This window comes from Scyliorhinus canicula, chromosome 25, assembly GCF_902713615.1.
Source record: "Scyliorhinus canicula chromosome 25, sScyCan1.1, whole genome shotgun sequence".
Classification (NCBI taxonomy): Eukaryota; Metazoa; Chordata; class Chondrichthyes; order Carcharhiniformes; family Scyliorhinidae; genus Scyliorhinus; species Scyliorhinus canicula.
The window spans coordinates 17,607,095-17,679,183 of record NC_052170.1 but is presented as its reverse complement, the minus strand read 5'-3'; positions in this window follow the sequence as shown (position 1 = coordinate 17,679,183).

Below are 72,089 nucleotides of genomic sequence, written 5' to 3'. Positions count from 1 at the left end.
GGGCAAAGAAGTGGCAAATGGAATACAATGTGGAAAAGTGTGAGGTAATGCACTTTGGAAGGAGAAATGGAGTCTAAATGGGGAAATGCTTCGGAAAGCAGAAGCACAAAGAGACCTGGGAGTCCTTGTTCACGATTCTCTTAAAGTTAATGTGCAGTTTCAGTTGGCAGTTAAGAAGGCAAATGCAATGTTACCATTCATGTCGAGAGGGCTAGAATACAAGACCAGGGATGTAATTCTGAGACAATATAAGGCTCTGGTCAGACCCCATTTGGAGTGTTGTCAGCAGTTTTGGGCCCCGTATCTAAGGAAGGATGTGCTGGCCTTGGAAAGGGTCCAGAGGAGGTTCACAAGAATGATCCCTGGAATGAAGAGCTTGTTGTATGAGGAACAGTTGAGAAGTCTGGGTTTGTACTCGGAGTTGAGAGGGATGAGAGGGGATCTTATTGAAAGCGGATCTTATTGAAACGTACAGGATACTGCGAAGCCTGGATAGAGTGGACGTGGAGAGGATGTTTCCACTTGTAGGAAAAAATAGAACCAGAGGACATCATTTCAGATGAAAGGGATGATCCTTTAAAACAGAGATGAGGAGGAATTTCTTCAGCCAGAGGGTGGTGAATCTCTGGAACTCTTTGCCGCAGAAGGCTGTGGAGGCCAAATCACTGAGTGTCTTTAAGGCAGTGATAGATAGGTTCTTGATTAATGAGGGGATCAGGGGTTATGGGGAGAAGGCAGGAGAATGGGGATGAGAAAATATCAGCCATGTTTGAATGGTGGAGCAGACTCGATGGGCCAAGTGGCCTCATTCTGCTCCCATGTCTTATGGTCTTATGGAGCATGTCCCGCTCCAGGAACATTGGGAGTAATTTTCAGGATGCGACGCTCACACAGTACTGAGTCACAGATGTTTACAGCTTGGAAACATGCCCTTCGGCCCAGCTTGAGGGGCTGCTACACAGTCGGAGGTGCCTACATTTGGGCGAGTCACTAAACCAAGGCTCTATTTGCCCTTCAATAATGTGCAGGAAAGATCCCGCGAAATTATTTTGAAGAGGAGCAGAGGAGTTATCCCCAGAGTCCCGACCAATATTGACCACTCAATCGACAGGGCTAAAGCAGATTCTCTGCTGTGTATGAGAGCTTGCTGTGCCCATTTTCTCCTGGATTATGGACACTGGCTACACTTCGGAAGAATTGAATTGACCTTAGAGCGCTTTGGGATGCGCTGACCTGGTGAAAGATGGTATAAAATGTAAAACCTGTACTTAGTTTTCATCCTTTTAGTTTTGAATGTAGGTAAGCTGAACAACGCACGGTAGCACAAGTGGATAGCACTGTGGCTTCACAGCGCCAGGGTTGTAGGTTCGATTCCCCGCAGGATCGCTGTCTGTGGGGAGTCTGCACATTCTCCCCGTGTCTCCGTGGGTTTCCTTCGGGTGCTCCGGTTTCCTCCACAGTCCAAAGATGTGCAGGTTAGGTGGATTGGCCATGATAAATTGTCCTGAGTAACCAAAAAGGTTTGGAGAGGTTATTGGGTTACGGGGATAGGGTGGAAGTGAGGGCTTAAGTGGGTGGGTGCAGACTCGATGGGCCAAATGGCCTCCTTCTGCACTGTATGTTTCATGTTCTAACGGTTCAGCACCAGTTACAACATGAATGTAGAAATTGTTATATCTTATGTTTATGGCAGTGAAGTTATTAAACAACCTGGTTTAAAATACATACAGGCACTGTGTCTACTGAGGCTTTAATTAAGGTGTTGTCAAGGTCAGATAATTATTGATTTTACTCATTTACTTGTTTGCAGAGAGGTGGCAAATGTGATATTGTTTTGATTGCTGGAGATTCCCCAGAGAGTAGATAATTTATGACACGATGGATTATATTTAGTCCTGGGTAAGCAGGCGATGGGACACCTTAGTGGGGTACAGATGATGTAATTAATGGAATGGGCCAGTGATATGGGGCAGGATCCTCCGTTCCCCGACACTGATTTCATAAACGCTGATCGGGCGGAGAATCCCTTTTTACGATGGAATCGGGAGCGGCGCCTATTGATGCACGCTCCGCCCCCTACAAAACAGCGTCAACGAGGAGCGCATCGCATGTCATTGGGACGGCCGAATAATGTCACCGGTGTCCGTTTCCCCGATGCTCCGCCTCCGATGGGCCGAATTCCCGACCGCGCCCGGGGGGGGGGGTCTTGTGGCGTGGCAGCTGCCGACTGTGCCCAGCGGCGCCAACAGTCGGGCGTGATCCGTGCTTCTGGCCCGGTGGGTGGGTGGGGGGGGGGGAGGGTTGGGGGAGTTGGTAGGGGTGGCCAGGGGGTGTCCACGCGGGGGAGGGGGGGGGGCACAATCGAGTGGGTCGGGTCCGCGCAAGGCCGGCGCCATGTTGTACGGTGAGACAGCCGCAGGTTGTCGCCATGCGCCTGTGCGGCCACGGACCCGGCAATTCTCGGCCCGTTTTTGCCGTGGAGGCCGGGGCGTTTTACGTGGCGCGGCTGCTGGACCCTCAACGGTCGCAGCATCGTTGCTGGGGCGGCGCTGATTATTTTGGCGTAAACCGTCACGGACCCTCCGGACACAGCCTGAAAATGGGAGAATCGAGCCCATTATCTCCAGCCAAATAAATCAACTCCCTCACAGGTGAGAGAGCCGCGTATGGAGCTGAACTGAACACCGAGTAGAGCCCCTCCGACTATAAATCATCAGCAGCACCAGCCTGTGCTCACCCTGCTGCTCACACTCAGGCTCTCCTTTACCTGGATGCGGTATGCATTATGCAGAGCAGAGCGCAGGAAGCTGTGACACTCTCTGATAAGTACAGCACATTATCAAAGTGAAGCCGGCCGTTTTGTCACAATGAATTTAATCGAACATGGATTCCGGAGGCAGCCGGGCATCTGACAAGCTGCAGTTAGCGATCGCCCGCCTGTCGTTAACTCCCTCGCTTAATGCCAAGTCAATGCCCGTGCCTGCAATCTGACTCCAACAACGAGGGGGCCGGTGGCTCTGGTCGTGCAGAGGGGACTGTGCAGGAGTTACAATCCAAAGTGTTGCCAGTTCAAAAACTTCACCCCCCAGGCTAAAATAAGTCGATAATTCTGACAGTTCATAACGGATATGAGGAGGAAACAAATGTGAGCCATCTAATCGATTGCGTATTTTTTAATGAGACGCTGATCCGTTTGGGATTTGTTGTCCTCCAAACAGGCACAGCACACGGTTAGATACAGAGTAAAGCTCCCTCTACACTGTCCCCATCAAACACTCCCAGGACAGGTACAGCACGGGGGTAGATACAGAGTAAAGCTCCCTCTACACTGTCCCCATCAAACACTCCCGGGACAGGTACAGCACGGGGTTAGATACAGAGTAAAGCTCCCTCTACACTATCCCCATCAAACACTCCCAGGACAGGCACAGCACACGGTTAGATACAGAGTAAAGCTCCCTCTACACTGTCCCCATCAAACACTCCCAGGACAGGTACAGCACGGGGTTCGATACAGAGTAAAGCTCCCTCTACACTGTCCCCATCAAACACTCCCAGGACAGGTACAGCACGGGGTTAGATACAGAGTAAAGCTCCCTCTACACTGTCCCCATCAAATACTCCCAGGACAGGGACAGCACGGGGTTAGATACAGAGTAAAGCTCCCTCTACACTGTCCCCATCAAACACTCCCAGGACAGGTACAGCACGGGGTTAGATACAGAGTAAAGCTCCCTCCACACTGTCCCCATCAAACACTCCCAGGACAGGGACAGCACGGGGTTAGATACAGAGTAAAGCTCCCTCTATACTGTCCCCATCAAACACTCCCAGGACAGGTACAGCACGGGGTTAGATACAGAGTAAAGCTCTCTCTACACTGTCCCTATCAAACACTCCCAGGACAGGTACAGCACGGCGTTAGATACAGAGTAAAGCTCCCTCTACACTGTCCCCATCAAACACTCCCAGGACAGGTACAGCACAGGGTTAGATACAGAGTAAAGCTCCCTCTATACTGTCCCCATCAAACACTCCCAGGACAGGTGCAGCACGGGGTTAGATACAGAGTAAAGCTCTCTCTACACTGTCCCTATCAAACACTCCCAGGACAGGTACAGCACGGCGTTAGATACAGAGTAAAGCTCCCTCTACACTGTCCCCATCAAACACTCCCAGGACAGCTACAGCACGGGGTTAGATACAGAGTAAAGCTCCCTCTACACTGTCCCCATCAAACACTCCCAGGACAGGTACAGCACGGGGTTAGATACACAGTAAAGCTCCTTCTAACTTGCAGCAACAGAATGACACAATTTCATATCATTAAAAGTGCATACATGGATGGAGTTTGACGAGCGGATCAGGTCCCGTCGTAACCAAACAATGAAATAGCAACAGGACGCCGACATGGTTCCCTCCACGGCCTCAACCTCTGCTCACGGGGGCCTCACGGTAGCATGGTGGTTAGCATCAATGCTTCACAGCTCCAGGGTCCCAGGTTCGATTCCCGGCTGGGTCACTGTCTGTGTGGAGTCTGCACGTCCTCCCCCGTGTGTGCGTGGGTTTCCTCCGGGTGCTCCGGTTTCCTCCCACAGTCCAAAGATGTGCGGGTTAGGTGGATTGGCCATGCTAAATTGCCCGTAGTGTAAGGTTAATGGGGGGGTTGTTGGGTTACGGGTATACGGGTTACGTGGGTTTGAGTAGGGTGATCATTGTTCGGCACAACATCGAGGGCCGAAGGGCCTGTTCTGTGCTGTACTGTTCTATGTTCTGCTCTCCTTTGAACTTATTTCACTTCCAGTGACAGAGATTGTGAGCATTTGCCTCTTTGCTCTGGGTCTCCAGGCCCAGGCTTTGTGGACCTCGTCCCTCAGAGACAAACGCCAACCCTTCGGCAGTGCCTGAAGACCTCGTTCCCCCCTAACTCACTGACTTTGTTTCCCACCTCCCCCGCCCCCCCCCCCCTCCCCCCCCCCCCCCCCCCCCCCCCGCAACAACTCCCCTGCCTCTCACCCCAGTAAAAAAGCTTGGGATGACCTGCTCGGGGCCTGCTTTTCGTGCTCTAGCTTCACCTACGGCAAAGGGCCCAGTCAGATGGAGTAAACAGATATTCCACTGCAGCAGGTACCTTCAGGAGAGGGGGACAGATCCTGAAGGAGTGCTCCTTGATTTACACATCTCTGAAGGAATGAGAGCTGTTTGCAACGGGCTGTCATTGTGCCATTACCTGCAGACAGATGGTTTTTTAAACACTTGATTAATGAAGCTTGCACCCCAGTGGCAGCTGAGGAGAACAGACCAGCCGGAACGGATCTGGGTATTTTTTGCTCTCTCCTCTCTCCTCTGTCTCTTCATGTGTCAGTGGGGCTGGGAGGCAAGTAGGCCTCGGTTCATTTGTCACAGTCAACATGGTGTTGTGCCTCTCTCATTATGGCGTTCTGCAATGTATTGAACACGCCGTTAATGTCCAGATTAATTTGGCAGTCGTGTGTCCCTGCCTTTGAACTTGGAATCTCTAGGTTCAATTCCCACTTGATGTCCAAGGAAGGTGCGTTCGTAACAGGTTGAGCAGCAAAGCCCTTCCGGCCCACCGCCATTGGCAGGGGGCACGATCGGGAGGAAGTTCTAGTCAGCCAAGGGATGGATCGGATTGAAATTTCACTGCCTTCCGTGGCGGGATTCGAAACTGGCTCCCTGGAGCTTTAACCCTGGGTGTCTCGATTACCGGTCCAGTAACAATGCCACTGGGCCATGGCCTCTCTAGACCGCAGCTGGAAAACCACTGCCCCCGGCTGGTACGATGCCCAAGATGTTGCTGATCCCTGCCGGGTCACCGTTTTTTGATCCAAGTTTCCGCTCGGAAATATCCGGTTTTGGGAAAGGGGGACCCTGTTTGAGAACACAGGCCGTCGGTCCCGAGATCAGAGAGGGCAAAACCGAATCCAACACCCACCTCGACAGAGTCCGTCATGCCGCCTAATGGCGGGCTCCATATCGTCTCGGGAGACAGTGGCATCCCACCGGTCTGACGTGATCACGACGGAGCCCACTGGGAAGCAGGTCACACATATTCCGGATTATTCCTCAATACCAGTCGGGCGAGGGGGAGGGGGGAAACAATCCTCATTCGGACAAAGCTTTCGCCCAGCTGACCAATCGATATAACCTCTGGGTTTGTACTCGCCGTCTGGGCAAATCGGGCTGAAAACGGTATACCCGAAGGATCGGGTGCGGCCCGAGGACTTTGACCAGGGAGGACACGACAGGTGATACCCTCGTGCTGAATTGGGAAGGCCAATGGCAGCATTTAGCTTTGTCCCCTTGCTCTTTATTTTTGTTATTTGTTTTTTTCTACAAATTTAGAGTACCCAATTCATTTCTTTCCAATTAAGGGGCAATTTAGCGCGGCCAGTCCACCTAGCCTGCACATCATTTTTGCGTTGTGGGGGGGGGGGCGAAACCCACGCAGACACGGGGAGAACGTGCAAACTCCACACGGACAGTGACCCAGGGCCGGGATCGAATCCGGGACCTCGGCGCCGTGAGGCCGCAGTGCTAACCACTGCGTCACCGTGGCGCCCTTTCCCTTGCCGTTTTGACATGAGTTACATTCTGCTTCACAAACTCGAGGAACTAAGTACATGAGAAATGGGAGTGAGGTAGGCCAGTCAGCTTCTTCGAGGTCGGTCCAACAACCAATAAATTCAATACCATTTCCAGCGCCAACTCCGGATCCCTGACTGATTTAGCTCACTGGGCTAAATCGCTGGCTTTTAAAGCAGACCAAGCAGGCCAACAGCACGGTTCGATTCCCGTATCAGCCTCCCCGGACAGGCGCTGGAATGTGGCGACTAGGGGATTTTCACAGTAACTTCATTGAGGCCTACTCGTGACAATAAGCGATTTTCATTTTCATTTTCATTTCATATGGAGGGTGTGCAGAGGAGATTCACTAGGTTAATCCCAGAGCTGAAGGGGTTGGATTATGAGGAGAGGTTGAGTAGACTGGGATTGTACTCATTGGAATTTAGAAGGATGAGGGGGGATCTTATAGAAACATTTAAAATTATGAAGGGAATAGATAGGATAGATGCGGGCAGGTTGTTTCCACTGGCGGGTGACAGCAGAACTAGGGGACATAGCCTCAAAATAAGGGGAAGTAGATTTAGGACTGAGTTTAGGAGGAACTTCTTCACCCAAAGGGTTGTGAATCTATGGAATTCCTTGCCCAGTGAAGCAGTTGAGGCTCCTTCATTAAATGTTTTTAAGGTAAAGATAGATAGTTTTTTGAAGAATAAAGGGATTAAGGGTTATGGTGTTCGGGCCGGAAAGTGGAGCTGAGTCCACAAAAGATCAGCCATGATCTAATTGAATGGCGGAGCAGGCTCGAGGGGCCAGATGGCCTACTCCTGCTCCTAGTTCTTATGTTCTTATATCTACATCAAACATAGAACATACAGTGCAGAAGGAAGCCATCCGGCCATCGAGTCTGCACTGACCCACTTAAGCAGGCCCAGGCCTTCATCCCTAAACGGGCGAGTCCGCTCGTGGACAGTGAGGCAGAACCTCCGTCGCACGGCTGGTAACGCCCTGCGCCCCACTCCTGGGCCAATCGTGCGAGGGTTGGACAGGCCAATGGAACGGCATTCGATCAGATTCATGCAATTCAACACGCGATCAATACTGAACTTGTTTCTACGAAGAGGCGTCAAACATCTTATACCCTCACGGTTTAACGCAATCACCTCACCGTCAAATTGCTTCACGGAGATCATATTTTTGCAAAAGGCTATTAAAGGGTCATCAGGGTGTGCAAATTGGATGCCATCACATTGTCCTGGCATCTCCTCAGGGAATATAAAAGAGTGTCAATTGGATTAAACTCCTCAGAATAAAATAACCAGCGGCGATCAATACCTGATTATTCACAGCCCTGTCAATCTTCGTGCAATTAAGCAGCCGTATTGCTAATTTAGAGAGTTACGTTCACTCTCTCTGCCTTTGAGGCAACTCAAATGCTTTAGCCCCTCCCACGTTTTCTCAGACACACACCCACCTGCCACCCATCCGCCCTCACACCCACAATTCACTTCTCCAAAAGGTAACGCATTCCCGCTCGTTATCTCAGGTGACCCTCTATCAGCCCAGGTGATGGCCACATGCTGACTTGGGAAGACCAACGGCAGCATTTAGCTTTGTTCCCTTGCTGGTTGTTTTTTTGTTATTTGTTTTTGTATACACATTTAGAGTACCCAATTCATTTTTTTTCCAATTAAGGGGCAATTTAGCCTGGCCAATCCACCTAGCCTGCACATCATCTTTGCGTTGTGAGAAATGGGAGTGAGGTAGGCCAGTCAGCTTCTTCGAGGTTGGTCCAACAACCAATAAATTCAATAACATTTCCAGCGCCATCACTGGACCCCTGACTGATTTTAATATCTACATAGAACATACAGTGCAGAAAGAGGCCATCCGGCCCATCGAGTCTGCACCGACCCACTTAAGCCCTCACTTCCACCCTATCCCCGTAACCCAATAACCCCAATAACCCCTAACCTTTTTTGGTCACTCAGGGCAATTTAGCATGGCCAAACCACCTAACCTGCACGTCTTTGGACTGTGGGAGGAAACCGGAGCACCCGGAGGAAACCCACGCACACACGGGGTGAACGTGCAGACTCTGCACAGACAGTGACCCAGCAGGGAATCAAACCTGGTGTCATAATATCCACCCATGTATATAATGAGATGCAGACAGGCAGTGATTGACACACAGGATGACCAATGAACACACAACACAGAACAACCAATTACCAGACAGGACACCACCACTATAAAGCCCATGGGGCATTAAGACTCCCGCTCTTTCGGGACCCAGACACTGAGACAGCCAGAGTTCAGAAGTCAGTGGACATTATTGCCATGCAGTAGCTAGTAAGTCTGGTCGAACCAGTAAGAGGTCGCCTGTAGGATTAGTAGAGTGTCAACCTACAGCTGGACATGTACAGCCGTTCGTAGTTTAAATAAAACCATGTTGGATCATCTCCGGTGTTAGACGTTTGTTTCTAGCTTTCCTGCATCCAGTTGCAGTCAACGTCAAACCAACCCGCCTAACAGATCACCTGGGACCCTGGCGCTGTGAAGCCACAGTGCTATCACTTGTGCCACTGTGCTGTAGGAATCTATCAATCCCAGTCCTCAGCGAGCTCAATGCCCCCACTGTCCTCTGGAATTGCCCCTCAGTGTCCGGAGGGTGAGGTGGGGTCATGGGCATAGGGCGGGGGATTGGGCCTAGGTAGGGTGCTCTATCGGAGTGTCGCTGCAGACTCGATGGGCTGGATCTGCATGGAGGGATTCTATGTAAACCTGAAGAGGATGAATTAAATTTACCCTTTGCCAGGCCTGATTTGGCAGAAATAGCTGACCGTCCACTTTGACATTTATCCCTTGCCCGGGTGGTAACCACCTCCCCCATGGCAACAAAATCCCTATTTGCCCCCGCCGGAGGAGCTCAGAGCGTTGGACGCATGGAGGCGAGCTGTCTCTTTAACTCGCAGTTGCCAAGGGACTGCGAAACTAAGATCACAAGTAACGTGCTGAAAAAGAATAAGTGCGGAGAGAATATCTGCTGGCTGTTGATATGATTACAACGCAATCAGTGGGTTCACGTACTGTCATACACTGCGTCAGTGGCTTGAAAGTGATTCGAAAAAATTGCCTGAAGCGTTTGATTATATTGCAGCGCTGTAATGTGCTGCATCTGCCTTCATTATTTTTCTCTGGTCATTGCTGCCACTTCATATATATATAAATATATATATATATAAATAAATTCAGTTTACCCGTCTGCCCGTCTGTCCGGCAGGGCTGTCAACCACTGCCTCAATGAGCGTAACCAGCTTTACCAGGCCAACAACCGCGTAACCAGCGTTACCGGGCCAACAACCGCGTAACCAGCGTTATCAGGCCAACAACCCCAGCGACTCCCGGGAATCTGGTGCAGAGGTGATTCACCGGGATGTTGCCTGGGATGGAGCGTTTCAGCTGTCGGGAGACATTGTTTATCCTAGGGTTGCTTTTCCTGGAGCAGAGAAGGCTGGAGGGGGTGGGGGGGGGGGGGGGGGGGGGGGGGTGAGGTGGGAGGTGGGGGGGGTGGGGGGGGGGGGCTGCTGATCGAGGTCATTGATCGGGTAGATAGGAAGAAACGTTTCCCCTTGGTGGAGGGGTCAATGAGCAGGGGGCGGGGGATTTAGAGGGTATTTGAGGAAAACCCAGCGCGTGGTTGGAATGCGGAACTGCCTGACAGGGCGGCACGGTGGTTAGCACTGCTGCCTCACAGCGCTGGGTTCAATTCAGTCTTTGGGTGACTGCGTGGAGTCTGCACGTTCTCCCCGTGTGTGCGTGGGTTTCCTCCGGGTGCTCCGGTTTCCTCCCACAGTCCAAAGATGTGCAGGTTAGGTGGATTGGCCGTGCTAAATTGCCCCTCAGTGGGGTGAGGGATATAGGGTGGGGGAGAGGGCCTGGGGAGGGTCCTCTTTCAGAACGCGATGGGCGATATGCCTCCTTCTGCAATGTAGGGATTCCATGATGCTATGACGATTCTAGGGGTAGGAACCCTCATAACATTTAAGAAGCATTTAAATGGGCCCTTGAAATGCCGGAGCAGACAAGGATACGGACCCAGGGCTGGAAAATGGGATTTGGGTAGATATGTGCTCGACGGCCGGTACAGACACGAGGGGCTGAAGGGACTCTCTCCAAGCTGTAAGAAACCTTTGGGGGCGATTCTGCCCCACGTTGCACCCAGCGCACCTCCCGCCATTCCCAGAGACGGGATTCGCGTCGAGCGCCAAACGGAGCCTGAGGCTGACGTGAATCAGTACTTGTCTCCACCGATGGAGAACGGACGTGATGTCCACGCCGGGGTCTTCGCATTTCCAGGTTGACACTGCCCGGTCCCAGGGGTAGTGCCGGGGTGCCATGGGGCAATGCTGATGTGTGAATCCTGAGGGGGGCTAGTTGTGGGGGGGGGGTGGTGAAGAGGGGCATGAAGAGGGGGAAAGAAGGGGTGTGTGAAGGGAAGGGGCTGAAGCTGGTGTGTGGGACATTGATGGGGCTGGTGAAATGGGGTCTGGCCTGGAAGTAGGGGACCCTCAGCAGCCCCATTGCGGGGTACGCCCATTTGTAAGTGGGCGAGGGGGTGGGGGGGGGGGGGCGATGCCTCGATAGGAAGTGGGTGGGGGCAATGTTTCAATGCCGACTAGTTTGGGTGGGGCCGGGTCACCCTCATGCATAGCAAGATGTTCCTCGGCACTGCAGGCATCGAGAAACATCCCATCAAGCCCGCTCAAATCCGCACATAGAAACCTTTCGGGTGAATCACGTCAGGAATATTTAATCTAATTCTCCTCCGATGGATCTCCACTCTTCCCAGGCACTGCAGTTCAGATGAAAACAACTTGCTAGGTAAATGAAGAATGTTCCTCATCTCTCTCAGGAACACTCTTGCCCAGTGCCTGAAGCCTGTCTGCTCTGGCAACCAACCAGGCCTGCAGTTTGATTTAAATCTGCCGAGAGTTTTGAGGAGGAGGCTCCCTGCCAACTCTCCGCAGAACCAACAGGGCTGGAGAGGTCTTTGATCTCACCTCCTCCCGCTTTGCAATTTGGCCTTGTTTTCCGCTCAGTGAACCTTCCATGTCTCTCTCTCTCTCTCTCTCTCCCTCCGCTTACGAAGGGCTGCTGAGCAGATGGTACTTGCAGCATTGCCACGACCGACCCAGGAGCTCAGAGGCGGGAGGTTGCCGGGCCCCCCGGAGAGGTGGGGGTGGGGTGGAAACTGGAGGCTCAGGCAGCGAGTTGGTTCCCTGGTGCTTCACCCGCTAAGGCCTGAACCTGAAGGCAAAGTTTAACCGACTGATGCACAGGCAAGAATGTTGCCACAAGCACTTGAGAGATCTGGGGCAGGGTTCTCCGGCTTTGAGGCTATGTCCGGAGGATGTGTCTCGTTTTAACCACGAGAACGTTGGCGGCGCCCCCACACCGATGCTCCGGCCGGTGAGGGGCTAGCAGCTGCGTAAAACGCTCGGACTCTCCGAAATAAACGGCCGGAGAATTGCCAGGTCTGTGGCCGCGCATGCGCACGGGGCTGTGGTGATATGCATCACTGTAAATACACACGGGGTTAATGCAAATACACTAAGGCTAAGTAAACACTAGAGGGAGCACCAGGTACATCATGACACACAGACGTACAGCTAATGAACACATAGAATAGGACACGACCAATGGGCAGTCAAGACACCCAGAGGTGACACTACCACAAGGGGGCATTTACACAACCCATATAAAAGGACGGGGCTCACATGCACTTCCTCTTTCCACGGGCGAGACTCAAGTCGGAGAATTGTTAACTGTTGAATAAATGTGTTAAACCTATCTCCAAGTCTGAACCTTCCTTTGTCAGAGTGTACATTAAGGAAGCAGCTCAGGCTACATGAAGAAGCAGAACACAACAACGGTGACGACCTGCAGTGGTTGGGCCGTACAGTACGGCAGCGGCCGTGCGTGGATCCCGCCCCCCAGAGAGTGCCCCCCCCCCCCTGGACACCCCCTGGCCACACCCCCACCAGTCCCCCCAGCCCCCGCCCCGACACAGTCCACAGCCGCCACACCAGGTTCCCGGCCGCTGAAACCAAACGTCCCCCACGCTGTCGTGAACTCGGCCCATCGGGGGCGGAGCATCGGAGCAGGGCCTTCAGGTCGCATCCCGAGGACGTCCCAACGGCGTGCGCCGTACTTCTCGATGATGCGGTTTGGGAGGGGGCGGAGCATCGGATTCTCTGCCCAATGGCCGATTACGAGTGGGGAACGGAGAATCTCACCCCTGATCTATCAGGATGGAGTTATGTGCTCTTCGAGTGGGGGCGTAGATCTATCTCTTTTTTTTAAATGGATAGTGCACAGAAGTCGAGCGGACAGGAAAGTAACCACCTCTCCCCATTTGCCAGCTTCACAGCTCAAATACATCACGGTTGACCAGCTCTAATCCCTCAATTGGTTTCCCTCACCAATCGCCTTGCTATCTTCCTCCTGGAAGTGACTGATGCTATCGACCCCATCCCAAAAACTGTCCGCTCTCGGGGTGAATCGACAGCCCATTCATCCCCCCTCCCCGTGGCCCGTATCTACCGCATATCCAAATGCCCTTTAGGGTTTGGAGTGTCTCAGCAAGGTCTTGGGCTCAGTAAAGATGTATCCATGCCCACGGCCCAGCATTAGCCACTCGACAGTGGGCAGTCCAAAGGCGTGTAGGTGAGGTGGATTGCCCATGCTAAATTAACCCCTTCGTGTCCAAAAGGTCAGGTGGGGTTATTGGGTTACAGAGACAGGGCCTAGGGAGGGATGCTCTTTCAGTGAGACAGTGCAACTCGATGGGCTGAATGGCCTTCTGCACTGTAGGGATTCTATGATTCTAGGAGCGGGAACCCTGGTTCACCTTTTCCCTCTCTATCCTGGGGCGCTGAAAGTAATAATGGTGATCCACCCAATGGCTTGGCGAAGGCATTTTCAAATTTTGAATGGAGCAGTGCCCCAAACCTGTTGTCATTCCATTTTATTGTGGCTGATTTGTCCCTTGTACCCCACTCTGCTTCATATCCTTTGAGGCCTTTACCTCGTAAAATATCTGTTGACCTCAATCCTGGAAATCTGAGCAGTTTCAGACTGTTAAACGAGACAATTCCACATTTCCATGACACTTTGTGAAGAAAATCTTCCCAACCCTACCAAAATCTCATCGGGATCAGCATTTAAAACATAGGGGACATCAGCAAAAGGAGCCCGAGTACAACCCCTCAAGCTTGTTCTCCGATTCAATCAAATCTTGGCTCCCAAAGTCGCCTCCATCCCACTTTCCCGCCCAATCTCCACACCACGAGATTCCCGCAAAGCCCAAAATTCTACCAATCTCAGGCGTGAGCGCTGCAGACAATTTTTCTCCCACAGGACGATAGAATCTTAGAACCCCTACAGTGCAGAAGGAGGCCATTTGACCCATCGGATCTGCACCGACCCTTCGGGAGAGCACCCGATCCAGACCCACTCCCTATCCCCGGATCCCCACCCCCATCTTTGGACAATAAGGGGCAATTTAGCGCGGCCAATCCACGTACTGCACATCTTTGGACTGTGGGAGGAAAGCGGAGCGCCCGGAGGAAACCCACGCAGACACGGGGGGGAGAACGTGCAAACTCCGCACAGCCAGTCCCCCGAGGCCAGGATCGAACCCGGGTCACTGGCGCTGTGAGGCAGCAGTGTTAGCCTCTGCGCCGCCGTGCCGCCCTCCAATAATGATGCCAACATCCTGCGAATGCATTAAAAAAACAAGTTTATGTAACCCATCCTCATAATTTAATGACTTTAAGCCCTATGTCTGAATCAAGTGAATCTGCCCTTTGCCCCTCCAACTAATCTGGTTAATATGTAACTGTACAAGGTGTTGTTGATGCCACCACTGGAATACTGTGTCCAGTTTTGACCCCCTTGTTTGTGGAGGGATGTAGTTGCATCAGAGGCAAATCAGAGGAGGTTCACCAGATTGATTCCAGAGGTGAGGGGTTGGTCTTCTGAAGAGAGGTTGAACAGTTGAGACCTATACTCTAGAGTTTCGAAGAATGAGGGGACATCAAATTGAGGTCTATAAGGCGATAAAAGGTATTGACAAAATAGGCATCGAGTGGATCCTTCCTCTTGTGGGGCAATCTGGAACGAAAGGTCACAGTTTTAGGATAAAGGATAACAGATTTGAAGCAGCGATGAGGGAGAAACTACTTCTCTCAAAGGGCCGTGAATTTGTGGAATTCGCTACCCCAGAGTCCGGTGGGACATTGAGCAAAGTTAAGAAGGAAAAGACAGATTTTTAATTCGCAATGGGGTGAAGGGTTATGGGGAACGGACAGGAAAGTGGAGTTGGAGCAGTGGGCAGCACGGTAGCACAGCGGCTAACACTGTGGCTAACGCAGTGCCAGGGTCCCAGGTGCGATTCCCGGCCGGGGCACTGTCTGTGCGGAGTCTGCACGTTGTCAGCGTGGGTTTCCTCCGGGTGCTCCGGTTTCCTCCCACAATCCAAAGATGTGCAGCTTAGGTGGATTGGCCATGATAAATTGCCCCTTAGTGACCAAAAAGGTCAGGAGGGTTATTGGGTTACGGGGATAGGGTGGACATGACGGCTTAAGTGGGTAGATGCAGACTCGATGGGGTGAATGGCCTCCTTTTGCACTGTATTTTCTATGTTAAACCGAGTGGAGATCGGCCGTGATCGTATTGAATAGCGGAGGGGGGTGGAGAGGCTAAATTGGTCACTCCTGCTCCTCGTTCTTAAGTCCTTCTGTTCTGATATGGCACAGATGAATGTGAGGCTGAACTCCTCCAATCAGACTCAGCTCTGAAATTAGCCACACTCGATATTTGGCGCCTCCCAGAATGACGTCCCTTTGAGGGAAGTAATTTCTCCTCGTCTGGGTTTTCAAATGCTCCCTCATATCCAAAAACTATGACTTCTCGTTCTAAATTAAAGTAAAGTAATCTTTAGTGTCACAAGTAGGCTTACAGCAATGAAGTTACTGTGAAAAGCCCCTAGTCGCCACATTCCGGTGCCTGTTCGGGTACACAGAGGGAGAATTCAGAATCTCCAATTCACCTAACCTGCACGTCTTTGGACTGTGGGAGGAAACCGGAGCACCCGGAGGAAACCCACGCGCACACGGGGGAGAACGTGCAGACTCCGCACAGGCAGTGACCCAAGCCGGGAATCGGGCCCAGCACCCTGCAGCTGTGAAGCAACAGTGCCAACCACTGTGCTAACGTGGGATGGATTTCTCAAAACTGAGGCCGAACAGAAAGTCCATGAATGACCTGAAGACAGGGGGGCCGTTATTCAAGTGACCAATTATCGAACATCGGTATCGAACAGGTATACTGCTGGAGACAAACTCCCGCAAGCCCACACGAAGAAGGAAATGGTTTAAAGAGAAACCATTTTGCAAGGTTAAATTGTCCTTCCCTCAGAGACGTGAGGAAGTTGCTGTCTGTGTAAGACGGAAATCATTAATGTTCGTCAAACTAGGTGGAGATAAAAGAAAGCGGCATTGTCTAAATATAGGAACTGAGGAACACAATTAATTCATGATTAATAGAATAATTATTGGGAAACACATGCTCACACAAAGGGTGGTAGAAGTGTGGAATTCTATTCCGCTAAAGACAGTAGATGCCAGCACAAATAATAATGGTAAATCAGAGATTGGTTCTGTTAGTCGAGGCTGTTAAGGGATCTGGAGCCAAGGCAGGAGGATGGAGTTAAGATGCAGGCCAGCCATGACCTGGCGAACAGCCTGATAACTCTCCTCTCACGCCCAGCTGTCCTCTTTTTATATTACCTTAGAAATACATGATTGACGAATTAAAAAAAACGATTAACAGATGATCTTAGTGATCGGCCTTAAAGGGGCTGTGTGACGTAACCAAAATATTCAAGAAAAAACTTAGCAAATTAAATTGATAATGCTCTCCTACCACTGTGGCGCCAATTGGCCATGGAAGGCAAATAGGCTCAAGGGGCTGAATGGCCTTCCCCTCCTGTTCAAATTTCCTTGAGAAACAGCAGTGAATGAAAACACTTCAGCATCATTGGCTGTAAAGTGTGCTGAGACATCCTGAGGTGCTATAGGAATGCAAGTCACGCTCTCCTCAATGGGCACAGCAGCCCTCTTAACCCAACGGGTTGGGGGTGGAGGGGCCTCGTCACCAGGGCGGCACGGCGGCACAGTAGTTAGCACTGTTGCTTCACAGCGTCAGGGTCCCCGGTTCGATTCCCGGCTCGGCTGACTGTGCGGAGTCTGCACGTTCTCCCCGTGTCTGCGTGGGTTGCCTCCGGGTGCTCCGGTTTCCACCCACAAGCCCCGAAGGATGTGATGTCAGGTGAATTGGACATTCTGAATTCTCCCTCTGTGTCCCTGAACAGGCGCCGGAGTGTGGCGACTAGGGGATTTTCACAGTAACTTCATTGCAGTGTTAATGTAAGCCTACTTGTGACATTAATAAAGATTATAAAGGTGGAACTTTGGTTCAGCTTATTCGACAAGGGAGGCTGAAGACGGAAACAAAACCAAACTTCCTCAAAGATTTGGGAAGGCCATAAAGGCACCGACAATTTACAATCGTTTCTGAGCTAGCTGATGGTAGCGAGAATCTCGAAGTTGTTAATTAAGCAGGAACAGATGGGCCGTTAACTCCGTCTTGATGTTGGAACTTTTGAACAGAAAGAACAGCATTTTGGAAGCAGGATTATGATTCTGTCTTTGAATTTTCTGCGGCTCAGTACTTCACGCCGCAGCAGGTTTAGCAACACGTTTGGGCATTTAAAGAGACTGGGCCCGATTTCAATGGGGACGGGCTAGGGGAGAGGCTGCAAAGTGCTGGCAACACAGGGACCATGCCGAATTTAGCAGCAGCTCCTCATTATCTTTCCATTGCTCCATTTCCCTCTCAGGAGCCGGGCCAGATTGAGAGGCCTGTTGGCTGCCAGGAAGCCTCAGACGAGATCATCCAGGGACTGTCCCGGAGATAAGAGCTCTCAACACAGTGAGCAGAAGGGTCTATTCTTGGACTGTGGCAATGAAAGGGGAGTGAGGGAAAGAGCAGGACGTAGTGGTACGGATCATCTGGTCACGATAAAAGATTTACAAAGTGTCCAGGGGGCCGACCTCCTCGGCCCACAAGCAGTGCCCTAAAAAAAGTACATGCCTGCTGGGTCGATCGGCCCTCGTTTCTCTTTAGCTTCTGGTTTTCCTGAGCTTCGGCAACCTTAACCGTTTAGATTCCAACAGCTCCCAAAATCTGAGCTGCGGAACCCATTTAAAAATGTTATAACGTCTCTCTGGATTGGGTGACTTGGAGGCTCGTAAATGCAATTCGGGATGTTCGTGGATTGAATTTTGTATATTAAGCAATTTTACATATCCTGTCATTGTGGGTTAAAGATATTGCTGCTGATTTTTGGGGGTGAAATTACATTGAAGTTCTGCCTTCAAGCCAGAGGTGAGGGTGCGTTGTCCTCTTTTGGTGGCATTACTGTGACATCTGTGCACTGCGGGAAATCACCTAATCTCCTCAGGCGGGACCTTAGAATCCCGCGACCGCTACCATCTAGAAGGACAAGAGCTGCAGATACCTGGGAACCCCACCGCCTGGAGGTTCCCCTCCAAGCCACTCGCCATCCCGACTTGGAAATATATCGGCCGCTCCCCCTGGGTCAAAGCCCTGGAACGCCCTCCCTAACAGCACGGTGGGTGTACCTACATCGCACGGGCTGCAGCAGCTCAAGAAGGCAGCTCACCCACCACCGGGAAATCAGGGCGGGGCAATAGATGCCGGCCTGGGCAGCGACGCCCACATCCGCATACATTAACTTGGCAAGTTGTAAACGGAGCAAGGGAAAACGGTTGGCATGCAGTCAATGGCTAAATGGAGTCAAGCAGTTGTCATTGGAAAAGTGCAGCAGCAAACCTACGTGTACCACACTCTCACAAACGATCTGATAACCTATCTGAATGAAGCTGGTTAAGAGATACATTTTGTCCATGGCTGCGGGGAGAACTCTGATCTTCAATATAGTATAGTGGTGTCATAAGACCATAAGATATAGCGGCAGAATTAGGCCATTCGGCCCATCATGTTTGCTCCACCTTTCAGTCATGGTGATATGTTTCTCATTTCCATTCTCTGCCTTCTCCTCATCTTGTTATTTTATTAATCAAGAATCTATCTATCTCTGTCTTCAAGACACTCAGTGACTTGGCCTCCACAGCCTTCTGTGGCAAAGGGTTCCACAGATTCACCACCCTCTGGCTGAAGAAAGTCCTCCTCATCTCTGTTTTAAAGGATCGTCCCTTCAGTCTAAGGCTGTGCCCTCGGGTCCTAGTTTCTCCTACCAGTGGAAACATCCTCTCCACCTCCACTCTATCCAGGCCTCTCCGTATTCTGCAAGTTTCAATGAGATCCCCCCCTCCAGGGGCTGGTTTAGCTCACTGGGCTAAACCGCTGGCTTTTAAAGCAGACCAAGGCAGGCCAGCAGCACGGTTCGATTCCCGTACCAGCCTCCCCGGACAGGCGCCGGAATGTGGCGACTAGGGGCTTTTCACAGTAACTTCATTGAAGTCTACTCGTGACAATAAGCGATTTTCATTTCATTTTCATTTCACACATCCTTCTAAACTCCAACGAGTCCAGACCCAGGGTCCTCAGCCGCTCCTCATATGTGTTATGGGCCAGGGTTTAGAGAACCCCAAGATGTATCATGGAGTTCACCTGACCCACAACTTTTAATAGATTGTGGTATGGGGAGCACACGGCCCACTCTACAGCAGAAATGGAAAAGTATTTTTTAAAGCAAAACAATGTTTATTCTTTGAACTCAAGTTAACTTTTTTTAAACATACAATGAACATCTTAGCAACCATTAATTCAAATACAACCTCCCCCCCCCCTAAAGAATGCAACACAAAGTAATCCTTAAGCTGTCCTTTTGACATCCATAAGACTTAAAAAAGAATTTTTAACAGAAGCACATCATGTTAAAGTCACTACTGAGAGCAGTTATTTGTTTTAAATCACCAAAGGATCGATTTACAGTTTTAGATTACAGAGAGAGAGACTAATACACCTTCTGGCTGTGACTGCAGCTATCCAGCTCTGAAAACAAAACTAAAACACACCCTGCAGCAAACAACCTAAAACAAAAGTAAAAAGCTGATAGACAGCCCAGCTCCACCCACACTCTGACATGAAAAATGAAATGAAAATCGCTTATTGTCACGAGTAGGCTTCAATGAAGTTACTGTGAAAAGCCCCTAGTTGCCACATTCCGGCGCCTGTCCGGGGAGGCTGGTACGGGAATCGAACCATGCTGCTGGCCTGCTTGCTCTGCTTTGAAAGCCAGCGATTTAGCGCAGTGAGCTAAACCAGCCCCTGAATTCCCCCAGCCCCTGAACCAGCCCCAGCATCACTGATAAACACCCATTTCTTAAAGGTACATTTCTTAAACACCCATTTCTTAAAGGTACTCTCACATGGCACATGGCAAGTCCTTCATTCCCGGGATCATTCTTGTGAACCCCCTCTGGACCCACTCCAAGGCCAGCACATCCTTCCTTAGATACGGGGGCCCAAAACTGCTCACAATACTCCAAATAAATATCTTTCACATCCACATGGTTAATAGGATCCAAGCTGGGTGCTGAAGTCAAAATCACGACACAAAGCTGTTCATTGCTGAGAGTTTATCGCCTTGCTCAGTACGATAGCTCACCCCTAGCACCCAGTGTCTCAGTTGTCCCCAAGGTATGTGCCCGTTTAAACAAATAATGAACTAACAATGAATAAACAAATTGAGGGAAAAATTCAAGAGATAGCTCCTTTAAGGGATTCTGCAACAACAACAAATACGATTCACGAAGGAAACTTGCGGCATTCCAAAATGTGATTAAGGAACTCAACAAAGCACCCGAGACCTGGTGATGCTCATGGGGGCACGGAAGGCCTCAAGTGTGAGGGCAGACACCGCTTGCTCCCTCTCCAAGGACCCCTGGCGCTGGGAGTGACGGGTGGCACTGTAGCTAAAAAGTAAATATCAGGAGGAAACTTAATTAACTGAGGCAAAATATCATGCCGAGGAGATTTGAGCCCCCGCACCCCCAGACCCTGCGGCGCTCACTGGGCAAGGAGGTTCCCAATTTATGTGTGCTCAAAGAACTTACTTAAAGCATGTCCTCCATCCGTGTATTCTAACAATTTAATTGAGAAACAATTAACCCAATCAAAAGGCATTCTTCAGGGCAGCACGGTGGCCTAGTGGTTAGCACAACCGCCTCACGGCGCTGAGGTCCCAGGTTCGATCCCGGCTCTGGGTCACTGTCCGTGTGGAGTTTGCACGTTCTCCCCGTGTCTGCGTGGGTTTGGCCCCCACAACCCAAAAATGTGCAGGGTAGGTGGCTTGGCCACGCTAAATTGCCCCTTAATTGGAAAAAATAATTGGGTAATCTAAATCTAAAAAAAAAAGGCATTCTTCAACACCTTGATTTAACGATTCACCTCACAACACACCCATCTACATCAGCGTTGCACTCCTTCACTGCTGTACAAGTGTGGCAGTTGAGACCTTGTGTAAAGGTTTCCTTCAACCTTTCCCTTCCTGACATCCCAGGAGCGCTCCGACAAACTGACTTCAAAGAGGGTTCCAGCTGGAAAGGGCTGCAAATAAGGGTCTGAAACGAGGTTGTCGTGTTAGGTACACTGGTATAACACTGGCTGCAACTGGATGCAGCATAGATCAAAAAGATACTCCAGACCTTGAAGTTAGTTCAATCGGGTTTATTGAACTAATAGCACAGTTAGCACAGTTCTCTGTGAGTTCGACTCTCTGCTAACCTAAGTGTGGTTACTCTGTCTGACTGAACCAGACTAGCTCTTAGCCACGTGGTGGAGGTGTGAGATTGTAGCAACACCCTTGACTGGCTCTTTAGATGTTCATCAATGGAAAGAGGTGGAGTGTGAATACCTCGTGTCTTTTATAGTCAGATCCCACCCCGAGTGTCCTGCCTGCTTATTGGTCATGTCCTGTTCTCTGTGTCCATTGGCTGCTTATCTGTATATCATTATGTGTGTGTCTGCATATCATGACAGGAGGTTGCGGGAAGAAGTGGGCAGCATGGTACCATAGTGGTTAGCACTATGGCTTCACAGCGCCAGAGTCCCAGGTTCCATTCCCGGTTTGGGTCACTGTCTGTGCGGAGTCTACACGTTCTCCCCGCGTCTGCGTGGGTTTCCTCCGGGTGCTCCGGTTTCCTCCCACAAGTCCTGAAAGACGTGCTATTAGGTGATTTGGACATTCTGAATTCTCCCTCTGTGTACCTGAACAGGCGCCGGAATGTGGCGACGAGGGGATTTTCACAGTAACTTCATTGCAGTGTTAATGTAAGCCTACTTGTGGCAATAAAGATTATTATTAAGTGGTCTAAGAATACTGGATATCACGAGGGAAATGTGAAATGTTGGAATAATGCCAGAAAAGGAAAGGATATTTGTGTCACCATATATATTTCAAAGGTACAAGGTGCAGTGAATGATGGAGCTTGAGGCTGAGGAAATATCACCAACTGTCCCGCCTGAGCGAATAGTGAAGACCACAAGGTCCTGGCTGAGAAACATACAGTAGATCGAACAATACAGCACAGAACAGGCCCTTCGGCCCTCAATGTTGTGCCGAGCCATGATCACCCTACTAAAACCCACGTATCCACCCTATACCCGTAACCCAACAAACCCCCATTAACTTTACTTTTAAGGACACTACGGGCAATTTATCATGGCCAATCTACCTAACCCGCACATCTTTGGACTGTGGGAGGAAACCGGAGCACCCGGAGGAAACCCACGCACACACGGGGAGGACGTGCAGACTCCACACAGACAGTGACCCAGCCGGGAATCGAACCTGGGACCCTGGAGCTGTGAAGCATTTATGCTAACCACCATGCTACTGCGCTGCCCCTATTTGTTTGTGGGAGGGGACAGACAATTGATTGGTGGGAATTTAATGCAAGCAAATGGTGGACACTGCATGGGGGAGACTAGGGGGATTCTCCGAACCCCCGCCGGGTCGTATTCTCTGGCGCCGCTTTTTGGGCGGGGGCGGGGTTCATGCCACGCCGGTTGGGAGCCGTTGGCAGCTTAAACCCCCGGCAATTCTCCGGGCCCCCATGGGCCGAGCGGCCATCCGTTTTTGTCCAGTCCGGCCGGTTACGCATGGTCCCACACAGCGGGCGGGGGCCTGTCAGGTAAGTCGGCTGGGGCAGTCCTCGAGGGGGGGGGGGGGGGGGGGCCTAGCCCCGGAGGTGCGGAGCGTTCTGCTCTTTCGGGGACGGTTGACGCCGGAGTGGTTGGTGCCGGTTCTCCCGCCGGCGTGGAGACCTAGTCCCCAGGAGGAAGAATCCCAGCTACAGACTCTGGAACATGGGCCGGGATTCTCTGCTATCCTGCGGGGAGGGGGCGTACCGGCGCTGAGCAATGGCGTGAACCACTCCAGCATTGGGCCGTCCGGAAGGTGCAGAATCCTCCGCACCTTCAGGGACTAGGTCGGCGGAGGCGGTGTTGGCGCCGTGCCAGCCGGCACCGAGGGGCCTCCACCGGCCAGGCCACCATGGCGGGATTCACGTCGCCCCCCCCCTCTCCCTCCAGGTGATTCTCCGATCTGGCGGGCGGTCGGACAATCCCACCCCATGATTCCACTTTTCCAGTCTCTGAAAACCCTCTCTGAACCTAACGGACAAAACCCTTTTCCATATCTTATGGATTAAACTGATCGCTTCACATATCTTCCCTACTGAATAGAACAATCCTATTCACTGTACCTCGGTACACGTGACAATAAATCAAATCCAATCCAAATCCAATCCTCCTCATGGCTCCAGTTTGTCTGGTTATGAAATCTCTTGGAATAATTGTCAACATCAATAATATTTTAAAAATATATCCCATTGCCGCCAATTGCCCTCCATCCAGTCTTTTCTCCTAAAAATAAGAATCTCACATCCAATGTGTTAAAACACTTATTAGCAATCGCCACCAGCATTAATTTGTGGCCTCAATTAGTGGCTGCCCTGTTTGCTGCTATTGTGTTGTCTGAATACAGAAATCAGAAAGGATTCACCAGCTGACCCAGGATATTGAGTTTCATTGTCGACTTTACTGTCTCAAATTCTGGGCAGCATGGTAGCATGGTAGTTAGCATCAATGCTTCACAGCTCCAGGGTCCTAGGTTCGATTCCCGGCTGGGTCACTGTCTGTGTGGAGTCTGCACGTCCTCCCCGTGTGTGCGTGGGTTTCCTCCGGGTGCTCCGGTTTCCTCCCACAGTCCAAAGATGTGCGGGTTAGGTGGATTGGCCATGCTAAATTGCCCATAATGTCCTAATAGTGAGGTTAAGGGGGGGAGTTGTTGGGTTACGGGTAAAGGGTGGATACGTGGATTTGAGTAGGGTGATCATTGCTCGGCACAACATTGAGGGCCGAAGGGCCTGTTCTGTGCTGTACTGTTCTATATCTATATCTAAATGGCCTCCTTCTGCACTGTAGGGATTCTACCGTCCTATGATTCTACGATGCCTATTGGGCAGAATCATCACTCCTGGGTGAAATATCCTTTCCTCAGAGTTTTACAAATGAAAAATAATTGTTTGGGTTCTTGTCCGGTATCCGAACAAACATTGGGCGCGGGATTCTCTGAGCCCCGCGCCGGGCCGGAGAATCGCCGCAGCCACGCCACGCCGCCCCGACGCCGGCACGCGATTCTCTGAGGAGCGGAGAATTGGCACCATTTGCGCCGGCTCATTTGGCACTGAGCAGGCCGCGGACCCCTGTCTGGGGCCGGCCACCAATTCACCAGCCTTGATGGGCCGAGCGGCGGTGAGCAGGTGTGGACGGCGCCGGCGGGAACTCTGCGCGCAGGGTCGGGGGGGGGGGGGGGGGCGGCCTGTGGGGAAGGGGAGGGGGGTTCCTTCACCGGAGGGGGGCCCTCCGATGGGGTCTGGCCTGTGATCGGGGCCCACCGATCAGCGGGCCGGCCTCTCCAGCCCCGGCCCCTGAACCTCCGCGCCATGTGGCATCAGGGCCGGCGCGTTGACGAAGTCCCCCGCGCATGCGCGGGTTGGCGTGGCACCCAGTTGGCGCCGGGAAGGGAGGCTGGAGCGGCGTGAACCGCTCCGGAGCCGTGCTGGCCCCCTTTGGTGTTCACGACAGCGCGGACACTATGCCTCCATTTCAGAGAATCCCGCCCCGGGGGTCTGGTCCGGGATCCTATCACTCCTCATGCAGGGACATTGATGCTCCCTTTGAAATTTGGTATTCTTGTATCTGTCCCAATGAGGACAAGATGGAAAACTTCAACAGCATGTCTCTTTGTCAGCAATATTGGGCTTTACTGTGGAATATAGACGGGCTTTCGGGATGACTTGATTGAGATTTTTAAATTTTTTTTAAAATTTAATTTTATAAATTTAGAGTACCCAATTCATTTTTCCAATTAAGGGGCAATTTGAAAATGAAAAAGTGAAAATGGCTCATTGTCACGAGTAGGCCTCAATGAAGTTACTGTGAAAAGTCCCTCGTCGCCACATTCCGGCGCCTGTCTGGGGAGGCTGGTACGGGAATCGAACCGTGCTGCTGGCCTGCTTGGTCTGCTTTAAAAAGCCAGCGATTTAGCCGAGTGAGCTAAACCAGCCCCTGTAGCTAAACCAGCCCCTGTGTGGCCAATCCACCTAACCTGCACATCTTTGGGTTGTGGGGGTGAAACCCACGCAGACACGGGGAGAACGTGCAAACTCCACCCGGACAGTGACCCAAGGCCGGGATTCGAACCCGGGTCCTCAGCGCCGTGAGGCAGCAATGCTAACCACTGCGCCACCGTGCTGCCTTGATTGAGATTTTTTAGGATATTTCAAAAATTTGATCGGGCCGGCAGACAGTTTTCCATTGGTGGGTGAGTTTTAGATGAGGGGCCTAAATGTAATATTAGAGTCAGACCGTTGAGGAGAGGGGTTTGGAAAGACGTCTTCGCACAACGGCTGAGAGAAGTCTCCCGCAAATATCAGCTGGCTCAAATTCAGTCTGAGGCTGACGGATCTCTGTTTGAGGAGAGTATAAAAGGATAATGGAGCTCGGGCAGCTGGATGGAGTTCTGCGGCGAATTACCCGTGATCGCACTGAAAGGTGGGACAGGCTCGCGGGGGCTGAATGGCCTCCTCCTATCCCTTTCTGCTGCTTTGACTCGGAGCTGGGATAGTTCACCATTCGTTCAGCAACCAACGTCGCCAACACGGAGATTACTGGATTATTTATCTTGGGCGGATTCTCCTGTTCCCCAGCCGCGTGTGTTTCTCAATGGGATTTCCCATTGAAGCTACCGGGAAAACCGGGGGTGGGTGGGTGGTGCGGGGGTGGGTGGGTGGTGGGGGGGGGGGTGGTGGGGGGGGGGTGGGGGTGGAGTGGTGGGGGGGTGAGGGGGTGGAGTGGTGGGGGGGTGAGGGGTGGAGTGGTGGGGGGGGTGGGGGGGGTGGGGTGGGTGGGTGGGGGGGGTGGGGGTGGGTGGGTGGGGGGGGTGGGGGGGTTGTGGGGGTGGTGGGGGGTTGGGGGTGGGGGTGTGGGGGGGAGTGGTGGGGGGGTGGGGGGGTGGGGGGGTTGTGGGGGGGTGGGGGGGGTGGGGGGGGTGAGGGGGTGGTGGGGGGGGTTGGGGGGGGTGAGGGGGTTGGGGGGTTGTGGGGGGGGGTGGGGGGGTGGGGGTGTGGGGGTGGAGTGGTGGGGGGGTGGGGGGGGGTGGGTGTGGGGGTGTGGGGGGGGAGTGGTGAGGGGGTGGGGGGTTGTGGGGGGTGTGGGGGGGTGGGGGTGTGGGGTGTGGGGGGGTGGGGGTGTGGGGGTGTGGGGGGGGGGAGTGGTGGGGGGGTGAGGGGGTGGGGGGGGGGGCGCTGCCGGCAGGACAATGGGATCCCAACGGCCGGAGAATTCCGTCCCTTTTTGCTATTCGGGAAACCTCACTTTGCACGGGGGTTGGTTGCCGCCCTTTCCCATGTTGCCCCAAAGCACTCCGGGTCATGGTTAGGTTGCGAAAGGCGCTAGGGAGATGCAAATTCTCCCTTGAAAGAGTCAATCAGGAATGCCGTGCAAGGCCATCCAGCAAGGGCTGGGAGGCACGCCAGGCCAATTAACACGGCTGGGGAACGAGTATTCGGAGAGCTGCGAGAAATGCAGATTGGACACAAGGAGAGTCAAGGATTCGGAGATTTAATTCACTGGATGCGCCAAAGGATTTGGAATATTAAAGGTGAGGTAGGTTCCTTATCGCGGAGGTGTCTACTCTGTGGCACCCTATCCCAAGCACTTGTCCAACAACCCTCACTGCCCACCCAACGGAATTGTATTTTCATTCATGTTTCTCATTTGAGAGTTTGTATTTCACGGGCTTGGCAGTTCGGAGAGTGACGGTCCCCACACCGAGGGCTCAAAGGCCGATGAAGCCTGAAATATAACGCCAAGATAACAGAAAAAGGCCTATACCTCTATCGTGCCTCCGCGCCCTCGGGCTCTTTACAGCTGATGGAATATTCCTGAGGCCTGGTCACCATGTGCAGTGTTGGAAAACGCGGCGGCTAATCTGCAGAGCAAGACCCCATGAGCAGCAATTCTGATAATATCACAGAATTACTACAGTAGGAGACCATGCAGCCCATCGGGTCTGCACCGGCCCTCTGAAAGTGCACCCCAAACCCCAGGCCCACTCCCCTACCCTATCCCCACGGCACCTTAACCCCAACTAACCTGAACATTATTGGGCTGTGGGAGGAAACCGGAGCACCCGGAAGAAACCCACGCAGACGCAGGGAGTACGTGCAAACTCCACACACCCAAGGTCAGAATTGAACCCGGGTCCTGGGTGCGACGAGGCAGCAGCGCTAACCACTACGTCACCGTGCCACCTGGTAACGACCCAGCAATAGGCTTTTGTGATGTTGATTGAGGGTTATCCATTGGCCAGGACAACAGGGAGATATCCTCTGTACCACTATCAACAATTTCAGGCATCCACATTGATCTATGTGGCCCTTAAGGCCTATGGTGTTAACACCTTTTACAACAATGATGAAAGCTGAAATAATCACAAGACTGGAAGATATATTTGGCTGCACATATTGAACGTCAAAAGATTACACCCGAGTCCTCTCCAACAGTTGGGCGCTGGACCATATTCCAATCTGGCAGAAACCTACATCAATCCATAGAATCCTCACAGTGCGGAATGAGGTCATTCGGCCCATCAAGTCCGCACTGACCCTCCGAAAGAGCACTCGAACCTGGTCCCTGGCGCTGTGAGGCAACAGTTCCAACCACTGTGCCACAAAACACAAAGCAAACCTTAACCCAGCGAGAGAGCGGGGAGACGGCGGCCTAACGGTGCCGTCGATGGACCAGGAGTCCAGAGGCTCAGCCGAATGCCTTTGGGGACACGGGTTCAAATCCCGCCACGGGAGTTGGCGGAATTTAAATTCCATTGGCAAAAGTCTGGAACTGAAAGCTAATCTTGGTGACGGTGATCCCAAATGATCATCGGTTGGCCGTTTAAAAGAAACATCTGTCACAGCGAGGCACCTATCGGGAAGGAGATCTGCTATCCTTACCCGGTCTGGCCTACATGTGACTCCAGACCCACGGCAATGTGGTTGACCGTCAGCCGCCCCTCTGCAATGGCCAAGCCAGCCGCTCAGTTCAAGGGCAATTAGGGATGGGCAACAAACGCTGGGCCCAGCCAGCGACGCCCACATGAAAGATGTAAGTAAAAGAAGAAATTCACAGAAGGATCTCGCAAATAACAACTGGTTAATTGTTTGGTCGATCGGTCGGGGATTGTAGAATGTGGAATGACTCATGCGACCTGCGTCAATACGAATAGGGGGTGCGAAACGTGAATCAGACAGTCACAGGTCAATTAACCCAACATCAAGGAAACAGGATAGAAAGTGTTCAATCGTGTCCTGTGGGATTGTGTCAATGCTCATTAAGGAGAGGAGGAAGTCAACATAATTGATTTGCGCTGATCGGGGAGAGGGGTTGTAGTGCTGGGAGTGAGCTGAAAAACCAGACGTAGAATTCAGCCCACCTTCTATCCTGGGGGTTCAGCCTGGACTCTGACGAGTGCACGCCGCTCCAGGAGTGAAGACAATCCTCCGTTCCTCACGCCAACAATCCTGCGCCGTCTCTGAGTCAGATGAAGAGAAGAAAATAAAGCAATGACTGGCTTTCCGTGTTGAATTTTTCACAACTTCAGGGCTCGCAAAGCACTTTGCTGTCAATTAAGTACCTTCGGAAAGTAGCGCCGTTGAGTTCAGACCTTATCGTGTTGAACTGTAAATCCCCAGTTCAATAAATCAGCGCCAGGGACAAATGAAAGTAACACTGAGGCCTGCTGGGTTGTGATAAAGGCCCAGTTGATCCACAAACTTTCTTTAGGAGAGGATACCTGTCTGGTCGACAAGTGAATCTTCCATCCAGGCAAGTGGGGAGTATTCCATCACATTCCTGACTCGTGCCTTGTAGATGGTGGACGGGTGTTGGGGAGTCAAGAGGTGAGTTACTCGCTACAGAATTCCTCACCTCTGACCTGTCCTTGAACCACAGTATTTATATGGGGTCTCCAGTTCAGTTTCTGGTCAATGGTAACCCCCAGGATGTTGATCGTGGGGGATTCAGCAGGGCAGCAAGGTAGCATGGTGGTTAGCATAAATGCTTCACAGCTCCAGGTTCCCAGGTTCGATTCCCGGCTGGGTCACTGTCTGTGTGGAGTCTGCACGTCCTCCCCGTGTGTGCGTGGGTTTCCTCCGGGTGCTCCGGTTTCCTCCCACAGTCCAAAGATGTGCGGGTTAGGTGGATTGGCCATGATAAATTGCCCGTAGTGTCCTTAAAAGTAAGGTTAAGAGGGGGGTTGTTGGGTTACGGGTATAGGGTGGATACATGGGTTTGAGTAGGGTGATCATTGCTCAGCACAACATTGAGGGCCAAAGGGCCTGTTCTGTGCTGTACTGTTCTATGTTCTATGTAATGCCATTGGATATCAAGGGACGGTGGGTTGATTCTCTCTTGTTGGCGATGGTCATTGCCTGGCATAAATTTTACTTGCCACTTGTCAGCCAAGCCTGGATGCTATCCATCTTGCTGCATTTGGACAGGTGCTGCTTCATTATCCGATGAGGCACAAACGGTGCTGAACATTGCGTCATCTGCAAACATCCCCACTTCTGACCTTCTGATGGAAGGGAGGTCATTGATGAAGCAGCTGAAGGTGGTTGGACCGAGGACAGTACCCTGAGGAACTCCTGCAGTGATGTCCTGGAGTTGAGATGATTGACCTCCAACCCCCACAACCATCTCCTTTTGTGCCGGGGATGACTCCAACCAGCGGAGAGTTTTCCTCCTGATTCCCGTTGACTCCAGTTTAGCTAGGGCTCGCTCCTTGATGCCATATTGGTCAAACGTTGCCTTGATGTCAAGGGCAGTGACTCTCTCCACACCTCTGCCTTTCAGTTCTTTTGTCCATATTTGAACCAAGGGTGCAATGAGGTCAGGAAGCTGAGTGACCCTGGCGGAACCCAAAACTGAGCGTCCGCGCGGAGGTTATTGCTGAGCAAGTGCCGCTGAAGGCATTGTCGATGACCCCATCCATCACATCACTGATCATGGAGAATAGACTGATAGGGCGGTATTTGGCTGGGTTGGATTTGTCCTGCTTTTTGTGCACAGGACACACCTGTTTTCCACTTTGCCAGGTAGATGCCAGTGTTGTAGCTGTAGCTGGAACAGATTGGCAAGGGGTGCGGCACATTCTGGGCGGCCGGTTTAGCTCAGTTGGCCGGACGGCTGGTTCGTGACGCAGAGCGAGGCCAGCAGCGTGGGTTCGATTCCCACACCGGCTGAGGTTGTTCCTGAAGGTCCCGTCTTCTCAATCGTGTCCCTCGCCTGAGGTGTGGTGACCCTCAGGTTAAATCAGCTCTCCCCCCGCAAAGGGGAAAGCAGCAGCCCTACGGTCATCTGGCACTGTGGCGAGTTGACTTAGAACAGGTTCGAGGGGCTGAATAGCCTCCTTTTTCTAAATAGTGCAAGCTTGGCCAAAAGCCGCTCAGACAGAGGTTAGGGGAGGGAAAGGCAAGAGGCCAAAAACATCCCATCATTCCAGCAAGAAAACATGTTTATGGACACTCTGGCAGAAGCTTTTATAAAGAATGCAATCAAAGATAATGCCATCAAGCAGATTCTGAAGGGATAATTGCAAGCAGTTGAGGCATAACGCACACCAGAAAATTAGTTATTTTTTACAGTCAATTTCATACTTGCAGTAATGTCAATGACAAAATCTGAAGGCAAGAGTATGGAAATAGACAACAAGCGACAGAAGGGCACCAGGGCCGGTGGTTGGAGCTTATCTCACGAGAATTCTTTAACTCTTTACTGCTACAAAAATAATCCTGGTGCAAATCTCAGAAACCAAAGCTTTGAATTTGGCACATTCACCTGATCAACTCCCAGCGAATTTGTCTCTCGGAGCTAGTCTAGGAATAGAACCCGGATTGCTTTGTCACAGGAGGCGCAGGGAGGGGGGGGAGGAAAGATTAACGTTTATAAAGCATCCATCATTGCTTCAGGGTGTTTCACAATCGATGATGCCACTGCAGTCACCATTGCGATGCAGGGAAATGAAACGGACGGCGGGTGCACAGCAAGCTCCCACAAACGGCGTTGAAATGAAAAACCGGATGATCATCGAACCCCTACAGTGCAGAGGGAGGCCAATCGGCCCATCCAGTCTGCCCCGACCCTCTGCTAGAGCACCCTACCTGTGCCCGCTCCACCGCTCTATCCCCACAACCCCATCTAACCTTGGGACAAGTTAGCATGGCCAATCCGCCTAACCTGCACATCTTTGGACTTGTGGGAGGAAACCGGAGCACCCGGAGGAAACCCACGCAGGCACGGGGGAGAACGTGCAAACTCCGCACAGACGGTCACCCAAGGTCAGAATCGAACCCGGGTCCCTGGCGCTGTGGGGCAGCAGTGCTAACCACTGTGCCACCCCACCTGCTTGAAGGAGAAATATTGTGTCAGGACGTGAGGAAGTAGTCATCTGTTTCATGCTGTGGAATTTTTTGCGCGCACTTCAGAAGGGCAGAATGCATCATTCAGAAAACTGTCCTTCACCCTCTGACAATTCCTCCATCAATCCCCTCAATCCTCGCTCACTGAGTCCGTTCCCGAAATTCTTAACTGCTCAGTCGATGCCTTTGCCAAGTTAAGGTTCTACTACATTGAATGCACAATATCAAAGCAACTTGGAATGTGAAAGCGCAGGAACTACTCTTTATTTATTCTTTCATGGGATGTTAGTCTTGCTGGTTGGGCCAATACTTGTTGCCCATCCCTAATTACCCTTGAACTGAGGGACTTGCTCGGCCATCTCAGATAGTCAACCATATTGCTGTGGGACTGAAGTCTGTTACGGGACCCGAGCCAAACCCCAATTTATTTTAGGACGAGAAACCCCGGCAATTTTTCAATTTTGTAAAGTGTGAGGAATGGATGCTTCACTGCAGGAGTGATTCTACTAACAACTGGGGAACTTTCGTATTCAAACAAACTTTATTATTAACACAGGATTAACCCATTAACTTTCAAAGAAAAAAAAACAGCTTTTCAATTAACAGTTGAGGATTTCTCAGAAATAAAGAGCGGTCTTCGAACTTACTTCCCATCTACTTCTAAACTTTCAATGAAGCAAAATCCACACACACGGGTCAAATGCCACTTAGTAATAAAGTTAACACTCAGCGGCTCACAGATTTATTCACAAAGTCCTTGGCAGAGAAGCTTTCAGAAGTCAGTCTGAGAAACTCAACTCCTTTCCTCAGAACCCAAGGCAGAACTCTAAAGATGAAACTAAAAACAACAGACACGGGGGCAGGGCTGAAAATGAAACTAAAAACAACAGACACGGGGCAGGGCTGAAAATGAAACAAAAAACAACAGACACCGGGCAGGGCTGGAAATGAAACTAAAAATCAGACCCAGCCCCTCCCATGAGTGACATCACAGCCTGCTGAGCTGTTAACCCTTTAATCACAGTTTGAGCAGACACATAATCTAGATACATTAACCTCAGTTCTTTAAATAACATGACCACAACAGACATATAACACACAATATATAAACATTCCTTGCAAGTCACATGTGGGCCACAGCAGGTATGGACGGCAGATTACCTTCCCTGAAGGAGTATTAGTGGGATTCGAACCCGGTTCCCCAGAGGGTCACCCTGCGTTGCTGGATCACTGGTCTGGTGACACTACCACTGCATCGTAGCCAACCTGCCTGCTGGATTGACCCCTGGCAATGTTGGTCAATGGGGTCACACTGGACTCCCCAACACTTTGCTTGAGGCATTGTCGGGACATGCACGGGGAACAGTTTTGTGCCCTCGTTCGCCGGGCGAGCACAAACGGCGACGCGGGTGCAAATTCTCACGGGTAGCGGAAAACAAAGGGGCTGGTTTAGCACACTGGACTAAATAGCTGGCTTTTAAAGCAGACCAAGGCAGGCCAGCAGCACGGTTCAATTCCCGTACCAGCCTCCCCGAACAGGCGCCAGAATGTGGCGACTAGGGACTTTTCACAGTAACTTCATTTGAAGCCTACTCGTGACAATAAGCGATTTTCGTTTCATTTCATTTCATTTCAAGTTCTCATCAGCGACATTTAGGCTTCCGATTTCTCCCGCCCCTCGCTGGTGATAGAATGAGGCTCATCCAAGAAGGGCGGGAACTGCATTTAAATAGATTTAAAAGTATTTAAAGGGCTTCCCTTTCGTATATGCGCCACCATTCACTGCCCCCCTCAATCTCTCCCTCCACTCACCTTGGCCAGGTAAGAAAATGCCCCTTGGCTGAAATTTCCAACAAGTATTGAAGAACAGGAATTAGTCGAGGGTAACCCACTGGGAGCAATGATAAGTCTATACAGGAATCCCATTGAGGAGCGGGTCCCCCTGATGTGTAGGGGGAGGGAGTTGCTGGTTGCCTCGTTGCTTATGGGAGAATCCATCATAGCCTTTGGGTAGTGGAGGGGGGGGGGGGGAGTTTCATTCTAACGCAGATCGGGGGTGCCCTTTAATAATGGGACCCGAACCCCACCAGTGTGACAGCAGGAACCGCGCCCCAGACCCTCTGTGAGCAGAGCGCCAGAGAACCTGGAGAGAGAAACCTCGGCTCTGCAGCCGGCGAGCTGCATGCCGGTATTCCTGCCCCAGCCACCGCTCTGTGCCCGGAATGCCAAATTCCGCCCATGGGGACAAAGGGTGGGATTCTCCAGACCAGCCCACCGCGGGAAATCACGGCGGGCGGGACTGGAAACTGCGCCAATCGCCGAAGGTCCGTTTGCTTTGAGCGGGGGGGGGGGGGGGGGGGGGGGGGGTCGCAAACTCCCATACGGAGGCACTTTACAAGTCCACGAGCTGAAATCCGAGAGGGGTGAAGATTTTGGTTGTGGAACGCCAACTGGAATCCGCTACTGGAACCACAAAATCAATCGCCCTGCAACATGAGGAATTTGGAAATGTCCAAAATTGCGCACGGTATTCCGAATGCAACCACATCGCCAACGGCAACTGATTTCGATCGCGGTGTCTCACCACCTCTGTGCATTGTATGCGGACCCCCAGGTTCAAAACTCTCACCCTCGTCCATAAATCCCTCCAAGGTCTCGCCGCGTCCCTGTCTCTGTCATTCCCTCCGGCCCCGACCATCTCCCCAGGATTCTGCAATGCTTCGATCCTGGCCATCGCCTCATCCTTTGCTTCCATTGACCGCCACGCCTTCAGGTGTCCAACCCTTAACCATTGGCATTTTTCACGCGAACCTCTCCTTCTCTCTCACCGAACTTTCGGTCGCCCCCTCCTAATATTCTCCGAGACAGATGTGACATCAGATCCCACCTGGTACCTTGGGGCGATTTACCATACTGAATATGCCGCACGTTATAAAAGGCAATTATTCCATTCACATTGCCTCAAGGCGTAACGTTCATGCCTGACGAGCTTTGCATTGTCGGCATTCTTTCCGACAAAGAGCCCAGAACCGTGCAGGATTCTCTCCCTTGTCCACACTCCTCTGAAAGATTTCATGCTGATTCAGTTAACAGGATAGAAAATTGCCTTGGCAGGGGGGAAACAGAAGGTCATTATAAATGGAGTGACTGACTGTACCTGGGAGGTACGTAGCAGCAGTGGGGTCTGGTCTGGAGGGGATTTACCTGGGCTCCTTTGTTTTGTCTTCAGTTATCTGCAAACTACTTGGGAAGAGGAATATCTGGGCCAATTAATCAGTTGGGCAGGTAGTGGCCGAGGAATTTTAATGTGGATACATCTAATGTTAATTTATACTGAAAGAGGAAACTTATTATATTCAAACACACACTGTGGGACTCACACTGACACCGATATCATAGAATCATAGGATCCCTATACTGCAGAAGAGGGCCATTCGGCCCATCGGGTCTGCACTGACCATTGGAAAGAGTGTGCTACCTGGGCCCATGCCCCGGCCCTAATCTCGTAACCCAGCAACCCTACCTTTTTTTTTTTTTTTTGTTTTTTTTTTATAAATTTAGAATATCCAATTTATTTTTTCCAATTAAGGGGCAATTTAACGTGGCCAATCCACCTAACCTGCACATCTTTGGGTTGTGGGGGTGAAACCCACGCAGACACGGGGAGAATGTGCAAACTCCTCACAGACAGTGACCCAGGGCCGGGATTCGAACCCGGGTCCTCAGCGCCGTAGGCAGCAATGCTAACCACTGTGCCACCGTGCCGCCCCCAGCAACCCTACCTAACCTTTTTGGACACTATGGGGTATTTTTTAACATGACCAATCCACCTAACCTGCACATCTTGGGACTGTGGGAGGAAACCGGAGCACCCGGAGGAAACCCACGCAGACACGGGGAGAACGTGCAGACTCTGCACAGACAGTGACCCAAGCCGGGAATCGAACCCGGATCCCTGGGGCTGTGAGGCAGCAGTGCTAACCACTGTGCCTGCAAGAATATTGGGCCGGCCTGTTTTTACCTTCTGGGTTGGATTTGGAGGTGACCGGTCCCCTTCCTCCTTCTCCTGCCTGCGTTGCCCACACCTCAATGTTGTCCTATTTCTATTGTGTCCCAGTCACGCTATCGCACACCTGGCATCAGGCATAGATTCAATTCACAGCCCGCTGGGCCACCAGGTGTTGCATGATGGGTGTTTAGCCCTTCCCACAATCCGTGCGTCATCGCTGCCTCTATTCCTTCCATGAGCTGATCGGGAATCATAATAGAGGTTAACCTATGGCGTTGTCTAGTTGCGAACGCCCGCAAAATCAATGGTGAGCCAGGGTTTCGGTTAACTCATTCCTTCTGTGCATCGAGGTTAACCGTTTCACGTCCTTCAAAAGTCAGATGTGGTCCCGCTTTCGGGTTGCACTGACTGAACAACCCAGAGTGTGCTATGAACCAAATTTAAGATGACCCAATCAGGCTCCTGATCCGACTCATTTACACTTGCCGTAAGCTATGGACGCTCATACACCGGGGTCTGCAAGAAAAAGGAACAGGTCCAGGCTTTAGTCCTTTTTGGAATTAAACTAAAGCCTACTTTGGGGGGGGGGGGGGGGGTGCAAAATCATTCTCTTTGACCAATCAGCATCCTGTTCCCATGCAGCATGAGCTGTTTCTCCTTTTCAAATTTGGTATTCTTTTGACTGTGCTGATGAGTGTAAGATGAAAAGATTCGACAGCTTGTCTCATTCTTTTCACAACAATGACACATACCGATAAAGTCCCAACGTTTAGGATCTTAGGGCCTTGTGTGAACTTTGGTTGTTTATTTTTCTTCCACACCCTGCACCCTCTCCCCTTAACCGCAGGCGGTGTTCGCCACGACCCAAATAAAACCTCATCCATCACAGTTGGTCCAATGTGGGCGGCAAGGTGGCACAGCGGTTAACACTGCTGCCTCACAGCACCATGGAGCCGGGTTCGATTCCGGCCCAGGGTGGCTGTCTGTGTGGAGCCTGCGCGTTCTCCCCGTGTCTGCGTGGGATTCCTCCGGGTGCTCCGGTTTCCTCCCACAGTCCAAAGATGTGCAGTATTTGGATTGGCCATGATCAATGTGCGGGGTTACGGGGATAAGGCAGGGGAGTGGGCCGTGTTGGATTGCTCTTTCAGTGCAGAATCGATGAGCTGAATGGCCTCCTTCTGCCCTGCAGAGATTGTATTTCCCCATTTCACTGGTGTTACATTTTTTTAAAAATAAATTTAGAGTACCCAATTATTTTTTCCAATTATGGGGCAATTTAGCGTGGCCAATTCTCCTAACCTGCACATCTTTGGGTTGTGGGGGCGAAACCCATGCAGACACGGGGAGAATGTGCAAACTCCACATGGACAGTGACCCAGGGCCGGGATTCGAACCCGGGTCCTCAGCGCCGTAGGCAGCAATGCTAACCACTGTGCCACCGTGCTGCCCATTGGTGTTACATTTTAAAGGATGCAAGGCCAGTTCAGACCAATATCCTTATTTCCCCATTTTACTGGCAGTCATAGCCCACACGAAAGGTACAGGGTTGAACCAATTAGTCACGACCAGAGTCTTGTATATTTCCCCATTCTGTCCTCCTCGGATGTCTTCAATCAAATCCAATAACAGCCAATCCCATGTGTGAGTATATGCCTCAGTCAAATCATAAAGGGGTTTGTACTGATTTCAATAAACTAAACAAATTTAATGTTGAGCCAAAATTGGTTCGCCCATGTGGATTCGGGATCCAAGAATCATTGTCAGGAGGAAGGAAGCCGAATCCCTAACACTCCAGTGATTATTGGTGGTATTCTCCTCCCCCACGCCGGGTGGGAGAATCGCCAGGGCGCCGTGCGAGTCGCGCCACGCCGCCCCGACACCCGCACGCGATTCTCCCACCCCCCCCCCCAAACCAGCAGCGCCAGAATCGCGCCGGGCCGCTCGGAGAATCGCCGAAAACGGCAAGCACTGATTTTCCGGCGGCCGCTCCGACATGACAGGTTCCCGCCGGCGCCGTCCACCTCTGGTCGCTGCCCGCGGAAACTGTGCGGGAACGCTGGGGGCTGGCCTGTGGGGGAGGAGGGCTCCTTCACCGGGGGGGGCCACCGATGGGTCTGGCCCGCGATCGGGGCCCACCAATCGGTGGGCCGGCCTCTACCCCCCCCCCCCCCCCCGGCCTACCTCCTTCCGTGGCCGGCCCCAGAACAACGGCGCCATGTTGGCGAGGGGCCGGCGGGCGTAAGAAGTTCCCCGCCCATGCGCAGAATGGCACTGCCCAACTGCGCATGCACGGGTTGGCGCGGCGCCCATCTGCTGCCGCGTAAGGAGGCGGGAGCAGCGTGTGGGGGCCAGAACCCTGTGGGGGCCAGAACCCTGTGGGGGCCAGAATAGGTCGTGCCCGGGCCCTGTTCGCGCCGTCGTGAAACTTAGTCCCGGGAGCGGAGTATACCGCCCTATGTTCTGAGTTTGTGGGCAGCACGGCGGCGCAGTGGTTAGCACTGCAGACTCACGGCCCCGAGGTCCCAGGTTCGATCCCGGCTCTGGGTCACTGTCCGTGTGGAGTTTGCACATTCTCCCCGTGTCTGCGTGGGTTTCGCCCCCACAACCCAAAGATGTGCAGGCTAGGTGGATTGGCCACGCTAAATTGCCCCTTGATAGGAAAAAAATGAATTGGGTACTCTAAATGTATTTTTTAAAAATGTTCTCAGTTTGTTAATTGTTATTTGATGAACGTTTTAATTCCCTGCGTCCCACCTGACGCCCAGTCAGCTGGGCAATGGGTGGGAGACGAAACGAAAGACAGGACAGACCCCATTGATCAGGAGAATGGAACCCCATGAATGAGGGGAGGCAATGGGATAATGGTATTGTCGTTGGACTAGCAATCCAGTGACCCAGGATAATGAACTGGGGACATTGGTTCGAATACCACCATGGCAGGTAATGGAATTTAAACTCAATGAAATATCTGGGATGAAAATGCCCAATGATGATCATGGCCGGGATTCTCCCCTACCCGGCGGGGCGGAGGGTCCCGGTGTGATTGAATGGCGTGAACCACTCCGGCGTCGGGCTGCCCCAAAGGTGCGGAAGTCTCCGTACCTTTAGGGGCCAAGCCCCAACAGTGAGGGTCTAGGCCCGCGCCGGAGTGGTTGGCGCTCCGCCGCATGGCGGGAACAGCCTTTGGTGCCACGTCGGCCGGGGCCGTAGGGACTTGGCCGGCCAGCGGAAGTCCACCCATGTGCCGGAGTGTCAGCGGCTGCTGACGTCATCCCCGCGCATGCGCAGGGGAGGGGGTCACTTCCGTCTCCGCCATCGTGAAGACCATGGTGAAGGCGGAAGGAAAAGAGCGCCCCCACGGCACAGGCCCACCCGCCGATCGGTGGGCCCGGATCGCGGGCCAGGCCACCGTGGGAGCACCCCCCGGGGCCAGATCGCCCGCGATCCCCCCAGGACCCCAGAGCCCGTTCGTGCTGCCTGTTCCCGCCGGTAAGGTAGGTGGTTTGATTCCCACCGGCGGGAGAGGCATGACAGCGGCAGGACTTCGGCCCATCGCAGGCCGGAGAATCGCTGGGGTGGGGGACCGCCGACCGGCGCGATTGACGCCGGCCCTCGCCGATTCTCCGACCCGGCAGGGGGGTCGGAGAATCCCGTCCCATGAAACCATTGTTGAACGTCGTAAAAACCCATCTGGTTCACTCATGTCCTTTAGGGAAGGAAATCTGCCGCCCTTACCCGGTCTGGCCTACATGTGACCCCAGACCCACAGCAATGTGGTTGACTCTCAACTGCCCCTCAAGGACAATTAGAGATGGGCAATAAATGCTGGGCCAGCCTGTGATGTCCATGACCCATGAACAAATAAAAAAAAAATTGTATTTTGTGGAAAGAATACGTTTGAGACCAGCCTGGACCTTAAAATAGGTTGATTACCAAGACAACAAAGTCACAGACTCGCCCAGTTCCTCCCAGACACCCAGAGTGAATTGCTCTATATAATGTTGCAAATATTCCCTCATCTTACCCTTCTGAGGGCTGGCTATGCTTAATTACCAACTTAAAACATATTCTACCGCTGTACAATTTCAACATTAACAGCACGCCTGTATACAAAAGTGTTTCCCCTGAAAGCTGTTGGAATCTTTGTATTTGTTATTCAAATCTTCCCAGTGTAGATGCTATCCGGACCGGACCTCGATTCATTTCACCAAACTGGATGAGACCCTCTCACAATTTTTGGATTTGTAAACTGTGAGGAAAGATCACTTCACCCTCAGGAGGGAATCCACTGACAACTCGGGGTCTTACTTTGCCATCTGCTCCCAAACTTTCAATGAAGCAAACGCCACACGCACACACACACACACGGGTCGAATGCCACTTGTGAATACCGTTAACACTCAGTGGCTTACAGATTTACTGACAAAGTCTTTGGGGCGAGAAGCTTTCAGACATGAATCTGAGAAACACGACTTCTTTCCACAGAACCCAGAACAGGGGCCGGGTTTCTTTGGAAACCGGTGGGGCGGGCAACTCCGGCGCGAAGGAGTGGCATGAACCATTCCGGGCCGCACCTTCAGGGGCTAGGCCGGCGCCGGAGCGGTTTGCGCCACTCCGGCCGGTGCAGAAGGGGCTTGGCGCCACGTCAACCAGCGGCGAAGAGCGAAGAGCCTCCGCCGGCCGGTGTGAGTTGGCGCATGCGAGGGATTGCCAGCGTTTGCTGGTGTCATCCCAGTGCATGCGCAAGGGGGGGGTTCATCTCCGCGCCAGCCATTGCAGACCGTTACAGCGGCTGACGCGGAGGAATGGAGTGCCCCCACGGCACAGGCCCGCCCGCGGATCGGTGGGCTCCGATTGCGGGACAGGCCACTATGGGGGCACCTCCTCGCCGCCAGATCCCCCCCACCGTGCCCTCCCTGAGGACCCCGGAGGCCACCTGCGGAGCCAGGTCCCGCCAGTAAGTACCTGTCGTAACATACGCCGGCGAGACCCGCCAAAAACGGGCGACCACTCGGCCCACCGTGGGCCGGGAATCGGCAGGGAGGGGCCGCTGTCAGCGGCCGCCGACCGGCACGACGCAATTCCTGCCCCCGCCAAATCTCCGGTGCCGGAGAATTCGGCAGCTGGGTGGGGCCGGGATTCACGTCACCCCCCTGCCGATTCTCCGACCTGGCAGGGTGGGGGGGTGGGGGGGGGGGTCAAAACATCCCGCCCCAGAACTCTGAAAATGAAACTAAAAACAACAGACAGAGGGCAGGGCTGAAAATAAAACTAAAAACAACAGAGGGCAGGGCTGAAAATGAAACTAAAAACAATAGACAGAGGGCAGGGCTGAAAATGAAACTAAAAACAATAGACAGAGGGCAGGGCTGAAAATGAAACTAAAAACAACAGAGGGCAGGGCTGAAAATGGAACCAGAAACAATAGACAGAGGGCAGGGCTGAAAATGAAACTTAAAAAATCGAACAAGTACTCCCCACGAACGTTAACCCCTTAATCACAGGGTTAGCAGACACACAATCTGGGTACCTTAACCTCAGTTCTTTTATTAGTGGGAGACACATAACACAACATATATAAACATTTCCCACATTCATCACAAGATGTTGGATGTAAGAGCTGGTTTGGATGTAGGGGCTGGTTTAGCACACTGGGCTAAATCGCTGGCTTTGAAAGCAGACCAAGGCAGGCCAGCAGCACGGTTCAATTCCCGTACCAGCCTCCCCGAACAGGCGCCGGAATGTGGCGACTAGGGGCTTTTCACAGTAACTTCATTGAAGCCTACTCGTGACAATAAGCGATTTTCATTTTTCATTCATTAAGAAATGTGCAGCCACCGCAAGCACTTTGAAAGGATTCCGGGTGCAGGCCTGTCGCCCTCCCAGACGGGTGAATGGAAGCTCCTCCGTGGAGCATGGACCTGTCCTTTGCTCTCAGGATGACAGCATACCGTCCACCCTCCTCACCTCTCCGCAGCTGACCTTGCTGTGAGCTGCCCCCAGTTGCTGTGGCCCGTGTCGAGAGGGCGCTTTCTGAATCTGTGCCAAGGTCGTCTCCAGCCTCCCCGACTGGAGGTCAGCAAACCGCCTGCCTTGTTCTCGGGGCTTTTACTTCTGTTCACTGTTAAAGCTCAGGAAGCCCGAGTAGGTAAGTTAGGGCGACGTTGAACTGATCAACCAAAGCAAAGGCCGCAAGATGACTCACAGTCCGGGAATACCGACCACCCCCGGTCTCAATCCGACCCGGCTTTGAAAAGGCGGATTTACGAGTCCCAGCTGGGCCGACCTTCGCCGCCGAGTGGGGAATTCCACGGGCTCCATGGAGAGACCAACCGAGGTGTCCCCGTGGGCCTGGCGAGGATGATCACACTCACAATGCAAACAAAGGACAACCAGGTTGCCACGCCAACGACAATTTAGCCAGTTGTCAGAATTTATTGACAGAGGTGTTGCTTGCTCACAGCCTAAACTGGAAGAGAGGGAAAACTCTCCCAAGTGGCCCTGATGATGTCATCGGGTAATCATGTGACACACTCTACAGAGAGTCGTTGTTTACAATACTGGACCTGTCCGGCAGCCATGTTATAGCCACTGAGGTAGCCTGGCATTGGAGCCCTTGGACAGGCATACGAAAGACGGGTGCTAAGGGAATGCACAGATGATTAAGACCTGTGTTACGTCATGGCTGAATTTGTAAATTTGAATTAGGACGGCATTTTGTGTGCATTGGTCTATTCTCGTGCTATTGGAAAGTGAGTGTGCGACAACAGATAGCCATGGAGCGCAGGACAGTTTGGTGATGAGGGTGTGATTGAGATGGCTGGCGTCAATCTTTCATGGTTTCACCGGCGTACCTTGGATAGAGGGAGAAAGATGCCTTGGCTGTATCCTCCCCCCCGCCTCCTCCGCCTCCTCCCCGGGGTCTTCCACCTCGGCATCCCACATGAAGTGGGATGGCTTGGTTCTCTTTAAATGCACCTGTGTGCATGGGTCCTGGACGGGGACAGGTGCCATATAATGAATGGATAACTCTCGCCACATGGTAGCCTGCTTTTGCTCAGCCATGATGGTTGCAACATCTGGCACAGGGGACCGCTCCAGAACGAAGGAAACAAGATTTCCCCTGCTTTGAGAGAGCTACATGAGCTGCCGTGTTTTGGCAACAACGTCTGGGACACCTCAAGCGTCAATCCTCAGTGAAACTGAGGTGAAGGAATGGATTCCTGAAGACCTTCGGCAGACATGGCCCCTCTATTGAAAGCCTGTCTCCTCCTCCCTCTTCTAGCAACCTTTCCTGCTCTGTGTGTCCTCCCTTTGTTCCCTATTCAATTCCAATAGGAAGCCTTTACCATCACTGTCTGCCAGCGCAAGTTTTTCAATGAAAAAGAATATATTCTTCAGCACTGGCCAGTCCACTAGCTGGAGACAATTGCAGCTTCAGGTAATAGACGCAACATTATAAAGATGTGTGCAATTGTCCCAGCATGTAATAGATCAGCAACTGACCTGTAAAGGTTTATGATACCCGAACACAGCATTTTCCAGCAATGTGTTCAGCTGTGGAGGTTAAATCAGGTGGTGTGTGTGTGTGTGTATGTGGGGGGTGTAGGGGGGGGGGGGTGGTGAGTGTGTGTATATATATATATGTAAATGCGTGGGGGGGGGGTGAGTGTGGCTATATGGGTGTCTATGTGTGGTGTATGCGTGTGTATGTGTATGGGGTGTGAGGGTGGGTGTGGGGCATGAGTGTGTGGGCGTGAGTGTGTGTGCCCTTGTGTGTGGGGGGTGAGTGTGCTTGTGGGGTGTATGTGGGGGAGGGCGTGAGTGTGTGTGTGGGGGTTTGTGTGTGTGTGGGGGTGTGTGAGTGTGTGTTTGGGGTGTGAGTGTGGGCATGAGTGTGGTGAGTGTGTGTGTGGGGTGTGAATGTGTGAGTGTGAGTGTGTGTGGGGTATGTGTGTGGGGTGTGAATGTGTGTGAGTGTGTGGGGTGTGAGTGTGTGTGTGTGTGGGGTATGTGTGTGGGGTGTGAGTGTGTGTGATGGTGAGTGTGTGTGGGGTGTGAGTGTGTGTGGGGTGTGAGTGTGGGGCATGAGTGTGGTGAGTGTGTGTGTGGGATGTGAGTGTGTGTGAGTGTGTGTGGTGGTGAGTGTGTGTGGTGGTGAGTGTGTGTGTGGGGTGTGAGTGTGTGTGGTGGTGAGTGTGTGTGGTGGTGAGTGTGTGTGTGTGTGGTGAGTGTGTGTGTGGTGGTGAGTGTGTGTGGTGGTGAGTGTGTGTGTGGTGGTGAATGTGTGTGGTGGTGAGTGTGTGGGGTGTGAGTGTGTGTGGTGGTGAGTGTGTGTGTGGGGTGTGAGTGTGTGTGGTGGTGAGTGTGTGTGTGGTGTGTGTGTGTATGGTGGTGGTGAGTGTGTGTGGTGGTGAGTGTGTGTGGTGGTGAGTGTGTGTGGTGGTGAGTGTGTGTGGGGTGTGAGTGTGTGTGGTGGTAAGTGTGTGTGGTGGTGAGTGTGTGTGTGGTGGTGAATGTGTGTGGTGGTGAGTGTGTGGGGTGTGAGTGTGTGTGGTGGTGAGTGTGTGTGTGAGGTGAGTGTGTGTGCGTGTGCGTAAACATTTTTAGCAAGATAATGTCTGATGCACTGGCTGTCAGTTTGCGCTGGTCCGACATGCCATTTTAGAGCGTTTCATAGGTCACATAGAAAACGAAATGAATGAAAATGAAAATTGCTTATTGTCACAAGTAGGCTTCAAATGAAGTTACTGCGAAAAGCCCTTAGTTGCCACATTCCGGCGCCTGTTCGGGGAGGCTGGTACGGAAATGTGAGGTGTTACGGAGTTCAATCCTATAAACCTACCCCTCACGGTAGTAAAATGCCCCAAGGCACTTCACAGAGGTATTATATGACACAATTGGCCACTAGGCCCGCAAGGGGGATATCATAGAATATGCAGTGCAGAAGGAGGCCATTCGGCCCATCGAGTCTGCACCGGCTCTTGGAAAGAGCACCCTAATCAAGGTCAACACCTCCACCCTATCCCCATAACCCAGTAACCCCACCCAACACTAAGGGCAACTTTGGACACTAAGGGCAATTTATCACGGCCAATCCCCCTAACCTGCACATCTTTGGAATGTGGGAGGAAACCAGAGCACCCGGAGGAAACCCACACACACACGGGGAGGACGTGCAGACTCCACACAGACAGTGACCCAGCCGGGAATCGAACCAGGGACCCTGGAGCTGTGAAGCAATTGTGCTATCCACAGGGCTACCGTGCTGCCCAATGGCCCAATGTTAGGTCAGCGATCATGCGACTGGGGAAAAATGCCAGTTTTATTGGATAGACCTGGCAGAGCGATCGAGAACAGGGATGTGTTTTCCAATGGTGGAAGACGCTGACCGTTGGATCTTCCCGTCCTCACCAATTCCTACAATGGTTTGTGTGTCTCGTCCATCCCGTCACTGGGGAACCCGTCATGGTGGCGGTGGGGGAGGGTGGCCAGCACGGTGGCACAGTGGTTAGCACTGCTGCCTTACAGCTCTACATCCCCAGGTTCGATTCCCGGCTTGGGTCACTGTCTGTGCGGAGTCTGCATGTTCTCCCCTTGTCTGCGTGGGTTTCCTCCGGGGGCTCCGGTTTCCTCCCCACAGTCCAAAGATGTGCAGGTTCGGTGGATTGGCCGTGATAAATGTGCCCTTTAAGTGTCCAAAGGTCAGTCGGGGTTACGGGGATAGGGCAGGGGAGTGGGCCCGGGTAGGGTGCTCTTTCACAGGGCCGGTGTGGACTCGATGGGCCGAATGGCCTCCTCCTGCACTGTAGGGATATGGTTCTATGGGAATCGTGTGTAGCGAGACCAGGGAATCCCACGGGGAGGGGTGGGGGGGGGGGGGGGGGGGGGGGGAAGGGGAGGGCCTGAAGATCCATCCCAAAATCACGGGAGATAATCGTCTTTCGTAAACGGGTTCGGAAAATCCACTTTGAAATTCAATCCAGTAAGCAGCAAAGAACAAAGAAAATGGTGGCAGGCAGTCAGTTTGAGAGGAAGGAAGAACCCCACCGAACTCCAGACCGTTTCTCGTCCCCGTGACTACGGACAGGGCCTGCGGAGACGGGGCAAACCAGCCTGAAACCGGGGTGCTGAATAAACCCCGAACTGCCGGGGTTCCATGACAGGCCTGTGATCCGTCGCTCCATCCGGTTAGACAACTGACAACGTCTTTTCCAAACATTTTCTTTAATTAAAAACGAGCAGGCCTTGCCCCAGCAGCGCTGGCAAACTGTCTGCGCCTCCGAATGGGTCCTGGGAAAAAAATAATAAAATAAATCTCTGAAGCAAAACATTTTAATTACAAAAAAAACACCCAGAGGAACTTCGTAATGAGGATCCGGACGTTTGAAACGTAATACTTGATTGTTTTACTGTGTGGCCTGTGGAGTTAAACAACGGCAGGAAGTGTTCTCTTTCAGCTATGAAACTCTAATTTGGTACTTATTCAATCTGTACCCGATTCATAGCTGAATGCATTTTGAGCAGGAGGAGAAAATCTAGTCAGTGCTGAATGTGTCCAATGTGCCTTCGGGTTTAGAAGGTTCTTCTTAGCTTTCTTAACACGTGCTATCCTGTTACAGCTTCCTCCAATGCACCATCGCCCACCTCTGCTTCGGACAATAATTGTGGTATGTTCCTCATCCAATGGTTGTACTGTATGCCTGTACTGTAAGGGACATTGGCATGACATCACCAGAAGGGAAGTTTGTCACGTGATCCAGTCTCAGTTTCACCATTGTTTTTGTGCAGAGCACAGACACACATACAAACACACTTACACACACATATCCACACACATACAAACACGCTCACACTCATACAAACAAACTCACACACACATACGCACATACAAACACGCTCACACCCATACAAACACATTCACACACACACACATACAAATACGCCCACACTCATTCAAACACACTTACACACACAAATGCACACACACATACAAACACACTTGAAAAATGAAATGAAAATCGCTTATTGTCACGAGTAGGCTTCAATGAAGTTACTGTGAAAAGCCCCTAGTCGCCACATTCCGGCACCTGTCCGGGGAGGCTGGTACGGGAATCGAACCGTGCTGCTGGCCTGCTTGGTCTACTTTAAAAGCCAGCGATTTAGCCGATTGAGCTAAACCAGCCCCAAAATGAAAATTGCTTATTGTCATGAGTAGGCTTCAATTAAGTTACTGTGAAAAGCCCCTAGTCGCCACATAGTGCTAAACAGCCCCTTACTTGCACACACAAATGCACACACACATACAAACACGCTCACACTCATACACACTCACACACATACGCACGCAAACACGCTCATACTCAAACAAACACACTCACACACATACAAATACTTATACACACACTCACACATGCTCTCACATACTAACTGACACAAACACACACACGTGCTTTCACATGCTCACACTCATATGCACACACTCGCATACTCACACACACCCTTGCATACACACACACACTCACACACACTCTCGAAATACACTCTCACACACATACTCACACACACCCACTCACACATTCGCATGCACTGACACAGACCGACCACACAAAAACCCACATGCATACACACACACACATACGTACATACAGACATACATACACACACATATGCAAACACATACAGATACACACATACATATGCAGACCCGCACAGATACACATACACATGCATACACACTCTCACACACCACACTCACTCTCACACATTGTCACATACACACCCTCACATTCTTAGACTCATACGCACACACACTCACCACTCACACATGTACACACTCTCACGCACCCACTCACACACACACATATACACACACACACCATACATATACGTACTCGAGCATACATTCGCGCAGCTCTGATGCTGAGGTCTTCAAGTTTTCTACCTTTGTGTAAGTAATATTTTCACGTGTCTCGTCTCAATAAATGAACCCACACCATGTTTACTCATCCATTATGTGTGACTGGTGCTTGAGATCTGTACAAAGGAAACCTCTCCGCAGGCTCCCACGTCATGTTTGCTCATGAACCCACCTTGAAATATTACCGTAGACTTCGCTCTGCCTGGCATCCCCTGTATAATCCCCACTCAGCAGACATCGGGAGCTCAGTGTTTGGTCGGCAGGATCCATTCCTGCTGTTGGATTTGAACACTGGCCTGCCAAGAAGGAAATAACTGATGTGGCGCTCCTCACAGCCTTCGGCTCACTGCACGGTAAGGAATCAAAGGGCCTCTCCCTTCTCCGTGACCCAGACCAGTGAGGTGCACTGATGCTCATGGAGTCCTGACCCTGGCCTTGGAAAGATCCTGGCAATCCACCCAACCTGCACATCTTTGGACCGTGGGAGGAAACCGGATCACCCGGAGGAAACCCACGCCCACACTATTAGTTAATAGTCAACCAGTTGTATTTGCCGCATATTTAGTTATAGTTCTTGTTGTAAATAAAAAGTAATTGTGTTTAAATTTACAAACCTGGGGCGGGATTCTCCCCTACCCGGCGTGACGAGGGGTCCTGGTGTAGGGGAGCGGCGCCAACTACTCCGGGGTCGGGCCTCCCCAAAGGTGGGGAATTCTCCGCACCTTTGGGGGCCAGCCCCGCGCCGGAGCGGTTGGCACCAGAAGACTGGCGCAAAAAACCGGCGGCAGCGGGGCTGGCCGAAAGGCTTTCGCCGGTTGGCGCATGCGCCGGCTGTGACGTCAGCGGCCAGCTGCCGCTGATGTCACCACCGGCGCATGCGCGATGTGGGTTTCTCTTCCGCTTCCGCCATGGCGGAGGCCGTGACGGCGGCGGAGGAGAAAGAGTGCACCCAGGGCACTGGCCCGGAGTCTGAGCGGGAGGCCCCGATCGCGGTCCTGGCCACCGTGGGGGCACCCCCCCCCCGGGGTCCGATCGCCCCGCGCCCCCGGCAGGACCCCGGGGGCCCGGTCGCGGCGACGATCCCGCCGCCACTAGATGTGGTTCAAACCTCGGCGGCGGGACTTCGGCCCATCCGGGCCGGAGAATCGCCGCAGGGGCCTCGCCGGTCGTGATTCCCGCCGCCGCCAATTCCCGGGTGGCGGAGAATATCTGCCACGGCGGGGGCGGGATTTTCGCCCCTGGTGACTGTAATTGTGGACCAACAGTTCAGCCCTCTGCTGACACCGCTTCCAGACACCCTCAACTCTGCTTATATTCCGTCCAGTGAGTGTCGTGACTGGTCCAGGTTCCAACTTGTCTGCCTTGTGTGCCTATATGTGTGTGGAGAGGATGGAGGGCAGCTGTAGTCCTTCAGGCGCTCAGCCAGACTTCAGCAGATAGAAAGGTGTAAACGTAATGGAGAAGGTTCCGAGGAGTTTCCCAGATTGATTCCAGGCATTACGACACCCTGGGCTAGAGCCCAGTCAATTCCAACCCCAATTGCTCCCAAAGTCACCACACAAGTGAATTATTCTTATTTACTCACTTAATTCTTAATTATTCACAAGTGAACAATTCTTAGAAAAATACCCCAAATCTTTGGCCCTTGGATGCCCAGCAATTACAGTCACCAGGTTTGTAAATTTAAACACAATTACTTTTTATTTACAACAAGAACTATAATTAAATATGCGGCAAATACAACTGGTTGACTATTAACTAATAGTGTGGCCGTGGGTTTCCTCCGGGTGCTCCGGTTTCCTCCCACAGTCCAAAGATGTGCAGGTTCGGTGGATTGGCCACGCTAAATTGTCCCTTCGTGTCCAAAATTGCCCTTAGTGTTGGATGGGGTTATGGGGATAGGGTGGAGGTGTGGGGTTGGATAGGGTGCTCTTTCCAAGAGCCAGTGCAGACTCAATGGGCCGAATGGCTTCCTTCTGCACTGTAAATTCTATAATTCTAATACCTTATGTCCACTTTAACTTGCCCCCCCCCCCCCCCCCCCCCCCCCCCCCACCCTCTACACACACACAAGCAGGACAAAGAAACACAGAGGGGTAGAAACGGGTAAATGTCATAAATGAAGAGTATTTAGCACCTTACTCCTCTTCAAATTTTGCTCTCAGGTCAAGGTCATACTGCAGATTCATTTAGGCCTCTCTAGTTTCAGATGTACAGCACTCACAGTCTTTCTGGAGAGACAGAGACAGAGAGAGAGAGAGAGAGACAGAGAGACAGAGAGAGAGAGAGAGAGAGAGAGAGAGAAAGAAAAGGTTTTTCTATTTGTTTGCAGCATGTTATCGTTTTCCTGTAGATTCAATCATTCAGTTTCTCACCAGATTCAGGAAATACAACCTTTCTGGAGAAATCACTGAGGATAGAGAGAGTAGGATCGTATCCTTGTGCTGTTAGGCGCCAATCTGAAACTCCTCAGGACTTGGAAAATCATTCCACTGGGATATGCTCCAATCACAGCCTGTGTGAGCTGATTCATTTTGGAAGGAATAACAGGAATACAGAGTACTGGGCTAATGGTAAGATTCTTGGTTGTGTGGATGAGCAGAGAGATATCGGTGTCCATGTACATAGATCCCTGAAAGTTGCCACCCAGGTTGAGAGGGTTGTTAAGAAGGCGTACGGTGTGTTAGCTTTTATTGGTAGAGGGATTGAGTTTCGGAGCCATGAGGTCATGTTGCAGTTGTACAAAACTCTGGTGCGGCCGCATTTGGAGTATTGCGTGCAGTTCTGGTCGCCCCATTATAGAAAGGATGTGAAAGCATTGGAAAGGGTGCAGAGCAGATTTACCAGGATGTTGCCTGGTATGGAGGGAAGATCTTATGAGGAAAGGCTGAGGGACTTAAGGCTGTTTTCGTTAGAGAGAAGAAGGTTAAGAGGTGACTTAATTGAGGCATATAAGATGATCAGAGGATTAGATAGGGTGGACAGTGAGAGCCTTTTTCCTCGGATGGTGATGGCTAGCACGAGGGGACATAGCTTTAAATTGAGGGGAGATAGATACAGGACAGATGTCAGAGGTAGGTTCTTTACTCAGAGAATAGTAGGGGTGAGGAATACCCTGCCTGCAACAGTAGTGGACTCGCCAATATTAAGGGCATTTAAATGGTCATTAGATAAGCATATGGATGATAAGGGAATAGTGTAGATGGGCTTTAGAGGGGTTTCACAGGTTGGCGTAACATCGAAGGCCGAAGGGCCTGTACTGCACTGTCATATTCTATCTTACCTTGCAGAGTATGGCCTTTTGCCCCATTCATTGGCCATCAGACAATCAATCAAACTGAGTCCAACCCCATCCCTTATTCTCTCTGGTGCGAAAAAGTCTGAAGCTCCTATTCAAACCAGCAGAGACTATCAGAGTGTTCTCTCCCGTAACTTCCGAATTCCTCATTTCTGTTTGCTGCTCGACTTGAAGACACATGTCCATTAATCACCCATGGATCAAAAAGGATAACGGCAAAATAAAAGAAAGAGGAAATAAAGGAATAAACAGAAAGGACCCTGACATTGGAACGAGTGGCTTGTCTTAGGAGGAAAGGGGGTTCACTGAACATCTTTAAGGTGGAGGCAGATAGATTCTTGTTGGGCAAGGAGGTAAAGGTTATTGGTGGGGGATGGTTGGCGGGGGGGGGGGGGGGGGGGGGGGGAGGTGAGGTTAGGCAGGGAATGTGGAACTCAACACAAATTGCCCATCCATGAACTTACTGAAGTACAGAAGTACAGAGTAATGTGTTGGGTAAGCTGGGTCTGCGAGGAATGCGTTTACCATAGCAGTGAGAGAGACAGGCTTCCAATACTTGAACTCTTAACTATCATACATACTTTAACTGTGGGTTGACACTATGCTGAGTTGACCGGAGACCTGAGGCTAACCTGACCAGACTATCTTACTACCACATGGTGTTTGTTCTAGTTGTTGCTCACGGGCTCTGACTGTCTCAGAGGCTGGATCCCGAGAGAGCGGGAAAACTAGTGCCCTCTGGCTTCATAGTGGTCGTGTCCTGTCTGGCGATTGGCTGCTGTGTTCTGTGTGTTCATTGGTCATCCTGTGTGTCAATCACTGCCTGTCTGTGCCCCATCGTATACCTGTGTGTATATTATGACACAGCGCAGGCTCGAGAGGGCCGAATGGCGAATGTTGGCACATAATACCCCAAGAGTTTTTATTTCTTGGGAGCTCAGCGTTCAGCAATCAGGATCTGGAGCCACTCCAGGGATTTGAAACCTTGTGAGGGAATGAGGCTGGCATTTGGATGGGACCCTTTTTGCAAGCGCAGGATAGCCCGGGGCACCTTCCGGCCGAATGAACCGCTTTGAGAGGGTGGGTGGGGGGGGGGGGGGGGGGGGGGGGGGGGGGGTCACTGACGTGATACAATAAACAGGGAGGATGAATTTTGTTGTTTTGCAATGGAGAGCAATGTGGTAGTGATCAGGTAACCTGTGTGTGGTGATGTTGGGCAAGGGGCAAACTAGGGTCTGGATACCAGTGTGATCTCCACTGCTCTTCTCCTGGAGCATCATTCTTTTCTTGTGTTGCTTGAGGATGTTCAGCTGGGCTCTCCGTTCCTGAGACTAAGTGTTGACGTCGGGGCAAGATTACTGGAATTCTACGACATCAAAACTGGCGCCACACCTGGACCGATTCAGCGACTGCGGAGGGGCTGGCACCGGCGCCACGTGGAACACAATCGGGTCCAATGAGAAACGGTGCCGGATTCGCCGGGTCCAAGATTCACACTCGGGAGGCTGGCAAGCTGCAGCCGTATATCGAGCACTCTCCACGCACACCATCCCCGCCAGTAAGATGGCAGCAAGACAGGCAGCACCAAGATTTACCAACACGGAACTGGAGACGCTGCAGGACGCCGTGGAGGAGAGTTGGGAGACCCTGTACCCCGGGGGGTGAGAAGGAGGCTGCCAGCCCGCCGCAGTTCGCCGGGCCTGGACGCGGGTGGCAGAGGCCCTCAGTCTTGTGGGCAACACCGTACGGACTGGTCAGCCTTGCTGAAGGAAACTGCACGACCTCCGCAGGGTGGCAAGGGTGAGTAGGCAGCACTGTCCCCCCACCTCCGTCGCGCGCACCCGTAACCACCTCCACCCGGAGGTCAGCGGAACCCCCACCCTGCAGCACATACCGGCACCCATACTGGGCATCATGGTACCCTGGCCACTGAAGCCACCAGCTACCCACCCCCTGGGCTGCATGCGTCGGACTGTCCAACACAGCGTTTTCTGTCCCCCCCCCCCCCCCCCCCCCCCCCCCCAACAACAGGAGAAGGCCGGTCACAACTGCCAAGCGCGGGGAAGACTGCAGGACGACCCCCGGACCTGCGGCCCCTCCCTGCAGCAGAGCAGAGGACACCGGACGTGATCGGAGGGCCCGAGGCAAGGGCAGTCACCGGGGTCGGAGGTCAGCATCGGGCGAGGATGTGAGAGCCCGCTTTAGTTGCGGTTCCCCATGTCACCCCAGGGACTAGATGGGTCCGAGTGAAGACAGGGCCAGTTCGCATCCAGGGATCACCCAGGTGGACGGTGGAAAGTGCCACCGTGGGCAGCAGTCAGGACGTTGTCAAACGACGGGGAGTCCCAGAGCTCATCACAGAGTGGGTTGTCATCTTCCTCCATTCCGTGGGCCAGACCCACTGTTACTGTCAACACCGGGTCGCACCCCATAATGAAGCAGGGGGGCAAGAGGGATGCGATATCCGTGCCCCTGGCCAGGCCCGCTCCACCTCCCCAACCCTCGCACCCACCCCAAAGAACCTGGAGGCGATTGGAGCATCCCATGTACTTTCACTGAACTCTATTGGTCACTGCCGTTGAGAGGTCACAGCTGTCAGACTGCAGACAGGCAGTGATTGACACACAGGATGACCAATGAACACACAGAACACAGCAGCCAATCACCAGACAGGACACGCCCACTATTAAGCCAGAGGGCACTAGTTTTCCCGCTCTCTCGGGATCCAGCCTCTGAGACAATCGGAGCCCATGAGCAACAGCCAGTACAAACACCATGTGGTCCAGTTAGTCTGGTCAGGCTAGCCGAAGGTCTCCAGTCAACTCAGCATAGTGTCAACCCACAGTTAAAGTATGTGTGAGAGTTAAGAGTTCAATAAAATCGAGTTGCATTTCTTCAAGTGTTGGAAGCCTGTCTCTCTCACTGCTGCAGTAAACGCAATCCTCGTAGACCCAGCTTACCCAACACAGCAGAGAGGTCACTGCTGTTGAAAGGTCAGTGCTATCTAGAGCTCACTGCTGTCGAGAGGTCACTGCTGTTGAAAGGTCAGTGCTATCTAGAGCTCACTGCTGTCGAGTGGTCACTGCTGTCGAGAGGTCACTACTGTCGAGTGGTCACTGCTGTCCAGAGACCTCTGCTGTCGATTGGTCATTGCTGTCACAAGGTCACTGCTGTTGATTGGTCACTGCTGTCGAGAGGTCACTGCTGTCGAGAGGTCACTGCTGTCGAATGATCACTGCTGTCGAGAGGTCACTGCTGTCGATAGGTCACTGCTGCCGATTGGTCACTGCCGTTGAGAGGTCACTGCTGTCAATTGGTCACTGCTGTCGAGAGGTCATTGCTGTCGATTGGTCACTGCTGTCAATTGGTCACTGCTGTCGAGTGGTCACTGCTGTCGATTGGTCACTGCTGTCGAGTGGTCACTGCTGTCAATTGGTCACTGCTGTCGAGAGGTCACTGCTGTCGAGAGGTCACTGCTGTCGATTGGTCACTGCTGTCGAGTGGTCACTGCTGTCAATTGGTCACTGCTGTCGAGAGGTCACTGCTGTCGATTGGTCATTGCTGTCGAGAGGTGACTGCTGTCGATTGGTCACTGCTGTCGATTGGTCACTGCTGTCGAGAGGTCACTGCTGTCGATTGGTCACTGCTGTCGAGTGGTCACTGCTGTCAATTGGTCACTGCTGTCGAGAGGTCACTGCTGTCGATTGGTCACTGCTGTCGATTGGTCACTGCTGTCGAGAGGTCACTGCTGTCGATTGGTCACTGCTGTCAATTGGTCACTGCTGTCGAGAGGTGACTGCTGTCGATTGGTCACTGCTGTCGAGAGGTGACTGCTGTCGATTGGTCACTGCTGTCGAGAGGTGACTGCTGTCGATTGGTCACTGCTGTCGAGAGGTGACTGCTGTCGATTGGTCACTGCTGTCGAGAGGTCACTGCTGTCGAGAGGTCACTGCCGCCGATTGGTCACTGCTGTCGAGAGGTGACTGCTGTCGATTGGTCACTGCTGTCGAGAGGTCACTGCTGTCGAGAGGTCACTGCCGCCGATTGGTCACTGCTGTTGATTGGTCACTGCTGTCGAGAGGTGACTGCTGCTGATTGGTCACTGCTGTCAATTGGTCACTGCTGTCGATTGGTCACTGCCGCCGATTGGTCACTGCTGTCGAGAGGTCACTGCTGTCAATTGGTCACTGCTGTCGATTGGTCACTGCTGTCGAGAGGTCACTGCTGTCGATTGGTCACTGCTGTCGATTGGTCACTGCTGTCGATTGATCACTGCTGTCAATTGGTCACTGCTGTAGAGCGGTCACTGCCGTCGAGAGGTCACTGCTGTCGAGAGGTCACTGCCGGCGATTGGTCACTTCTCTCGAGTGGTCACTGCTGTTGATTGGTCACTGCCATTGATTGGTCACTGCTGTCGTGAGGTCATTGATGTCGAGAGGTCACTGCTGTCGATTGGTCACTGCTATCTGTGGTCACTGGGAATAAAGATAGCAGTTAAGGCTATTGCGACACTATATTGAGTAGTGTTGTTTACGTGGTAAATGTGAGATCTTTTTGAAGTGATTAAATATTTTAATGTGTTCGTAATTTTTTTAAAATAAATTTCGATGACCCAATTCTCTTTTTTCCAATTAAGGGGCAATGTAGCGTGGCCAATCCTCCTACCCTGCACAGCTTTTGGGTTGTGGGGGTGAAATCCACGGAAATACAGGGAGAATGTGCAAATTCCACATGGTCAGTGACCCAAAGCCGGGATCGATCCCGAGTCTCGGTGCCGTGAGGCAGCAGTGCTAACCACTGTGCCACCGTGCCGCCCTGGACTGTGTTAGTAATAAAGTTACAAAATTGACTAAACTATTGGGGTTTCTGTCCAGTATCCTCGCAATGCTGGGGTCTGGCCTGGGGTCTTATTAGTTATAGACTCAATGAGTGACTGGTGGCATGGTGGCACAGTGGTTAGCACTGCTACTCACAGCATCAGGGTCCCAGGTTCGATTCCCGGCTTGGGTCACCGTCTGTGCGGAGTCTGCACGTTCTCCCCGTGTCTGCGTGGGTTTCCTCCGGGTGCTCCGATTTCCTCCCACAAGTCAAAAGATGTGCAGGTTAGGTGGATTGGCCAGGCTAAATTGTTCCCTTAGTGTCGAAAAAAGATGCGTAGGTCAGGTGAACTGGTGCCAGTGATAGGGCAGGGGAGTGGGCCCAAGTTAGGGTGCTCTTTCAGAGGGTCGGTGCAGAGCCGATGGGCCGAATGGCCTCCTTCTGCCCTGTAGGGATTCCATGATGAGTAAACTGGGGAGGTTAATAACTACTATTAATCCCAGCATTGTGAATTATCTCCTTTTCTCAGCTTTAACGAAGCAAAACTTTGGTTTGTGGAACGACAAAGGGATTGGATGGGCATTGATAGGTTCGGCAATTGGGAGCTGGAAGGTGCTCTTGGGATATAACATAAATACATAACATTGAACATACAGGAGGCCATTCGGCCCATCGAGTCTGCACCGACCCACTTCTGCCCTCACTTCCACTCTATCCCTGTAACCCAGTAACCCCATCTAACCTTTTGGTCACGAAGGGCAATTTATCATGGTCAATCCACCTAACCTGCACGTCTTTGGATTGTGGGAGGAATTCGGAGCACCCGGAGGAAACCCACGCAGACACGGGGAGAACGTGCAGGCTCCGCACAGCCAGTGACCCGGCGGGGAATCGAACCTGGGACCCTGGCGCTGTGAAGCCACAGTGCTAGCCACGTGTGCTACCGCGTTGCCCCAATGCGTAAGGGTTGGCCATTCGAATTGAAATCTGTGGGATCATACACAGCCTGCTATAGTTACCCTCCGGAGAGAGACGACGCAGGAAGCACCTGACAAACAAGCGCGCAGTTTTTCTAACTGTCAGCAAAAGTTCAGCACTTCAAAAATAAATCCTATTTAAATTGAACTGAGAAACAGGGGCGGGAATCTCCGTGAATCGGCGGGGCGGGACGCTCCGGCGCCGGGCCGCCCCCAGGGTGCGGAAACCTCCGCACCTCCAGGGGCTAGGCCAGCGCAGGAGTGTTTGGCGTCATGGCAGCCGGGGCGGAAAGGCTTGGCGCACGACAACCGGCGCCGAAGGGCTGCCGCCGGCCGGCGCGAATTGGCGCATGCGTGGGAGCGCCAGCTTGTTCTGGCATCATCCCAGCACATGTGCAGGGGCCCTTCTCCACACCGGCCATGGTGGAAGTTGACAGTGGCCAGTGCGAAGGCAAACAGTGCCTCGACGGCACAGGCCCGCCCGCGGATCGGTAGGCCCTGATCGTGGGTCAGGCCACCGTGGGGGCACCCCCCAGGGCCAGATCCCCCCGCAACCCCCCCCCGAGGACCCTGCAGGCCGCCCGTGGAGCCAGGTCCCGCCGGTAAGGACCTGTTGTGATTTACGCCGGCGGGATCTGCCGAAAGCGGGCGGCCACTCGGCCCATCGCGGGCCGGAGTATCACCGGGGGGGGGGGGGTCCGCTGCCATTGGCCATCGACTGGCGCGGCGCGTTTCCCACCCCCCCCCCAAAACCTCGGCGCTGGAGAATACGGGAGCCGGCGGGGGCGGAATACACGCCGCCCCCCCCCCCCAGCGATTCTCCGACCTGGCAGGGGGGGAGGGTCGGAGAATCCCGCCCCAGATCCCCATTGAAAATTGAGCAGTTTCTTTCTAACCGGGATAAATAATGTTCCAATAGTTGTACCACTTCAACTCGAGCCTCCTGCCACGTGAACAAGTTGGCCTGCTTATTTACCACCATGGGTGCGATGGGCTGAAGGGTCTCCTCCAGTGTTGTGTGACCCGACAGGCTGAACCTTCTTCCGAGTGGCGATTAATGTCGGATTGGAACAATCCTCCGAGGTATTTTACCCAGCACCATTCCTGGCCCAAGGTGAGCGAGCTGAGCCCCTTCAGAACTGTGCAGCATCTGGGAGGCCGACCTCATTGCGCAGGACCATCGGGGTTCGCTCGCGATGTCCGGGGGGGGGGGGGGGGGGGGGCGCAGTCAGAAGGGGATCCATGGGGAGTCAGGTAATGTCAGTGCATGGTTAGCAGGGAATTAGATACTGGTTACTTCTACAGACCCGATAGATCCAGATTCGAACAACGGCCAATGTTCCTCTGACCTAAGCCGGGTGCCTGAAGTTAAGTACAGGTTGTCATAGTTGATAGGAGTGGTTTAGAGGGGCTGGTTTAGCTCAGTGAGCTAAATCGCTGGCTTTTAAAGCAGACCAAGGCAGGCCAGCAGCACGGTTCAATTCCCGTACCAGCCTCCCCGGACAGGCGCCGGAATGTGGCGACTAGGGGCTTTTCACAGTAACTTCATTGAAGCCTACTCGTGACAATAAGCGATTTTCATTTCATTTCAGATACGTTTCATTTTATAGAATCCCTCTGTTGCCTTCTCTGTGGCACTGCTGTAACTATGGCAATCAATGAGGTTGCCCTCCTTTCTTTGATATTTATATTCTAATGCTCAGAGTCGCCAGGTATCAATGTTACCACCACAAGGTTCAACCGGCTATCGATCAAAGAGCCAAACACCAGTTTGTTAGTGCAAGGTCAAGGGTACTTTATTTACACACACAATGGATCATGCAACATAAACACTACTAGCTAAATGGGGAGCACGGTAGCATGGGGGGAGCACGGTAGCATGGTGGTTAGCATAAATGCTTCACAGCTCCAGGGTCCCAGGTTCGATTCCAGGCTGGGGTCACTGTCTGTGCGGAGTCTGCACGTCCTCCCCATGTGTGCGTGGGTTTCCTCCGGGTGCTCCGGTTTCCTCCCACAGTCCAAAGATGTGCGAGTTAGGTGGATTGGCCATGCTAAATTGCCCGTAGTGTCCTAAAAAGTAAGGTTAAGGGGGGGTTGTTTGGGTTACGGGTATAGGGTGGATACGTGGGTTTGAGTGGGGTGATCATTGCTCGGCACAGCATTAAGGGCCGAAGGGCCTGTTCTGTGCTGTACTGTTCTAAGACTTCTAAACCACTCCTATCAACGATGACAACCTGTACTTAACTTCAGGCACCCGGCTTAGGTCAGAGGAACATTGGCCGTTGTTCGAATCTGGATCTATCGGGTCTGTAGAAGTAACAGCTGCTCAGCTGGGCTCATCCGTCTGGTAGCGGGCTTTGAACCTGGACTTGCTTCTGGTGATGCTGCACTTGAAATAGACGTAGCCGGGGCGCCAGGTCCAAGAGAGGATGAACACATGGCGGACTTTCTTCTTATGCTTGGGGGGTTTTTGCGCTCTTTTGGGCGGTCCTTCAGTTTGGACCCCAGTAATTGGGTGATCCCTAATCACTTTGTTCAATTTCTAACCAATAAATGGGCGGGTGCCTGGATGGCTGGGCGTGTCTCAAGCGGTCATTGACCCTGTCGTTTATGCTTCCCTAGAACAGGGAATGGCGCCGAAATGTCTGGGACTGTACCGGTCGCTCGAGTACCAGTCCTCTGTCTTGGTGAAGATGGGCCATCAAATGCTAATTGGTTGGGGATTTCGATACCGAGTGGATTCCTCACTCGTAAATATACATTTCAGTATCTGAGCCTGCCTGAATCTTGCTTTGTCCATTTTACCCGCCAGACTTTGTGAGTTTCTCTGTTCTTGGTTGTAAGTGGCCGTACCAGATGGCTACACCTCCAATGCAGAAGGAGACCATTCGGCCCATCGAGTCCTCACCGACCCTCCCAAAAGCAAAACCTACCCAGGCCCACTCCCTCACCCAATCCCCCGGAGCGCCACCTGACCTTCACATCTTTCGGGACTGTGGGAGGAAACCGGAGCACCCGGAGGAAACCCACGCACACACGGGGAGGACGTGCAGACTCTGCATAGGCAGTCACCCAAGCCGGGAATCGAACCCGGGACCCTGGCGCCGTGAAACAACTGTGTTAACCACCGTTCTATCGTGCCTTGGGATATCTAAGGGGGTCCCCTGGCGCATGCTTTGGGGATGGGTGCGGGGGCATGGTGGGGTGGGGATATACCTCCAGGGTTCAGCTACAAGCTGTCTGACCCAGCACAAACAGGATGATCAGTAAAGTCATTGACCACATCTGATGGGTACATTTGAAACTTTGAGAGCGGAGGAAAGGACTTCGCTCAGTCAGGCCAGCTGAACGGACCTTTCAGTCTGAAGAGGCGACTGCGTCCTTTAACCCCGTTACCCCAGGCTGCTGAAGCGAAATGAAATCGGCCGCATCTGCTGCACACGCCTCGCAGGGATTAGAATGTCTCAGGCACTGGGAGGAAAAGCGATAATTTAGTAATCCCTCAAACAGGCTTGCTCTGAAAACCGGCACTCCGCTCGGAATTCCGAAGATAAGGGACTTAAATTTTCCGCAAAAGAGTTTTTAAATACGCCGTTTTAACCTCTCGCCCTGTGCGGCCAGCGAGCGGTTTCCTGATGTTTAGTTTATGTGAGAAATGCTGCCCTTATCCTGTGGGGTTAATAATTGTGCAAAACAACGATGTTGCAAATGCCGGGAGCTTTCTTTGTCTGTGGGGGTGGCCGGTGGGGGGTGTGGGGGGGGGGGGGATTCCGATATCTCTACGGAGTAAATCCAGGCAGCCGTTCAGCTGAGCCTGCTGTTGAGATGCTGGGCGAATATTCAGAGAAGTTAGCTCCCCGCAAATCACCCAGCCGCTCAGTTCACCGTCACTTGGCAGAACACACAGCTTCTTCCACGGACTTTCAACCTTGGACACCCGGCCTCCTGTCAGTCGCAAAAGGCCAACGTTGAAGCAAGTTAACTCTCGTGCCGTTGACGTGGTCCGCTTTGGCAGACCCGACATATTTTTTTTTTTTCCGTTCATTTGGGCGCCGGCATCACCGGCTAAGCCAACATTTATTGCCCGTCCCTAATTGCCCTCACCTTGCCTGCCGGGCCGATCAAGAGTCAACCCCGTTCGGCAGTCCCGTGTAGGCCAGACCGGGTAAGGACGGCAGACTTCCTTCCCCAAGGGCCATGGGTGAACCAGGTGGGTTTTGTTTTTCACGGCAATCGCCAATGAACACCATCAGTTCCAGATTGTAATTGAATTCAAATTTCACCATCCGGTGGGATTCGAACCAGGATCCCCAGCCAGAGCATTGCCCAAGGCCTCTGGATGACTAGCCCAGTGACAATACCGCTATGCCACCGCCTCCCCAGCCGTTAGATGGCAAACCGCGTTAGTTGCCCCGCAGGTAAAAGGGCATCCTGAAAATCAGAGGAGGTGGGAGAGATTTTGACTCCCTCAGTAGCCGGACAGAATGGGAGTTGAAATATAACCACTGCATGTGACACCCCGGTGGCCATTGTCATGATATGCAGACACACACATAACGATGTACAGACAAGCAGCTAATGGACACAGAGAACAGGACATGACCAATAAGCAGGCAGAGCACTCAGGGGTGGGGTCTGACTATAAAAGACACGAGGCACTCACACTCCGACTCTTTCCACTGATGAACATCGAGAGAGTCAGTCAAGGGTGTTGCTACAATCTCCCACCTCCAGCACGTGGCTAAGAGCTAGTCTGGTTCAGTCAGACAGAGTAACCACACTTAAGTTAGCAGAGAGTCAAACTCACAGAGAACTGTGCCATTAGTTCAATAACCTAATTGAACCAACTTCAAGGTCTGGAGTATCTTTCTGATCTAAGCTGCGTCCAGTTGCAGCCAGTGTTAGACCGGTGTACCTGACACAACAGCCCTCTTAACACCTCTGTTTTTTTAAATACATTTAGAGTGTCCAATTCATTTTTCCAATTAAGGGGCAATTTAGCGTGGCCAATCCACCTACCCTGCACATCTTTTGGGTTGTGGGGGCGAAACTCACGCAAACACGGGGAGAATGTGCAAACTCCACACGGACAGTGACCCAGAGCTGGGATCGAACCTGGGACCTCAGCGGCGTGAGGCAGCAGGGCGTGAGGCACTGCGCCACCGTGCTGCCCACACCTCTGTTTTCTTAAGTGGTTTGAGGCACTGCCTGGCAGAGGAGGGAGCCGAACAAACGCATGTTAATCACCATTACACGGAGCGCGGAACCTGTTTCGACAGCTGACTGGTTGGTTTGGCGGTCCTGTGTCACAGTTTGCTCAGCGAGTCCGCGTTGCTCTGGTCCATCCTGGAGCTGTGGTCAGTGCAGACCCGATGGGCCGAATGACCTCCTTCACCGCGGTAGGGATTCTGTGAGATGATGCACAACCAGCAACGAATGTGCCACGTTTAGTGTTCAGGGGAGAGGGGAGGGCACATTTCACGCTGCGCCAGGGGCTCGCTTGATCAAGACACAAACCAGCTCAATCTGGGACAGTCTTTTGTTCGAGGCAGCAAGATCTTCTGCTCTTCCTGAGCCTCACATGTGATTATCAACAAAACCTGAGAAGCAAAATAGGCACCTACAACGAGCATCAGCATCAAAAACATTATCAATGTAACATTCTGTCTCAAATAGAAGTGGGTGAATCGATGGTGAAGGACAGAATTGGGCTGTAGGATTGTAGTACTGAGCCCCCTGAAGTGGGGGCTGTTGGGGGGGCGCGGAGGCAAAGTTTCGGTGAGGGGTGGGTGGTGGGGGGAGGGGGATGTGCATATGACCCAATCGGGCAATTGGACCGGAGAGCGCGAATCCTGGAGCTGAACGTGGATTTTCCCAGCCAATATGCAACTGGAGTCAAAGTGGTCATCACACATTTTTTCCACCCTGCACCTAGCTTACTCCTTATAATAAATAACTCATAGCCATTTGGCCCATCAAGTCTGCACTGGCCGTCTGAAAGAATACCCTACGTCGGGCCACACCCCCACCCTATCCCGTGAGATGCCCTCAATTAGAACTCGAGAGAGATGGTGGGTAATACAAAGGCTTTAATTAGCAGAGAAACAGACAGCTACCGAGAAGTGTGCTCACTGCACACGGCCCACTGAACATTTCCTGATATATGGCTCCCTGGGGGGTGGAGCCGGAGGCGGAGTCCCCCAGGGTTCCAAACCCGGTCTTAAAGGGATCATTACATTAAAGGTGCAGTAATCATTCATCACACCCCATGACGCCTAACCTTTTGGACACGAAGGGGCAAGGTAGCTCGGCCAATCCACCTAACCCGCGCATTTCTGGTGGCATTTAATTTAAAACTGTAGAACAGAGATCTGGAGAAACGTAGACCCATTAGCTTGAGTTCAGTCGTGGGTGACACGCTGGAAGGGATGACAAGAGGCTTGTCGGGATGTGGAAGTCGGCAGCAACCACCCACCGACGTGCTACGGGAAAGAGGGGTTTGTCTGAATAATTTGACGGAATTTCTTTTTAATGAAGTTGCCAAGTTAGCTCGGCTGTTTTGGTCTGCTTGGATTTCCACAATGTTCCTGCCCACAGTCATTAGTCCACAAGATAGAATCTGGCCTAATTAGTAGGAATCCTACTACAATGGATTAAGAATTGGCTGCACGGCCACAGGCAGGAGATTGCTGTCAATGCGTGTGGATCTACCGGCATGTTAATATTATGTTACCTTTAATGTAAAGCTTCGAGGAGGTTGGCATTGATTGATTGTTTTGCGCAGGTATGGGTGAAGGGTGGGCCAATTGTACCCACGCTGTCGCGACAGCTCAAGCGGGCGATGGACTCCTGTCCCAAATGATTCCCCCTCCTTCAGTCGGAATTCCACAATGGTCCAGCGCCTCCCTCGGGAGCAGCAACCCCACACGTCGACCCTGAAAACCACCGTTCCATGCCTCTCCCATCGGTGCATAGTAGGTTTCCAGCCTGGCCCGCGGCAGCTCGCCACCCCCCCCCCCCCCCCATCCCCTTCACTAAGGGCAGCACGGTAGCATTGTGGATAGCACAATTGCTTCGCAGCTCCAGGGACCCAGGTTCGATTCCGGCCTTGGGTCACTGTCTGTGCGGAGTCTGCACATCCTCCCCGTGTCTGCGTGGGTTTCCTCCGGGTGCTCCGGTTTCCTCCCACAGTCCAAAGATGTGCAGGCTAGGTGGATTGCTAAATTGCCCGTAGTGTCCAAAATTGCCCTTCGTGTTGGGTGGGGTTACTGGATTATGGGGATAGGGCGGAGGCGTTGACCTTGGGTAGGGTGCTCGTTCCAAGAGCCGGTGCAGACTCGATGGGCCGAATGGCCTCCTTCTGCACTGTAAATTCTATGATAATCTATGATTCACCTTCCTCCCTTCGCCCAGCGCTGCCACACGCCTTGGCGTTCTGTTCTATCGCCCAGCAGTGGGGGAGGCCCCCGGTGGAGGGCTTCGAGATGCGTCTCCTCCCTTTCTCCATCGTAGGGCCTGCCGTTGGAGGGTTTTGCACACAGTACAATCGTAGATGAAGGCGGTTCACAGGCTCCCAGGCCGCGTGTCTTTTCTGCGGCCGCGGGGACTCTGTGTTCCACGTTTAGATTGCCCGGGGTTGCTGTGAGGTGAATATACTAGCAGACTCTTGGCTGCAAAGGGTCAAATCAATGGGTGGGATTCTCCTACCTCCTGCCGGGTCGGAGAATCCCGGGTTGGGGGGTGGAGAGCGGTGCGAATCCCGCCCCGCGACCCCAACGCCGGCTGCCGTATTCCCCGCCACCGTTTTTCGAGCGGGGGCGGGGTTCACGCCACGCCAGTCGGGGGCTGTTGGCAGCGGCCCCCCTGGCAATTCTGATGGGCCGAGCTGGCGTCCGTTTTTGGCCAGTCCCACCGGCGCGAGTTACACATGTTCCCACACTTACCTGGCAGGTAAGTCGGTGGGGGCGGTCCATGGGGGAGCGCTGGGGGATCCGATGCCGGGTGGGGGCCCACGGTGGCCTGGCCCGTAATCGGGCCCCACTAATCTGCGGGCGGGCCTGTTCCGTGGGGGTCACTTCTCTCTTCCGCTCCGGCCCCTGTCGGGCTCCACCATGGCCGGCTCGGAGAACAGAACCTCCCGAGCATGCGCCAAAACACGCCAGCCGCTCTGCACATGCGCGGAACCACACCGGTGGTTACGCGCATGCGAGAGATCACGCTGGCCCTTCGACGCTTGGGCGAACTTGCACCGTCCCTTCGGCGCCTACTGGAACAGAGCCAACCCCTCCGCCTTCCACCTAGCCCCCGAAAGTGCGGAGAATTCTGTAATTCCGGGGGCTGTGGACGCCGGAGTGATTGCCGCTGGTTCTCTCGCCGGCGTGGAAACTTAGGGAGAATCCCGCTGAAGATGTCATAAAAGTGAGATCATGTCTGCATGGGTTTCTTCCTGGTGCACCGTTTTTACTCCTACAAGTATCAAAAGATATGCTTTCAGGCCCAATGTAATGTTGCTATGATTGCTGGAGATTCCCTGGAGAGTAGATTAATTCAGACATTGCATTTATCCTTAGATAAGTAGGCCAGGGAATGTGAGTGGGATAAAGATGATGTAGCAGGCAGGTTAGTCTTTAGTCTCCTAAAGACATCAAGGCTGGCAACTATTGTCTGAAAGGATTTCTTTCTCTCCCTCCAAGCAGTCTTTACAAGAAATCTCCATCCAGATGGCAGCAAGTATCAGTGAATTGGAAAACTTTATTTACAAGTGGTTTTTGACCTGTGATGGGTTTTGCTTGATTAGAGATAAAGGAGGTAGGAGTTAACTCCCATTCACTACAGTGGCACCGGAGGATCCCTCCCACCAGGGGCTATCAGCACCGTTACCTTTCGTTAAATTTATTGATTATTGTTTCTTGCAAGAGTATAAAAAAAGGATTCCCTTGCTGCCGATGCAGCTCAAGCGCGCAGTGGTCTCCCGTCTGAACTGACCTCCATCCAGACGGAATTCCACTTGGGCAGCATGTCCTGAAAAGGGATCATTAACCCCACAATTTGGGCCATCCGACTGAAATTCCCTCCGTGCCTTTCCATTCTGCGGGGAGGTGTTTCCTGCATGGGACACCCATCACTTCCTGCACTTCTTGGCCAGTAGGACACACTGACATTCCGTCCTGTCATCCAGAGATTCCAGAGCCCCGCAATTCAAGGACGCTTGGCACAGGAATCACTCCCTTTGCCAGCGGGGATTTGGCACGGAGGCTGTGGCACGCAGAAGTCCCGCGCAACATGACGTGAAAATGGATCACGAGCTCCCAGGCTGTCTGTATTTCCCGTGGCTGGACCGTGTTAGGTTGCAGACCCCTTTTTGGGGGGATTATTTGAAGGGGTTGCTCTTCAGTTTCCGGTTGCATTTCAGTCCTGCCCTCCTGACCTCTGGTGCGGAATGGAGGTCCAGGCAGATTGGAGGACCTCCTCGTGGGTCTGTTCCCAGGCCTGGCCGAGGTGGCCGTTGACAGGTCCAGGCAGTCGGCTGCTGAGGTGGGTCGTTTGACCTAGCTGCCTCGCCAACGGCGATAACCGTGCCTCGGTGTCCCTGGAGAAGGAACACAAGATGGCCGCCGATACCCTGGAGGCCGTTCCCGACCATTGAACATCGCTTTTGCTTTGGTTCAGTCGCCACCCTTGCAAGGGTGGTTCTTTAGTTTCGTTCTATTTCGTTGCTGCTCGAAATGTTCATTTGGAGAGGTGGTGCAGAGCAGACACGATGGACTAAATGGCGTCTTTCTGCACCGTAACTATTCTGCGAATCTGTGAAAATGATTTAGGTATGGATCCTTGGGGTTATGTTGGTGTTTGTGCCTACAGTGCAGAAGGAGGCCATTCGGCCCATCAAGTCTGCACTGACCCACTTAAGCCCTCACTCCCACCCTGTCCCCGGAACCCAATAACCCCTCCAAACCTTTCTGGTCACGAAGGGCAATTTATCGCGGCCAATCCACCTAACCTGCACATCTTTGGACTGTGGGAGGAAACCGGAGCACCCGGAAGAAACCCACGCAGACACGGGGAGGACGTGCAGACTCCGCACAGACAGTGACCCAGCGAGGAATCGAGCCTGAGACTCTGGCGCTGTGAAGCCACAGTGCTAGCCACCGTGCTACACTAATGGTGGTGTTCATTGGTATGCTGGCGGCCTTGTACAACAAACAGGTGGGGGCTGAGAGGGCTGGAGAGCATCATCTCGGCCCATAGTTACATTACATTTGAATATAGTTTATTAAAGTTTCCTTTGAAGTCTTGCTTTCTTTGAAGGGGCGGTTCGCTAAATAAGGTCATTTTGTATGTAAAGGGATTCTGTTTCGTGGTGATGTCAGCGCCCGCGCGCCCTCGGAGAGAGAATACAGGGTGTCCGCTCATAACCTTGAGAGCTGGGCACTCCCAGGTGCTGGTGTGCATGACCAGAACATAATCCTAATTTAAATAAATTTCTGTTGAACTTTTGGTTTTTGCTGCAGTGTCCCTTTAAGGGGCTCCCGAGTTGCTTATTTATTTATTATTTAATTTGTTCCTTTTTATTCTTTAATTTTTAAACTTAAAAGAGCATAAAAAGGGACTCTCTTTTGCGGCTATGTCCTCGCTTGGGAGTCGCTGGTGGAGGAGCACTTGCTACCTGCCAGTGCGCTTGAGGTGTGCTGGGTCCCCCAGAAGTGCATCACTCCACCCAAAATATTAGTTTAACTTAAATTTGCTAAGTTTACTTTTTAAGTTTCCCTCCTGTCACAACACCCTGAGCCAATGCGTGGTCAATTCCAGCCCCACTTGACCTGGAATCACAACACAGGGCAGCACGGTAGCACAGTGGTTAGCATAATTGCTTCACAGCTCCAGGGTCCCAGGTTCGATTCCTGGCTTGGGTCAGTGTCTGTGCGGAGTCTGCACGTTCTCCCCGTGTGCGCGTGGGTTTCCTCCGGGTGCTCCGGTTTCCTCCCACAGTCCAAAGATGTGCAGGTTAGGTGGATTGGCCGTGATAAATTGCCCTTAGTGTCCAAAATTGCCCTTAGTGTTGGATGGGGTTACTGGGCTATGGGGATAGGGTGGGGGTGTGGGCTTGGGTAGGGTGCTCTTTCACAGAGCCGGTGCAGACTCGATGGGCCAAATGGCCTCCTTCTGCACTGTAAATTCTATAATCTATATCCGAGGTCTCCGGCTGCCTAATAATTACAGTCCCCAGGTTTGTAAATTTAAACACAATTAACCTTTCCTTTTTAACAGTAATTATAATTAAGCAGTCAAAAATTACAACTAGTTAACTACTAATCAATTTCTGAACCTTCACCCCTTTTAACCTGCCCCCGCCCCCGCCTCACACACACACACACAGACAAACAAACACAGAGGGGAAAAGGGGTGGAAAATACTGGTCTGTTTTTGACAGACATCTTCCAGTTAGTTTGTTTCTTCAGTCTAGACTTTCAGATGGATATTATCTTTTCTTTGAGCAGCCAGCATTCGAGAAGGAGAGAGAACTTCTTCTTTCAGTGGCTCGAACCTTCTGCATTCAGACACCAGAGCAGAGAGAGAGAGCTGCTTTCTCCTTGAGGGTCCGGTGACCTCTCATGGGTTGTCTCCGTAAAACCCCAGAAGACAGGAACCAATTGTTGGCTGTTGCCGGGCAGAATGCAGTCCCTGACCAATCGATTGCCCACCACCCAAACAATCAAAATGAACTCCTGCAATGTCTTGGGTGCCATAAAGTCTGGGTTCTCCAGCCGAAAGTACAAAACTTTATAACACAGTGTACCATTTTGACACTTTGAGGGATGTGGGGTACATCAGTGTTACAGTGAGGTGTGTGGACTATATTAGGGAGTGTTACAGTGAGAGGTGAGGGGTATGTCAGAGAGTGTTGCAGTGAGGGGTGTGGGGTATATCAGCGTTACAGTCAGGGGTGTGGGTTATATCAGAGTGTTACAGTGACGGATGTGGAGTATATCAGATTGTTATATTGATGGTGTGGTGCATATCAAAAAGTTTTACAGTGAGGGGTGTGGACTATATTATGGAGTGTTACAGTGAGAGGTGTGGGGTATATCAGAGAGTGTTGCAGTGAGGGGTGTGGGGGGTATATCAGAGAGTGTTACAGTGAGAGGTGTGGGGCATTTTAAAAAGTGTTACAGTGAGGGGTGGGGTATATCAGAGTGTGTTACAGTGAGGGGTGTGGGGTATATCAGTGTTGCAGTGAGGGGTGTGGAGTATATCAGAGAGTGTTGCAGTGGGGGGTGTGGGGTATATCAGAGATTGTTCCAGTGAGGGATGTGGGATATATCAGAGAGTGTCACAGTGAGGGGTGTGGGGTATATCAGAGAGTGTTACAGTGAGGGATGTGGGGTATGGCAGAGAGTGTTACAGTGAGGGATGTGGGATACATCAGAGTGTGTTACAGTGAGGCATGTGGGGTATATCTGAGTGTGTTACAGTGAGGGGTGTGGGGTATATCAGAGAGTTTTACAGTGAGGGGTGTGGGGTATATCAGAGTGTGCTACAGTGAGGGGTGTGAGATATATCAGTGTTGCAGTGAGGGGTGTGGGGTATATCAGTGTTACAGTGAGGGGTGTGGGTATATCAGAGAATGTTACAGTGAGGGGCGTAGGGTGTATCAGAGTGTTACACTGAAGGGTGTGTGGTATATCAGAGAGTTTTACAATGAGGGGTGTGGGGTATATCAGAGTGTGTTACAGTGAGGGGTGTGGGGTATATCAGAGAATGTTACAGTGAGGGGTGTGGGGTATATCAGAGAGTGTTACAGTGAGGGGTGTGGTGTATATCAGAGTGTGTTACAGTGAGCGGTGTGGGGTATATCAGATTGTGTTACAGTGTGGGTTGTGGGGTATAGCAGAGTGTGTTACAGTGAGGGGTGTGGGGTGTATATCAGAGAGTGTTACAGTGAGGGATGTGGGGTATATCAGAGAGTGTTACAGTGAGGCGGTGGGGTATATCAGAATGTGTTACAGTGAGGGGTGTGGGGTATATCAGAGATTGTTACAGTGAGGGGTGTGGGATATATCAGAGAGTGTAACAGTGAGTGATGTGCGGTATATCAGAGAGTGTTACAGTGAGGGATGTGGGTACATCACAGTGTGTTACAGAGAGGGGTGTGGGGCATATCAGAAAGTGTTACAGTGAGGGGTGTGGGGTATATCAGTGTTACAGAGAGGGGTGTGGGGTACATCAGAGAGTGTTACAGTGAGGCGTGTGGGGTATATCAGAGTGTGTTACAGTGAAGGGTGTGGGGTATATCAGAGAGTGTTACAGAGAGGGGTGTGGGGCATATCAGAAAGTGTTACAGTGAGGGGTGTGGGGTATATCAGTGTTACAGAGAGGGGTGTGGGGTACATCAGAGAGTGTTACAGTGAGGGGTGTGGGGTATATCAGTGTTACAATGAGGTGTGGGGTATTTCAGATAGTGTTACAGTGAGGGTGTGGGTTATGTCAGAGAGTGTTACAGTTAGGGTGTGGGATATATCAGAGAGTGTTACAGTAACGGTGTGGGGTATATCAGAGAGTGTTACAGTGAGGGGTGCGGGGTATATCAGTGTTACAGTAAGGGTGTGGGGTATATCAGTGTTACAGAGAGGGGTGTGGCGTGTATCAGTGTCACAGTGAGAGGTGTGGGGTATATCAGTGTTACAGTGAGGGGTGTGGGGTATATCAGAGTGTGTTACAGTGAGGGCTGTGGGGTATATCAGTGTTACAGTGAGGGGTGTGGGGTATATCAGCGTTACAGTGAAGTGTGTGGGTATATCAGTGTTACAGTGCGTTTTGTGGGGTATATCAGTGTTACAGTGAGGGGTGTGGGGTATATCAGTGTTACAGTGAGGGGTGTGGGGTATATCAGTGTTACAGTGAGGGGTGTGGCGTATATCAGTGTTGCAGTGAGTGGTGTGGGGTATATCATTGTTACAGTGAGGGGTGTGGGGTCTATCAGTGTTACAGTGAGTGGTGTGGGGTATATCAGTGTTACAGTGAGGGGTGTGGGGTATATCAGTGTTACAGTGAGGGCTGTGGGGTATATCCGTGTTACAGTGAGGGCTGTGGGGTATATCAGAGAGCGTTACAGTGAGGGGTGTGGGTTATATCAGAGAGTGTTACTGTGAGGGGTGTGGGGTATATCAGTGTTACAGTGAGGGGTGTGGGGTATATCAGTGTTACAGTGAAGGGTGTGGGTATATCAGTGTTACAGTGCGTTTTGTGGGGTATATCAGTGTTACAGTGAGGGGTGTGGGGTATATCAGTGTTACAGTGAGGGGTGTGGGGTATATCAGTGTTACAGTGAGGGGTGTGGCGTATATCAGTGTTGCAGTGAGTGGTGTGGGGTATATCATTGTTACAGTGAGGGGTGTGGGGTCTATCAGTGTTACAGTGAGTGGTGTGGGGTATATCAGTGTTACAGTGAGGGGTGTGGGGTATATCAGTGTTACAGTGAGGGCTGTGGGGTATATCCGTGTTACAGTGAGGGCTGTGGGGTATATCAGAGAGCGTTACAGTGAGGGGTGTGGGTTATATCAGAGAGTGTTACTGTGAGGGGTGTGGGGTATATCAGTGTTACAGTGAGGGGTGTGGGGTATATCAGTGTTACAGTGAAGGGTGTGGGGTATATCAGTGTTACAGTGAGGGGTGTGGGGTATATCAGTGTTACAGTGAGGGGTGTGGGGTATATCAGTGTTACAGTGAGGGGGGTGGGGTCTATCAGTGTTACAGTGAGGGGTGTGGGGTATATCAGTGTTACAGTGAGGGGTGTGGTGTATATCAGTGTTACAGTGAGGGGTGTGGGGTATATCAGTGTTACAGTGAGGGGTGTGGTGTATATCAGTATTACAGTGAGTGGTGTGGGGTATATCAGTGTTACAGTGAGGGGTGTGGGGTATATCAGTGTTACAGTGAGGGGTGTGGGGTATATCAGTGTTACAGTGAGGGGTGTGGGGTATATCAGTGTTACAGTGAGGGGTGTGGGGTATATCAGTGTTACAGTGAGGGGTGTGGGGTATATCAGTGTTACAGTGAGTGGTGTGCGGTGTATCAGTCTTACAGTGAGGGGTGTGGGGTATATCGGTGTTACAGTGAGTGGTGTGGGATATATCAGTGTTACAGTGAGGGGTGTGGGGTATATCAGTGTTACAGTGAGGGGTGTGGGGTATATCAGAGACTGTTACAGTAAGGGGTGTGGGGTATATCGGTGTTACAGTGAGTGGTGTGGGGTATATCAGTGTTACAGTGAGGGGTGTGGGGTATATCAGTGTTACAGTGAGGGGTGTGCGGTGTATCAGTC